This window comes from Anolis carolinensis, chromosome Y (assembly GCF_035594765.1).
Source record: "Anolis carolinensis isolate JA03-04 chromosome Y, rAnoCar3.1.pri, whole genome shotgun sequence".
Lineage (NCBI taxonomy): Eukaryota > Metazoa > Chordata > Lepidosauria > Squamata > Dactyloidae > Anolis > Anolis carolinensis.
The window spans coordinates 795,184-866,455 of record NC_085848.1 but is presented as its reverse complement, the minus strand read 5'-3'; the positions used below and the strand labels follow the sequence as shown (position 1 = coordinate 866,455).

The 71,272-nt window shown below is 46.5% G+C and overlaps 2 protein-coding genes across 4 annotated transcripts; one reads left to right on the top strand and one right to left on the bottom strand.

Annotated features, from left to right (window-relative positions):
• Positions 1–15,743: 15,743 nt before the first annotated feature.
• Positions 15,744–17,235, top strand: LOC134292937 (uncharacterized). The gene is made up of 2 exons (XM_062958814.1): positions 15,744–16,486; positions 16,752–17,235. The coding sequence occupies exons 1-2, from the start codon at positions 15,880–15,882 to the stop codon at positions 16,841–16,843; spliced, it is 699 nt and encodes a 232-aa protein (XP_062814884.1). The 5' UTR covers positions 15,744–15,879; the 3' UTR covers positions 16,844–17,235.
• Positions 17,236–20,047: 2,812 nt separating this feature from the next.
• Positions 20,048–70,608, bottom strand: LOC134292936 (uncharacterized). Of its 3 annotated transcripts, XM_062958811.1 has the most exons (8): positions 70,514–70,608; positions 70,243–70,341; positions 55,796–56,031; positions 35,406–35,517; positions 35,194–35,327; positions 20,497–20,561; positions 20,284–20,385; positions 20,048–20,186 (listed from the first exon to the last, which is right to left on the bottom strand). In XM_062958811.1, the coding sequence occupies exons 2-8, from the start codon at positions 70,280–70,282 to the stop codon at positions 20,090–20,092; spliced, it is 786 nt and encodes a 261-aa protein (XP_062814881.1). In that variant the 5' UTR covers positions 70,283–70,341; positions 70,514–70,608; the 3' UTR covers positions 20,048–20,089. The 3 variants fall into 3 exon arrangements, with proteins under 3 accessions (XP_062814881.1, XP_062814883.1, XP_062814882.1); XM_062958813.1 differs by lacking the exons at positions 70,243–70,341; positions 70,514–70,608 and adding an exon at positions 56,353–56,522; XM_062958812.1 differs by lacking the exons at positions 70,243–70,341; positions 70,514–70,608 and adding an exon at positions 56,157–56,303.
• Positions 70,609–71,272: the final 664 nt, after the last annotated feature.

The window sequence follows — 71,272 nt, the reverse complement described above, 5'->3', positions numbered from 1 at the left end:
GAGCAAGAGGAGGAGGACGTGGACAAGGAGACGGAGTTGCCTGAGCAAGAGGAGGAGGACGTGGACAAGGAGACGGAGTTGCCTGAGCAAGAGGAGGAGGATGTGGAGAAGGAGAGGGAGTTGCCTGAGCAAGAGGAGGAGGACGTGGACACGGAGACGGAGTTGCCTGAGCAAGAGGAGGAGGACGTGGAGAAGGAGAGGGAGTTGCCTGAGCAAGAGGAGGAGGACGTGGAGAAGGAGACGGAGTTGCCTGAGCAAGAGGAGGAGGACGTGGACACGGAGACGGAGATGCCTGAGCAAGAGGAGGAGGACGTGGACAAGGAGACGGAGTTGCCTGAGGAAGAGGAGGGGGACGTGGAGAAGGAGAGGGAGTTGCCTCAGCAAGAGGAGGAGGACGTGGACAAGGAGACGGAGTTGCCTGAGCAAGAGGAGGAGGACGTGGACACGGAGACGGAGTTGCCTGAGCAAGAGGAGGAGGACGTGGACAAGGAGACGGAGTTGCCTGAGCAAGAGGAGGAGGACGTGGACAAGGAGACGGAGTTGCCTGAGCAAGAGGAGGAGGACGTGGACAAGGAGACGGAGTTGCCTCAGCAAGAGGAGGAGGACGTGGACAAGGAGACGGAGTTGCCTCAGCAAGAGGAGGAGGACGTGGAAACGGAGACGGAGATGCCTGAGCAAGAGGAGGAGGACGTGGACAAGGAGACGGAGTTGCCTGAGCAAGAGGAGGAGGACGTGGAGAAGGAGAGGGAGTTGCCACAGCAAGAGGAGGAGGACGTGGAGAAGGAGAGGGAGTTGCCTGAGCAAGAGGAGTAGGACGTGGAGAAGGAGAGGGAGTTGCCTGAGCAAGAGGAGGAGGACGTGGAGAAGGAGACGGAGTTGCCTGAGTAAGAGGAGGAGGACGTGGACACGGAGACGGAGATGCCTGAGCAAGAGGAGGAGTACGTGGACAAGGAGACGGAGTTGCCTGAGCAAGAGGAGGAGGACGTGGAGAAGGAGACGGAGTTGCCTGAGTAAGAGGAGGAGGACGTGGACACGGAGACGGAGATGCCTGAGCAAGAGGAGGAGGACGTGGACAAGGAGACGGAGTTGCCTGAGGAAGAGGAGGGGGACGTGGAGAAGGAGAGGGAGTTGCCTCAGCAAGAGGAGGAGGACGTGGACAAGGAGACGGAGTTGCCTGAGCAAGAGGAGGAGGACGTGGACAAGGAGACGGAGTTGCCTGAGCAAGAGGAGGAGGACGTGGACAAGGAGACGGAGTTGCCTGAGCAAGAGGAGGAGGACGTGGACAAGGAGACGGAGTTGCCTGAGCAAGAGGAGGAGGATGTGGAGAAGGAGAGGGAGTTGCCTGAGCAAGAGGAGGAGGACGTGGACACGGAGACGGAGTTGCCTGAGCAAGAGGAGGAGGACGTGGAGAAGGAGAGGGAGTTGCCTGAGCAAGAGGAGGAGGACGTGGAGAAGGAGACGGAGTTGCCTGAGTAAGAGGAGGAGGACATGGACACGGAGACGGAGATGCCTGAGCAAGAGGAGGAGGACGTGGACAAGGAGACGGAGTTGCCTGAGGAAGAGGAGGGGGACGTGGAGAAGGAGAGGGAGTTGCCTCAGCAAGAGGAGGAGGACGTGGACAAGGAGACGGAGTTGCCTGAGCAAGAGGAGGAGGACGTGGACACGGAGACGGAGTTGCCTGAGCAAGAGGAGGAGGACGTGGACAAGGAGACGGAGTTGCCTGAGCAAGAGGAGGAGGACGTGGACAAGGAGACGGAGTTGCCTGAGCAAGAGGAGGAGGACGTGGACAAGGAGACGGAGTTGCCTCAGCAAGAGGAGGAGGACGTGGACAAGGAGACGGAGTTGCCTCAGCAAGAGGAGGAGGACGTGGACACGGAGACGGAGATGCCTGAGCAAGAGGAGGAGGACGTGGACAAGGAGACGGAGTTGCCTGAGCAAGAGGAGGAGGACGTGGAGAAGGAGAGGGAGTTGCCTCAGCAAGAGGAGGAGGACGTGGACAAGGAGACGGAGTTGCCTGAGGAAGAGGAGGGGGACGTGGACAAGGAGACGGAGTTGCCTGAGCAAGAAGAGGAGGACGTGGACAAGGAGACGGAGTTGCCTGAGCAAGAGGAGGAGGACGTGAACACGGAGACGGAGTTGCCTGAGCAAGAGGAGGAGGACGTGGACAAGGAGACGGAGTTGCCTGAGCAAGAGGAGGAGGACGTGGACACGGAGACGGAGATGCCTGAGCAAGAGGTGGAGGACGTGGACAAGGAGACGGAGTTGCCTGAGCAAGAGGAGGAGGACGTGGACAAGGAGATGGAGTTGCCTGAGCAAGAGGAGGAAGACGTGGACAAGGAGACGGAGTTGCCTGAGCAAGAGGAGGAGGACGTGGACAAGGAGACGGAGTTGCCTGAGCAAGAGGAGGAGGACGTGGACAAGGAGACGGAGTTGCCTCAGCAAGAGGAGGAGGACGTGGACAAGGAGACGGAGTTGCCTGAGCAAGAGGAGGAGGACGTGGACAAGGAGACGGAGTTGCCTCAGCAAGAGGAGGAGGACGTGGAGAAGGAGAGGGAGTTGCCTCAGTAAGACGAGGAGGACGTGGACAAGGAGATGGAGTTGCCTGAGCCAGAGGAGGAGGACGTGGACAAGGAGACGGAGTTGCCTGAGCAAGAGGAGGAGGACGTGGACAAGGAGACGGAGTTGCCTCAGTAAGACGAGGAGGACGTGGACAAGGAGATGGAGTTGCCTGAGCCAGAGGAGGAGGACGTGGACAAGGAGACGGAGTTGCCTCAGCAAGAGGAGGAGGACGTGGACAAGGAGACGGAGTTGCCTGAGCAAAAGGAGGAGGACGTGGACAAGGAGACGGAGTTGCCTGAGGAAGAGGAGGAGGACGTGGACAAGGAGACGGAGTTGCCTGAGCAAGAGGAGGACAACGTGGACAAGGAGAGGGAGTTGCCTGAGCAAAAGGAGGAGGACGTGGACAAGGAGACGGAGTTGCCTGAGCAAAAGGAGGAGGACGTGGACAAGGAGACGGAGTTGCCTGAGGAAGAGGAGGAGGACGTGGACAAGGAGACGGAGTTGCCTGAGCAAGAGGAGGAGGACGTGGACAAGGAGATGGAGTTGCCTGAGCAAGAGGAGGAGGACGTGGACAAGGAGACGGAGTTGCCTGAGCAAAAGGAGGAGGACGTGGACAAGGAGAGGGAGTTGCCTGAGCAAGAGGAGGAGGACGTGGACAAGGAGACGGAGTTGCCTGAGCAAGAGGAGGAGGACGTGGACAAGGAGATGGAGTTGCCTGAGCAAGAGGAGGAGGACGTGGACAAGGAGACGGAGTTGCCTGAGCAAGAGGAGGAGGACGTGGACAAGGAGACGGAGTTGCCTGAGGAAGAGGAGGGGGACGTGGAGAAGGAGAGGGAGTTGCCTCAGCAAGAGGAGGATGACGTGGACAAGGAGACGGAGTTGCCTGAGCAAGAGGAGGAGGACGTGGACACGGAGACGGAGTTGCCTGAGCAAGAGGAGGAGGACGTGGACAAGGAGACGGAGTTGCCTGAGCAAGAGGAGGAGGACGTGGACAAGGAGACGGAGTTGCCTGAGCAAGAGGAGGAGGACGTGGACAAGGAGACGGAGTTGCCTCAGCAAGAGGAGGAGGACGTGGACAAGGAGACGGAGTTGCCTCAGCAAGAGGAGGAGGACGTGGAAACGGAGACGGAGATGCCTGAGCAAGAGGAGGAGGACGTGGACAAGGAGACGGAGTTGCCTGAGCAAGAGGAGGAGGACGTGGAGAAGGAGAGGGAGTTGCCACAGCAAGAGGAGGAGGACGTGGAGAAGGAGAGGGAGTTGCCTGAGCAAGAGGAGTAGGACGTGGAGAAGGAGAGGGAGTTGCCTGAGCAAGAGGAGGAGGACGTGGAGAAGGAGACGGAGTTGCCTGAGTAAGAGGAGGAGGACGTGGACACGGAGACGGAGATGCCTGAGCAAGAGGAGGAGGACGTGGACAAGGAGACGGAGTTGCCTGAGCAAGAGGAGGAGGACGTGGAGAAGGAGAGGGAGTTGCCTCAGCAAGAGGAGGAGGACGTGGACAAGGAGACGGAGTTGCCTGAGGAAGAGGAGGGGGACGTGGACAAGGAGACGGAGTTGCCTGAGCAAGAAGAGGAGGACGTGGACAAGGACATGGAGTCGCCTGAGCAAGAGGAGGAGGACGTGGACAAGGAGACGGAGTTGCCTGAGCAAGAGGAGGAGGACGTGGACACGGAGACGGAGATGCCTGAGCAAGAGGAGGAGGACGTGGACAAGGAGACGGAGTTGCCTGAGCAAGAGGAGGAGGACGTGGACAAGGAGACGGAGTTGCCTGAGCAAGAGGAGGAGGACGTGGACAAGGAGACGGAGTTGCCTGAGCAAGAGGAGGAGGACGTGGACAAGGAGACGGAGTTGCCTGAGCAAGAGGAGGAGGACGTGGAGAAGGAGAGGGAGTTGCCTCAGCAAGAGGAGGAGGACGTGGAGAAGGAGAGGGAGTTGCCTGAGCAAGAGGAGGAGGACGTGGAGAAGGAGAGGGAGTTGCCTGAGCAAGAGGAGGAGGACGTGGAGGAGAGGGAGTTGCCTGAGCAAGAGGAGTAGGACGTGGAGAAGGAGAGGGAGTTGCCTGAGCAAGAGGAGGAGGACGTGGAGAAGGAGACGGAGTTGCCTGAGTAAGAGGAGGAGGACGTGGACACGGAGACGGAGATGCCTGAGCAAGAGGAGGAGGACGTGGACAAGGAGACGGAGTTTCCTGAGGAAGAGGAGGGGGACGTGGAGAAGGAGAGGGAGTTGCCTCAGCAAGAGGAGGAGGACGTGGACAAGGAGACGGAGTTGCCTGAGCAAGAGGAGGAGGACGTGGACAAGGAGACGGAGTTGCCTGAGCAAGAGGAGGAGGACGTGGACAAGGAGACGGAGTTGCCTGAGCAAGAGGAGGAGGACGTGGACAAGGAGACGGAGTTGCCTGAGCAAGAGGAGGAGGACGTGGACAAGGAGACGGAGTTGCCTGAGCAAGAGGAGGAGGACGTGGACAAGGAGACGGAGTTGCCTGAGCAAGAGGAGGAGGACGTGGACAAGGAGACGGAGTTGCCTGAGCAAGAGGAGGAGGACGTGGACAAGGAGACGGAGTTGCCTGAGCAAGAGGAGGAGGACGTGGACAAGGAGACGGAGTTGCCTGAGCAAGAGGAGGAGGACGTGGACACGGAGACGGAGTTGCCTGAGCAAGAGGAGGAGGACGTGGAGAAGGAGAGGGAGTTGCCTGAGCAAGAGGAGGAGGACGTGGAGAAGGAGACGGAGTTGCCTGAGCAAGAGGAGGAGGACGTGGACACGGAGACGGAGATGCCTGAGCAAGAGGAGGAGGACGTGGACAAGGAGACGGAGTTGCCTGAGGAAGAGGAGGGGGACGTGGAGAAGGAGAGGGAGTTGCCTCAGCAAGAGGAGGAGGACGTGGACAAGGAGACGGAGTTGCCTGAGCAAGAGGAGGAGGACGTGGACACGGAGACGGAGTTGCCTGAGCAAGAGGAGGAGGACGTGGACAAGGAGACGGAGTTGCCTGAGCAAGAGGAGGAGGACGTGGACAAGGAGACGGAGTTGCCTGAGCAAGAGGAGGAGGACGTGGACAAGGAGACGGAGTTGCCTCAGCAAGAGGAGGAGGACGTGGACAAGGAGACGGAGTTGCCTCAGCAAGAGGAGGAGGACGTGGAAACGGAGACGGAGATGCCTGAGCAAGAGGAGGAGGACGTGGACAAGGAGACGGAGTTGCCTGAGCAAGAGGAGGAGGACGTGGAGAAGGAGAGGGAGTTGCCACAGCAAGAGGAGGAGGACGTGGAGAAGGAGAGGGAGTTGCCTGAGCAAGAGGAGTAGGACGTGGAGAAGGAGAGGGAGTTGCCTGAGCAAGAGGAGGAGGACGTGGAGAAGGAGACGGAGTTGCCTGAGTAAGAGGAGGAGGACGTGGACACGGAGACGGAGATGCCTGAGCAAGAGGAGGAGTACGTGGACAAGGAGACGGAGTTGCCTGAGCAAGAGGAGGAGGACGTGGAGAAGGAGACGGAGTTGCCTGAGTAAGAGGAGGAGGACGTGGACACGGAGACGGAGATGCCTGAGCAAGAGGAGGAGGACGTGGACAAGGAGACGGAGTTGCCTGAGGAAGAGGAGGGGGACGTGGAGAAGGAGAGGGAGTTGCCTCAGCAAGAGGAGGAGGACGTGGACAAGGAGACGGAGTTGCCTGAGCAAGAGGAGGAGGACGTGGACAAGGAGACGGAGTTGCCTGAGCAAGAGGAGGAGGACGTGGACAAGGAGACGGAGTTGCCTGAGCAAGAGGAGGAGGACGTGGACAAGGAGACGGAGTTGCCTGAGCAAGAGGAGGAGGATGTGGAGAAGGAGAGGGAGTTGCCTGAGCAAGAGGAGGAGGACGTGGACACGGAGACGGAGTTGCCTGAGCAAGAGGAGGAGGACGTGGAGAAGGAGAGGGAGTTGCCTGAGCAAGAGGAGGAGGACGTGGAGAAGGAGACGGAGTTGCCTGAGTAAGAGGAGGAGGACATGGACACGGAGACGGAGATGCCTGAGCAAGAGGAGGAGGACGTGGACAAGGAGACGGAGTTGCCTGAGGAAGAGGAGGGGGACGTGGAGAAGGAGAGGGAGTTGCCTCAGCAAGAGGAGGAGGACGTGGACAAGGAGACGGAGTTGCCTGAGCAAGAGGAGGAGGACGTGGACACGGAGACGGAGTTGCCTGAGCAAGAGGAGGAGGACGTGGACAAGGAGACGGAGTTGCCTGAGCAAGAGGAGGAGGACGTGGACAAGGAGACGGAGTTGCCTGAGCAAGAGGAGGAGGACGTGGACAAGGAGACGGAGTTGCCTCAGCAAGAGGAGGAGGACGTGGACAAGGAGACGGAGTTGCCTCAGCAAGAGGAGGAGGACGTGGACACGGAGACGGAGATGCCTGAGCAAGAGGAGGAGGACGTGGACAAGGAGACGGAGTTGCCTGAGCAAGAGGAGGAGGACGTGGAGAAGGAGAGGGAGTTGCCTCAGCAAGAGGAGGAGGACGTGGACAAGGAGACGGAGTTGCCTGAGGAAGAGGAGGGGGACGTGGACAAGGAGACGGAGTTGCCTGAGCAAGAAGAGGAGGACGTGGACAAGGAGACGGAGTTGCCTGAGCAAGAGGAGGAGGACGTGAACACGGAGACGGAGTTGCCTGAGCAAGAGGAGGAGGACGTGGACAAGGAGACGGAGTTGCCTGAGCAAGAGGAGGAGGACGTGGACACGGAGACGGAGATGCCTGAGCAAGAGGAGGAGGACGTGGACAAGGAGACGGAGTTGCCTGAGCAAGAGGAGGAGGACGTGGACAAGGAGATGGAGTTGCCTAAGCAAGAGGAGGAAGACGTGGACAAGGAGACGGAGTTGCCTGAGCAAGAGGAGGAGGACGTGGACAAGGAGACGGAGTTGCCTGAGCAAGAGGAGGAGGACGTGGACAAGGAGACGGAGTTGCCTCAGCAAGAGGAGGAGGACGTGGACAAGGAGACGGAGTTGCCTGAGCAAGAGGAGGAGGACGTGGACAAGGAGACGGAGTTGCCTCAGCAAGAGGAGGAGGACGTGGAGAAGGAGAGGGAGTTGCCTCAGCAAGAGGAGGAGGACGTGGACAAGGAGACGGAGTTGCCTCAGCAAGAGGAGGAGGACGTGGACAAGGAGACGGAGTTGCCTGAGCAAAAGGAGGAGGACGTGGACAAGGAGACGGAGTTGCCTGAGGAAGAGGAGGAGGACGTGGACAAGGAGACGGAGTTGCCTGAGCAAGAGGAGGACAACGTGGACAAGGAGAGGGAGTTGCCTGAGCAAAAGGAGGAGGACGTGGACAAGGAGACGGAGTTGCCTGAGCAAAAGGAGGAGGACGTGGACAAGGAGACGGAGTTGCCTGAGGAAGAGGAGGAGGACGTGGACAAGGAGACGGAGTTGCCTGAGCAAGAGGAGGAGGACGTGGACAAGGAGATGGAGTTGCCTGAGCAAGAGGAGGAGGACGTGGACAAGGAGACGGAGTTGCCTGAGCAAAAGGAGGAGGACGTGGACAAGGAGAGGGAGTTGCCTGAGCAAGAGGAGGAGGACGTGGACAAGGAGACGGACTTGCCTGAGCAAGAGGAGGAGGACGTGGACAAGGAGATGGAGTTGCCTGAGCAAGAGGAGGAGGACGTGGACAAGGAGACGGAGTTGCCTGAGCAAGAGGAGGAGGACGTGGACAAGGAGACGGAGTTGCCTGAGGAAGAGGAGGGGGACGTGGAGAAGGAGAGGGAGTTGCCTCAGCAAGAGGAGGAGGACGTGGACAAGGAGACGGAGTTGCCTGAGCAAGAGGAGGAGGACGTGGACACGGAGACGGAGTTGCCTGAGCAAGAGGAGGAGGACGTGGACAAGGAGACGGAGTTGCCTGAGCAAGAGGAGGAGGACGTGGACAAGGAGACGGAGTTGCCTGAGCAAGAGGAGGAGGACGTGGACAAGGAGACGGAGTTGCCTCAGCAAGAGGAGGAGGACGTGGACAAGGAGACGGAGTTGCCTCAGCAAGAGGAGGAGGACGTGGAAACGGAGACGGAGATGCCTGAGCAAGAGGAGGAGGACGTGGACAAGGAGACGGAGTTGCCTGAGCAAGAGGAGGAGGACGTGGAGAAGGAGAGGGAGTTGCCACAGCAAGAGGAGGAGGACGTGGAGAAGGAGAGGGAGTTGCCTGAGCAAGAGGAGTAGGACGTGGAGAAGGAGAGGGAGTTGCCTGAGCAAGAGGAGGAGGACGTGGAGAAGGAGACGGAGTTGCCTGAGTAAGAGGAGGAGGACGTGGACACGGAGACGGAGATGCCTGAGCAAGAGGAGGAGGACGTGGACAAGGAGACGGAGTTGCCTGAGCAAGAGGAGGAGGACGTGGAGAAGGAGACGGAGTTGCCTGAGTAAGAGGAGGAGGACGTGGACACGGAGACGGAGATGCCTGAGCAAGAGGAGGAGGACGTGGACAAGGAGACGGAGTTGCCTGAGGAAGAGGAGGGGGACGTGGAGAAGGAGAGGGAGTTGCCTCAGCAAGAGGAGGAGGACGTGGACAAGGAGACGGAGTTGCCTGAGCAAGAGGAGGAGGACGTGGACAAGGAGACGGAGTTGCCTGAGCAAGAGGAGGAGGACGTGGACAAGGAGACGGAGTTGCCTGAGCAAGAGGAGGAGGACGTGGACAAGGAGACGGAGTTGCCTGAGCAAGAGGAGGAGGATGTGGAGAAGGAGAGGGAGTTGCCTGAGCAAGAGGAGGAGGACGTGGACACGGAGACGGAGTTGCCTGAGCAAGAGGAGGAGGACGTGGAGAAGGAGAGGGAGTTGCCTGAGCAAGAGGAGGAGGACGTGGAGAAGGAGACGGAGTTGCCTGAGTAAGAGGAGGAGGACATGGACACGGAGACGGAGATGCCTGAGCAAGAGGAGGAGGACGTGGACAAGGAGACGGAGTTGCCTGAGGAAGAGGAGGGGGACGTGGAGAAGGAGAGCGAGTTGCCTCAGCAAGAGGAGGAGGACGTGGACAAGGAGACGGAGTTGCCTGAGCAAGAGGAGGAGGACGTGGACACGGAGACGGAGTTGCCTGAGCAAGAGGAGGAGGACGTGGACAAGGAGACGGAGTTGCCTGAGCAAGAGGAGGAGGACGTGGACAAGGAGACGGAGTTGCCTGAGCAAGAGGAGGAGGACGTGGACAAGGAGACGGAGTTGCCTCAGCAAGAGGAGGAGGACGTGGACAAGGAGACGGAGTTGCCTCAGCAAGAGGAGGAGGACGTGGACACGGAGACGGAGATGCCTGAGCAAGAGGAGGAGGACGTGGACAAGGAGACGGAGTTGCCTGAGCAAGAGGAGGAGGACGTGGAGAAGGAGAGGGAGTTGCCTCAGCAAGAGGAGGAGGACGTGGACAAGGAGACGGAGTTGCCTGAGGAAGAGGAGGGGGACGTGGACAAGGAGACGGAGTTGCCTGAGCAAGAAGAGGAGGACGTGGACAAGGAGACGGAGTTGCCTGAGCAAGAGGAGGAGGACGTGAACACGGAGACGGAGTTGCCTGAGCAAGAGGAGGAGGACGTGGACAAGGAGACGGAGTTGCCTGAGCAAGAGGAGGAGGACGTGGACACGGAGACGGAGATGCCTGAGCAAGAGGAGGAGGACGTGGACAAGGAGACGGAGTTGCCTGAGCAAGAGGAGGAGGACGTGGACAAGGAGATGGAGTTGCCTGAGCAAGAGGAGGAAGACGTGGACAAGGAGACGGAGTTGCCTGAGCAAGAGGAGGAGGACGTGGACAAGGAGACGGAGTTGCCTGAGCAAGAGGAGGAGGACGTGGACAAGGAGACGGAGTTGCCTCAGCAAGAGGAGGAGGACGTGGACAAGGAGACGGAGTTGCCTGAGCAAGAGGAGGAGGACGTGGACAAGGAGACGGAGTTGCCTCAGCAAGAGGAGGAGGACGTGGAGAAGGAGAGGGAGTTGCCTCAGCAAGAGGAGGAGGACGTGGACAAGGAGACGGAGTTGCCTCAGCAAGAGGAGGAGGACGTGGACAAGGAGACGGAGTTGCCTGAGCAAAAGGAGGAGGACGTGGACAAGGAGACGGAGTTGCCTGAGGAAGAGGAGGAGGACGTGGACAAGGAGACGGAGTTGCCTGAGCAAGAGGAGGACAACGTGGACAAGGAGAGGGAGTTGCCTGAGCAAAAGGAGGAGGACGTGGACAAGGAGACGGAGTTGCCTGAGCAAAAGGAGGAGGACGTGGACAAGGAGACGGAGTTGCCTGAGGAAGAGGAGGAGGACGTGGACAAGGAGACGGAGTTGCCTGAGCAAGAGGAGGAGGACGTGGACAAGGAGATGGAGTTGCCTGAGCAAGAGGAGGAGGACGTGGACAAGGAGACGGAGTTGCCTGAGCAAAAGGAGGAGGACGTGGACAAGGAGAGGGAGTTGCCTGAGCAAGAGGAGGAGGACGTGGACAAGGAGACGGAGTTGCCTCAGCAAGAGGAGGAGGACGTGCACAAGGAGATGGAGTTGCCTGAGCAAGAGGAGGAGGACGTGGAGAAGGAGACGGAGTTGCCTGAGCAAGAGGAGGAGGACGTGGACAAGGTGACGTAGTTGCCTGAGCAAGAGGAGGAGGACGTGGACAAGGAGACGGAGTTGCCTGAGCAAGAGGAGGAGGACGTGCACAAGGAGATGGAGTTGCCTGAGCAAGAGGAGGAGGACGTGGAGAAGGAGACGGAGTTGCCTGAGCAAGAGGAGGAGGACATGGACAAGGAGACGTAGTTGCCTGAGCAAGAGGAGGAGGACGTGGACAAGGAGACGGAGTTGCCTGAGCAAGAGGAGGAGGACGTGGACAAGGTGACGTAGTTGCCTGAGCAAGAGGAGGAGGACGTGGACAAGGAGACGGAGTTGCCTGAGCAAGAGGAGGAGGACGTGGACAAGGAGACGGAGTTGCCTGAGCAAGAGGAGGAGGACGTGCACAAGGAGATGGAGTTGCCTGAGCAAGAGGAGGAGGACGTGGAGAAGGAGACGGAGTTGCCTGAGCAAGAGGAGGAGGACGTGGACAAGGTGACGTAGTTGCCTGAGCAAGAGGAGGAGGACGTGGAGAAGGAGACGGAGTTGCCTGAGCAAGAGGAGGAGGACGTGGACAAGGTGACGTAGTTGCCTGAGCAAGAGGAGGAGGACGTGGACAAGGAGACGGAGTTGCCTGAGCAAGAGGAGGAGGACGTGCACAAGGAGATGGAGTTGCCTGAGCAAGAGGAGGAGGACGTGGAGAAGGAGACGGAGTTGCCTGAGCAAGAGGAGGAGGACATGGACAAGGAGACGTAGTTGCCTGAGCAAGAGGAGGAGGACGTGGACAAGGAGACGGAGTTGCCTGAGCAAGAGGAGGAGGACGTGGACAAGGAGACGGAGTTGCCTGAGCAAGAGGAGGAGGACATGGACAAGGAGACGTAGTTGCCTGAGCAAGAGGAGGAGGACGTGGACAAGGAGACGGAGTTGCCTGAGCAAGAGGAGGAGGACGTGGACAAGGAGACGGAGTTGCCTGAGCAAGAGGAGGAGGACGTGGACAAGGAGACAGAGTTGCCTGAGCAAGAGGAGGAGGACGTGGAGAAGGAGACGGAGTTGCCTGAGCAAGAGGAGGAGGACGTGGACAAGCAGACGGAGTTGCCTGAGCAAGAGGAGGAGGACGTGGGCAAGGAGACGGAGTTGCCTGAGCAAGAGGAGGAGGACGTGGACAAGGAGACAGAGTTGCCTGAGCAAGAGGAGGAGGATGTGGACAAGGAGACGGAGGTGCCTGAGCAAGAGGAGGAGGACGTGGAGAAGGAGAGGGAGTTGCCTGAGTAAAAGGAGGAGGACGTGGACAAGGACACGGCGTTGCCTGAGCAAGAGGAGGACAACGTGGACAAGGATACGGAGTTGCCTGAGCAAGAGGAGGAGGACGTGTACAAGGAGACGGCGTTGCCTGAGCAAGAGGAGGAGGACGTGGACAAGGACACGGCATTGCCTGAGCAAGAGGAGGAGGACGTGGACAAGGAGACGGAGTTGCCTGAGCAAGAGGAGGAGGACGTGGACAAGGAGACGGAGTTGCCTGAGCAAGAGGAGGAGGACGTGGACAAGGAGACGGAGTTGCCTGAGCAAGAGGAGGAGGACGTGGACAAGGAGACTGAGTTGCCTCAGCAAGAGGAGGAGGACGTGGGCAAGGAGACGGAGTTGCCTGAGCAAGAGGAGGAGGACGTGGACAAGGAGACAGAGTTGCCTGAGCAAGAGGAGGAGGATGTGGACAAGGAGACGGAGGTGCCTGAGCAAGAGGAGGAGGACGTGGACAAGGAGACGGAGTTGCCTCAGCAAGAGGAGGAGGATGTGGAGAAGGAGAGGGAGTTGCCTGAGCAAAAGGAGGAGGACGTGGACAAGGACACGGCGTTGCCTGAGCAAGAGGAGGACAACGTGGACAAGGAGACGGAGTTGCCTGAGCAAGAGGAGGAGGACGTGGACAAGGAGACGGAGTTGCCTCAGCAAGAGGAGGAGGACGTGGACAAGGAGACGGAGTTGCCTGAGCAAGAGGAGGACAACGTGGACAAGGAGAGGGAGTTGCCTCAGCAAGAGGAGGACAACGTGGACAAGGAGAGGGAGTTGCCTGAGCAAGAGGAGGACAACGTGGACAAGGAGAGGGAGTTGCCTCAGCAAGAGGAGGAGGACGTGGACAAGGAGACGGCGTTGCCTGAGCAAGAGGAGGAGGACGTGGACAAGGAGACGGAGTTGCCTGAGCAAGAGGAGGAGGACGTGGACAAGGAGACGGCGTTGCCTGAGCAAGAGGAGGAGGACGTGGACAAGGAGACTGAGTTGCCTGAGCAAGAGGAGGAGGATGTGGACAAGGAGACGGAGTTGCCTCAGCAAGAGGAGGAGGACGTGGACAAGGAGACGGAGTTGCCTCAGCAAGAGGAGGAGGACGTGGACAAGGAGACTGAGTTGCCTGAGCAAGAGGAGGAGGACGTGGACAAGGAGACGGCGTTGCCTCAGCAAGAGGAGGAGGACGTGGACAAGGAGACGGAGTTGCCTCAGCAAGAGGAGGAGGACGTGGACAAGGAAACGGAGTTGCCTCAGCAAGAGGAGGAGGACGTGGACAAGGAAACGGAGTTGCCTCAGCAAGAGGAGGAGGACGTGGACAAGGAGACGGAGTTGCCTGAGCAAGAGGAGGAGGACGTGGACAAGGAGACGGAGTTGCCTGAGGAAGAGGAGGAGGACGTGGACAAGGAGACGGAGTTGCCTGAGCAAGAGGAGGAGGACGTGGACAAGGAGACGGAGTTGCCTGAGCAAGAGGAGGAGGACGTGGACAAGGAGACGGAGTTGCCTCAGCAAGAGGAGGAGGACGTGGGCAAGGAGACGGAGTTGCCTGAGCAAGAGGAGGAGGACGTGGACAAGGAGACAGAGTTGCCTGAGCAAGAGGAGGAGGATGTGGACAAGGAGACGGAGGTGCCTGAGCAAGAGGAGGAGGACGTGGACAAGGAGACGGAGTTGCCTGAGCAAAAGGAGGAGGACGTGGACAAGGAGACGGAGTTGCCTGAGCAAGAGGAGGTGGACGTGGACAAGGAGACGGAGTTGCCTGAGGAAGAGGAGGAGGACGTGGACAAGGAGACAGAGTTGCCTGAGGAAGAGGAGGAGGACGTGGACAAGGAGACGGAGTTGCCTGAGCAAGAGGAGGAGGACGTGGACAAGGAGAAGGCGTTGCCTGAGCAAGAGGAGGAGGACGTGGACAAGGAGACGGAGTTGCCTGAGCAAGAGGAGGAGGACGTGGACAAGGAGACGGAGTTGCCTGAGCAAGAGGAGGAGGACGTGCACAAGGAGATGGAGTTGCCTGAGCAAGAGGAGGAGGACGTGGACAAGGAGAAGGCGTTGCCTGAGCAAGAGGAGGAGGACGTGGACAAGGAGACGGAGTTGCCTGAGCAAGAGGAGGAGGACGTGGACAAGGAGACGGAGTTGCCTGAGGAAGAGGAGGAGGACGTGGACAAGGAGACGGAGTTGCCTGAGGAAGAGGAGGAGGACGTGGACAAGGAGACGGAGTTGCCTGAGCAAGAGGAGGAGGACGTGGACAAGGAGACGGAGTTGCCTGAGCAAGAGGAGGAGGACGTGGACAAGGAGACGGAGTTGCCTGAGCAAGAGGAGGAGGACGTGGACAAGGAGACGGAGTTGCCTGAGCAAGAGGAGGAGGACGTGGACAAGGAGACGGAGTTGCCTGAGGAAGAGGAGGAGGACGTGGACAAGGAGACGGAGTTGCCTGAGCAAGAGGAGGAGGACGTGCACAAGGAGATGGAGTTGCCTGAGCAAGAGGAGGAGGACGTGGACAAGGAGACGGAGTTGCCTGAGCAAGAGGAGGAGGACGTGCACAAGGAGATGGAGTTGCCTGAGCAAGAGGAGGAGGACGTGGACAAGGAGACGGAGTTGCCTGAGCAAGAGGAGGAGGACGTGGACAAGGAGACGGAGTTGCCTGAGCAAGAGGAGGAGGACGTGGACAAGGAGACGGAGTTGCCTGAGGAAGAGGAGGAGGACGTGGACAAGGAGACGGAGTTGCCTGAGGAAGAGGAGGAGGACGTGGACAAGGAGACGGAGTTGCCTGAGCAAGAGGAGGAGGACGTGGACAAGGAGAAGGCGTTGCCTGAGCAAGAGGAGGAGGACGTGGACAAGGAGACGGAGTTGCCTGAGCAAGAGGAGGACAACGTGGACAAGGAGAGGGAGTTGCCTGAGCAAGAGGAGGAGGACGTGGACAAGGAGAAGGCGTTGCCTGAGCAAGAGGAGGAGGACGTGGACAAGGAGACGGAGTTGCCTGAGCAAGAGGAGGACAACGTGGACAAGGAGAGGGAGTTGCCTGAGCAAGAGGAGGAGGACGTGGACAAGGAGAAGGCGTTGCCTGAGCAAGAGGAGGAGGACGTGGACAAGGAGACGGAGTTGCCTGAGCAAGAGGAGGACAACGTGGACAAGGAGAGGGAGTTGCCTCAGCAAGAGGAGGAGGTGGAGGACGATAAGGACAAGGACAAGGAGGAAGACAAGGATGAGGATGAGGAGGAGGCGTCAGCCAGGTACGGTGTGTTTGTTGCTGAGAAGTTGTTTCGAGTCGCAGAGAGACTGTATTTCTTCAACGCTAGGGCACCCTCGCTGGGATGGTGCACACCCCTTTCAGCCCTATCCACTGACATGGGCATATGCATGTGCTCGCCATTCACTCTCAGGCGCACCTTGCTTTGGGAGAGGTTTGCGGGGGGGGGGGGGGCTTAGAGTTGAAGAAATACCGTCTCTTCCCAGAGGGGAAGGTCTGAGGGGTCCTTAGCCACATAAAGCGGCGAACGCGCCTTGCTTAGTGAAGAAGGAGCTCTGCGTCAATCAGAAGCTGCCTTTCTCTCATAGGAATGACTTCCCAGACCCATGGCTTGGCGGTCTCCTGGTGTGTCCTGTCCGTGTCCTTTCATGGCCTTCCCGTCACGGGAGAGGGCTTGGCGCCGGGACAGAGGGGTCCGCCCCGGAGGCCGTTCAGGGGCTGCTTCTCCTCTTGTTGAATGTTCTGAGGGATCCCTTGGTCTCCTCCCAGCTGTCCACAGGAGAGATGGACCCACGTCCCATGGGTTCTCTGAGCTCCTCTCAGGCTCCGGGGATCCGCAGCTGCTGGTGACTGTGGCCAGCCCTCCGTCCAGCCTTGAGACCTTTCTCCTTGGTTCCGGAGGGAGAGGCCGCCCTGCTCTTCCGAGGGAGACCGGGCTCTTGGCCAGAGGCCCCCCATGCAGCCTGCCTGTCTGTCCTTCGGGCGGCCTGAAGCTTCAGCCTCTACAAATGGGGGGGGGGGGGTGCGTTCCACTCGGGGTGATACAGGGTTTGCCACTCCCTTTCTATTTTCCCTGGCGGAATAGAGGAAGCCACCATCCCTGGTTCTGGGTCAAAGGTGAATCTTTTTTTTTTTTTTTTGCGGCATCCAGGTCCCTCAGGCCACTCACCAGCCCCACCAATCAAGAGGCGCCTGGGAGTCACAAAGCCTCTGGTAAGTGGGCCCCCTGTGAACCAACCACCAGAGAAATAAATGGCCGGTGGACTGTCCAGCCGGCAAAGTGGGGGGCCAGGAGGGCTTGGGGTGCGAGATAGAAGCCTCAAGGGGGGCTGCTGCTGGGGCATGTGGTTGGGGCCGAGCACGGCAGGCACGGTGGCTGCGTCAGAATGACCTCTCTTTCCACACCGTCGTCTCCCTGTGCCCGCCCACAGAGGAAGGTATGGAGACTGACTGGCTGATGGATGGGCTTCTCTTTCAGCACCGAGGAGCAACCAAAACAGGAACCCCCCCAAGAGGAGGTATAAGGTAAGGCAGCATCTTTTCGCCCTGAGGGGCTTCCCCAACCCATGAGGAGAAACTCTGCGATTCTAGGATTCAATATGGCACCATTTGGTCAGACACTTGTCAAAACAGTAAACAGAAAATGTCCATCTAACAAAATAGAATTAAAACAAAATGACATTTCCGACTCCTACATCTAAGGCCACTGTCTCCAAAAAAATTTATTGCCTGTTGGTGTGACTTTCCTGAGCCAGTGACTTTTGCATCTCTCAGGAATGTAATGGACTGTTTAATGCTGCCGTTTGGTGGTATTTGTGGCAAACCCTTCTTATTGATCTCTTATAAGAGGACTATTTATTTAATCAAACTCTTCTTAATGCAATTGCTATTTATGAATAAGATTAAATCAGGCTAAATGAGGCTCCTTGTGTCTCTTCAAGAGTCCCCTCGGGTGAGAAGGGCGGGGTATAAATGTTGTAAATAAATAAAAATAATTGATCAAGTAAACTTTCAAGTATTTCTGATACCTGCTCTTCTCTGCTGAAATTGGCAAAGGATTGCTAAAGTTGGGATTTTTGCTTTCACATTTCACGTTGTGCCTTATTTGTTTCATTTGTGAAAGAGACTGCCCACTTGGTCATGAAGGCAGCCACTCTAGTAAAAACGATGTAGGTCTATATAGGCTTAGCTAGTTACAATATAATTTATACAATTTCAGTGGTGGCCCCGTCTATAGAACACCCTCCCAGGCAGACTCCCTCTCTCTTGTCCTTTCGCAAAAAACTGTAGACTTGATTATGGGACCAGGCTTTTGAGAGATAGATGCAGCATTAATAATTATGAACTTATGAGAAAGAACTGATAGACTCAGATTGTGATTCAGATTGCACCTCTGAATGTATATTTATATGAATGTTTTAAACTTAATTTAATTTTAATCATTATTATTGTTGTATTGCAATTGTTTTTATATACTCTATTTATATTGGTTGTAAGCCACCCTGAGTTCCTCCTGGGGGTGAGAAGGGCAGGATAGAAATGTAATAATAATAATAATAATAATAATAATAATAATAATAATAATAATAACAACAACAACAACAACAACAACAACAACAACAACAACAATAATTGCAGCCCAGGAGCAAGCCATCAGAACAAATGCAATTAAGGCCAAGATTGAAAAATCAGTTGATGACCCAAAATGCAGACTGTGCAAGGAAGCTGACGAAACCATTGATCCTATCCTCAGCTGCTGTAAGAAAATCGCACAGACAGACTACAAACAGAGGCACAACTATGTGGCCCAAATGATCCATTGGAACTTATGCCTCAAGTCCCACCTCCCAGCAGCAAAGAACTGGTGGGATCACAAACCTGCAAAAGTCTTGGAAAATGAACAGGCAAAGATACTGTGGGACTTCCGAATCCAGACTGACAAAGTTCTGGAACACAACACACCAGACATCACAGTTGTGGAAAAGAACAAGGTTTGGATCATTGATGTTGCCATCCCAGGTGACAGTCGCATTGACGAAAAACAACAGGAAAAACTCAGCCGCTATCAGGACCTCAAGATTGAACTGCAAAGACTCTGGCAGAAACCAGTGCAGGTGGTCCCGGTGGTGATGGGCACACTGGGTGCCGTGCCAAAAGATCTCAGCCGGCATTTGGAAACAATAGACATTGACAAAAATCATGATCTGCCAACTGCAAAAGGCCACCCAACTGGGATCTGCGCGCATCATCCGAAAATACATCACAAAGTCCTAGACACTTGGGAAGTGTTCGACTTGTGATTTTGTGAAACGAAATCCAGCATATCTATCTTGTTTGCTGTGTCATACAATATAATAATGATGATGATGATGATAATAATATCATCATCTACATCATCATCATCATCATCATCATTTAATTACTTATTAATTGCCCTCCATCCACGATGCTCTAGGCGATTTACAAGATAAAAAAGGATAAAAATACATACATACAAATATTGATAAAAGTAACATAGATTAAAAGCTCTAGTAAAGAGCCAGGTCTTGAGTGCGAGGGTGAAAGGCCCCAACTCACGCATGGCTCTCATATGGGGCGGCAAGGCATTCCCTAAGGCAGGGGCAGAAATAGAAAAAGCTCTGCGCCTGGTCCTCTCCAAGTGCACTTCTCTGGGACCCGGTACATAAAGTAAGTCTCGTTGGGATGGTTGTTGCGACCTCCAATGATGGGAGAAGGAGAGACGGTCCCTAAGGTACGATGGGCCCTGGCCGTAAAGAGTTTTAAAGGTCAGGACTAGCATCTTATATAGACCACGGTAATCAGTGGGAAGCCAATGCAGATGCTGCAGCACTGGTGTGATGTGGCATTTCATGGGTGTTCTTGTGAGTAGCCTGGCTGCCGCATTCTGAACAATACGGAGCTTCCGGGTCGTGGACTATCATCACCCAAGAGTCCTGGCACCTAGTACTGTTCTTTTCCACATTCCAGATCCCACTTTTCCCCCACCTCGGGGGAAAAGTGGCTGGTTCATATGGGTCCCCTGGGGGAGAAGAGTGGTATATAAATTAAATAAATAAATAATATGTTCTGTCCTCCCTTTTGATCAATGGCCATGTGCTCTATGCCAGGAGAGCTGGTAGTTGGATGACATGAGATAGAGATAATAACATGGCCTCTAGTTGTGGAACTCTCTCCCCAGTGATATCAGATCAGCCTCCTTCCCGTTTTTTAGGGGGGGGGGGGGGGGAGTAAAATCCTGGCTTTTGGAAACAAGCATTTGGCAAGTAGTTTAAAGTTCAATAAATTGGAATTGACATCTTGTAAATCGCCTAGAGCATCGTGGATGGAGGGTGATTAATAAGTAATTAAATGATGATGATGATGATGATGATGACATAAGGGGCAACCTAGCTGATGATTTTGGTATTGTTGTTATGTATTACAGGTTTTTAATTGTACAGTATTTATCTACCCACTTTTAATTGGTTAATTTAATTTGATATGTATTATTGATTCTTGTATAATTGTGGCATTGAATATTGCCTAAACTTGGAAGCTGCTCTGTGTCCCCCTTGGGGTGAGATACAACCACGTAGAAATAAATTAAATAACTGTCTTCATAGCTTGAAGGCCTTTTGATACCCAATATTTATAATAATGTTGTATATCAGGAAGCAAAGGTGACACTCTCTTAGCTACAAACTCTGGACATTTTTGTATTGTGAAACATTTCCAAAAAAAGGGAAGTATAAATAAGACTGTTCAGTGCATGAGTCAGTCTCTTGCATTGGACTTTTATTGGCTTTTATTTGCTTCTCATGCGGCCGGAGGTCTAGGGTCAGGGCTAGCAATGTCCTTTTCCTTTGTGTCATCTTCAGGGGTCAAAGATCCAGCTGGGTGGCTGACCATTGTCCTGTTGTTGGAAACAAAGATAATCATAAGGGGGTACTGGGATTTGCATTCCATGCTAATCTCCTAATTTTGGGGAGGGGGGGTTGGGGTGATATTACCTTGAAAAACAGGAGTCCTTTGTCCAGTAGAGGGGATCGAACCCCAAAAACAAGGAGTGATGCTCCCCGGGGTTGAGCATCAAGGGGTGGTGATCGACCATGCTAAAGAGAGAGAACCACAATGGAAATAGCCCAAAGAGGCTGAGAGACTGTGCCTCCTTCCAGCCATTCACAATTCCTTTGAGGCAGAGAGTGACTCTCTCTCAGACCTACCTCTTTTGATTGACAGGCAAGGGGCTTGGTTGGGACAGATTTGAACTTGAGGGGTTCCTCTCGGCCTGAGGAGAGAAAGAGAGAAAGGCACACCATAAGGCCAAATTGGAAGATTTGTATGCTAACAGCGATATTACAAAAATGATTTGGGGATTTATGGTTTTGGGGTTTGAGCTGGACTTTCGTGAATGGTCAATGATCAGTTATGCAGAAAGTCTAATTTTTAAATGCCTACAAATCAAATTTATTTATTACAGTCAATGACCAGCAACATAAAACGTACAAGCATCAGTATAGCTAGAAACGTATACAATTAGATATTAAGAAACACAGTGAAGAACAAGGTTAAAACACAGTATTGAATATGGTAGTTAAAACAGTATAAAACATTTATATGCTAAAATGGCAAAGGTAAATGCTGAAGTAAATATCAAAACCTTCTAAAACTGTGACAACATCTTGCACTGACAAGCTATAGCTGCTGCACAAAAGCTAGCAACTTTGGCAGTAATTTTGGGGTCTTGGTCTGCCAAAAGATAATCAACATAAAACCTTACAGATCTCCCTGGTAAACTTTCTAAAATTGGATTTATAAAATGTTTACGAAGGTCTCGGTAAAAAGAGCAGTACAACAAGACATGCTCCACAGTTTCCACTGCCTCAGCCTCCCAGGGACATAGGCGTTCATTGTATGGTACTTTGTTATATCTTCCCTCAAGTACAGCTGAAGGGAGTACATCGAACTTAGCCAAAGAGAAGGCCTTCCTATGTTTTGGGATAATAAGGTTATCTAAGTACTCTGCGGGAAGAAGCGGCCTCCCACTGTCCCTAAAGACTGGAAGCACAGAAGCTGCGCCTAGGTAGCCCTGCAGCTCAGGATCCCAGATACGCTGTCGTATATTTTCTTTAGCTTTTGTGTAGCCCATAGTTAAGATGGTGTTTGGTGAGAATCCCAGGTTTAGGATCTTCTCGTCAACTAGTCTTTTCCATCTTGAATGAAATCGATCAGTAAGGGTCAATGGGGCCAAGCCTTTCGGGATAAACATCAGTTTTAACCAAAAGTTTAGTTTATATATCCAGATCCGAGACTCGACAGATATCTGACCTGTCTCTAGTAGCAGGATTACATTAGGCCACAGCTTGGGAGACTAAGGACACTTCTTAAAAATTTTGTCTGAACAGCTTCTAAAGCCTTGACACTTTTGAATGCACACAATTGTGCTCCATATAACATTTGTGGCAAGATCTTAGCATTAAAAACTTGAATTGCTGAAGGCACATGCTGGCTGCCTTTACCATAAAAAAATGACATAAGTGAGTTGTAACTTCACTGGACATTTGCTATAGTATGGGACACTTGGGCTTTCCAGGAACCGGTGGACTGGAAAATGACTCCTAGATATTTATAGAGTTTGACTTGTTCTATTGGATGCTGCCCATTTATTTGCCAGCGGTGTGAACATCTTTTCCGAGTAAAGACTAGCACTTTTGATTTGTCATAATTAATTGCTAGCTGTTCATTACTACAGTACACATTTAACGTTTTTAGAAGCCACCTCAGCCCAATACATGTTAATGATAAAAGTACTGCATCATCTGCATAAAGTAAAACTGATATTGCTCTCCCATCCAATTTAGGGGGGTGAGGGTTTATTTCTGAGAGTGAGTTCACTAGAGAGTTAATATAAATATTAAACAAAGTGGGAGCAAGAACACAACCTTGCTTTACTCCTATAAATGAGGGTATTGGTCTAGTCAGATGGCCTTCGCAGTTACATCTCACTCGCAAATGTGTTTTTTCATAGAGGCTGCGAATGAGAGTCAGCAGGCGCCTATCTATGTTGGTGGTATCAAGTTTGCTCCAAAGTCTGTTTCTTGAGATTGAGTCAAATGCAGACTTAAAATCTATAAAGGCTGTGTAAAGTGCTCCCCTGGAGGGAGAGGAATATTTTTCTACTAAATGTTGCAGTATTAGGCCCTGATCAACAGTAGAGCGTCCAATCCTAAAACCAGCTTGTTCCTCTTCTAAGAAGTTTTCTTCCTCCAACCAGGTTAATAGTTTGTCTAGGAGATGCCTACAATTTGCTGATGATGCTTAGAAGGCTAATTGGTCTGTAGTTGGCAGGATGTGACCTTTTTTATAAATGGGGATAATTATTGTAAGCCCCCAGTCAGATGGTATACAAGCCGACCAGTCAATGCATGTGAACAGAACTGCTAAGACTGGTGTCCACCACTCAGAGTTTGATTTCAGCAGTTCAGGGGGAACATGATCACTTTCTGGGGCTTTGCCTGGTTTAAGTTCAGAGCTCCAGTTAACCGAGGCTCCATATTATCTGAGGCGCCACCTCTCCCTCTCCTTCTCTCAAGTTCGAGAGAAGGAGAGGGAGGAGGAAGTGCTCCACGGTAGCTGCTGCCTAGCAGTGATGGCAAAGTGCTTCCTAAGGGGCAAGGTCTCACCCAGGGATGTCCCTCGGCGAGACCTCCGCCCAGGCAAGCGCCTTGCCATAGCTGCTGCAGTGATCGCTGGGTGAGGGCTCCCCGAGGGACGTCCAGCAAGGGCCTGGCTGAGGAAAACCGCATTTCTCGGAGGGACAGGCCCTTGCAACAGCAAGGAAACAAGGAGAGTGCAGCAGGGAAATCCGGGGAGATGTCCCTCAGCGAGCCCCTGCCCTATCCGAGCCATTCAGTTATCCGAGATGGGGCCCGCCTCTTTATCTCGGATAACCAGGTCTCTACTGTAATTTAGATATTGGCAACTCAGATGGAAGTTTTACAAATCCTTGCTATGTATTGGTATGTTTAGATAGCATATTAATATATTCATAATAAATATATTCATAAACATTAATATTAGTGAATATACAAATATTAAAAACATTAATTTAATGTAAATTACATTAAAAGAGAGCCATTATGGCAACACTAAACTGTAAACCCAAACTGGGGCTCTTACAAAGGCTTGCTATGAATTGGTATTTATTTACAGACTAGCTTGGGGACTTGGCAGTGCCCGGGTGATTTGAGAAAGGCATTATTTGCCAGTGTTCCAAGTGTAGCCTAGATCCAATGTCAGCTGGGTTAGTGGGTGCAAGTCCTATCATCCATGGTCCAGCCCTTCCAAACAGCACGAGGATGTAGAGTTGGTCATGGGGGCTCTATGTTGAGAAGTTGAGGCAGCAAGAGGAAATCTTTGCTCCCTGGCTTCAGGTAAGATTTGGTTAAGATTTGGTCAAGATTGGAAACTGACTGTGGGCTTGGCTTCTGTGGTCATAACTGTTGTGTGACTGTTGTATTGAAAGAGAGCCAAGTACTCAAGATGGCAGGCTTTGTGCCCTGTTAATTGAGTGATTGGGGAAGCTATTTTAGCCAGTGTCCCACACGCCTTACTGCGCACGCGAAAAAGACACCTTTACAAACGATCCTTTAGAGTATATACAAAAAACAAAACAACATTGTAAAGAAGTGTGAATTTTTTAGTTTACAGATGTCATGTTTAATTGTGTTTTTAAAAAAGGGTTAATATTTCAGTTACTCTGCACCATGAGTTGGTTGCCATGGAGAAGGGGGCAGAGCCAACTGGGCTAGCTGAAGAGAGAGCAGAATTTGGAGGGAAACTCAGTCAGTCTGTGGTCAGAGAACCATAAGGAAGGTTAGTTCCTTATGAGGTACCGGGAGACTGATTCTGGTTGAGGGATCAGGGTGGCTCAAATGTTTGATTTTTGAGTCAATTTTAAAATAAGTTTGGTGACTTATTTTAAGGTAGTCTGTTTCCAGATAAGGAACAGATAGTCTGTGTTTGTAATTCACAGGGTGAAAGCAGTATAGAAAGAAGTGGAGAAAGAAGTGACATTTTAGGAAGTTTGAATCACCTCATTCTGTTATTGCAACTGTTAAGGAAAGTGCCTCTAAGTGAGAATTGTAACTATTAAGCTTGTGCCTCAATAAACGTGTTATTGTTCTTTTCCTTCAAACATCTCAGTCTCTGTCATATATACACACATTAAGAATAAACAACAAGAAGAAAGAAAAACCAAGATTTAAAAGTCTCCTCTCTAAGTAGCCAGTGGCTAAATCTTCCAATAGTGGTGGCAAGAGTTGATAATCCCCTTAACATCGGGTGGCAGCGTTTAAAAATAAAAACATCTTTAATAACTGGTGGCAGCGGATAGAGTTATATATATAATATAATTAATTAATAAAAGCAACCTCCACCTCCACATCTCCACAAATTGGTAGCAGCGGTGGGATTTCAAAAGATTCCCCCCTGCCTGAGTCCTTTACAAACATAAACAAACCCACAAAGAGGTGGTTTTTGGCAGTCTACACATAAAGTGTGTGCATATTACCTAACTGTATAAAGATCCCGCTAGATCACTTCACTCACCAAAAGATGCAACAAAAGCAAAACTTTCCCATCTCATGCACCAGCTGTGGCATGTTCCGCTTTTTCACACAAAAACTAGTCAACTACATCTGCTCCAAATGAGGTCTCTTACAACTCTACTATTCTATGATTCTATGTACCAAGTTTGGTCTTGATTAGTCATTGATGAGGGTTACAATGGTCACAGGAAGTGAGTGAAGGCATTGTAAGTCCCATTGTCTGTGGTTTATCCCCTTCCAAACAGTGCCAGGCTATAGAGTGGGTCATGGGGGCTCTATATGCCAAGTTTGGTCTTGATCAGTCATTGGTGGGGGTTGCAGTGGTCTCAGAAAGAGAGTGAAGATACTGCAAGCCCCATCGTCCATGGTACACCTTTGTCCAAACTGAAACAGGATGTGTAGTGGGTCATGAGTACTCTGTGTGCCATTTAATCCTGTTTCATCATTGGTGGGAGTCGCAGTGCTCTGAGGAAGTGAGTGAAGGTATTGCAAGTCCCATTGTCCATGGTCCATCCTCCTCCAAACTGCACCAGAATGTAGAGTGGGTCATGGGTGTTCAGTGTGTCACATATGATCTTGATCAGACATTGGTGGTCATAGTACTCTCAAGAAGTAAGTGAAGGTAAGTAGCAATTAAGTAAGTAAAAGTTTATTTGTATACCGCCCTCTCTCCCAAAAGGGACTCAGGGTGGTTTCCAATATACAATCAGCATAAAACATTATACAATAAAACACTGAAAACACTATAAAACGCTATAAAAATACCAAAAAAACACCCCATAACAATTGACTAAGATAATCACAAAAACAGAAGCAATATAATCACTCAAATAACATATGAAGGTAGTGCAAGCCCCATTGTCCATCATTCTCCTCCAAACAGTGCCAGGATGTAGAATGGGTCATTGGGGGGAGGGGTCTGTGTACCATGTTTAGTCTTTATCAGTCATTCTGTGGGTTGCAGTGGTCTCAGGAAGTGAGTGAAGGTACTGCAAGTCCCATCATCCTTGGTCTGTCTTCCCCCAAACCGCCCCAGGATGTAGAGTGGGTCATGAGTCCCAAGTTTGGGCCTGATCCATCATTGGCTAGAGTAACAATGGTCTATGAGAGAGGAAGAGTACAGCAAATTCCATTATCTGTGGTCCATCCTCCCCCAAACCGCACCAGGACATAAAGTGAATCATGGGTGTTAAATGTGCCAAGTTTGGTCTAGGTTAGTCCTTCATGGCCGTTGCAGTGTCCTGTGAAAGTGGCAGCTAATCAGAAAGCTGCCACACCAAGATTAAGAACACTGACCTATGACTTTTGGAAGGGTTATGTAAGTCTTGTCAGTGGCTCCAGGTCTCCATTACAAGTGCCCCCAAAAAGGCTGGGTTTGGCTCCGCCAAAGGGCCCTGAGGATGGTGAGGCCAGAGCAAAGGGAGAAGCCCTGCTCTTTCCCCAAATGTAGTGAGGGGGCCCAGGGGCGGGATTGTTGGGAGTTGAACCAACCCTGTGAGGCAGGCTAAGTTGAGAGGCAGACTATGATTAGTTCACCTAGGTTTCCTATTATTATTATTCCAAAGTATGGATGGGCATCTGTTGGGGCTGCCTTGACTATGCTTGCTTTTTCTGCCTGGCAGAATAAAGAGGGTTGGACTGGATGGCCTCTAGGGTATTCCAGTGAAATAGTACTGTTAAGTTTATATTGGTTCAAATTCCCTAAAAGTCGTTGGATGTGCAAATCTTTCTGAAATTTAGGGAGAGTGATGCCTTGGTAACAACAACAACAACAACAACAACAACAACAACAACTTAAATCCCGCCCCATCTCCCCGAAGGGACTCAGGGAGGCTTGCCTAAGAAATCAAATCCAATAATGCAACAATAAAATACAACAACATAAGATGGATAAATTACATTGAATTAGTACATAAAAACATATAAAATCATAAAAACATAAACTCAAAAACAACCATAACCAATAGCTGAGTGCAATAGGCATGATCAAAAGTTGGAGGCAAGGCAATAAATTATGCATGTACAATATATTGCAAGGTCCCTAATAAGATGGGTCAGTAATAAACTGCAGTGGCTGAGTATAGGTGGAGATTAAAAGACTGCCAAATTGTGCCAAATTAGTCAAAAGTACATTGAAATAACCAGATTTTCAGGAGTTTCTGGAAGGTGGCCAAGGTTTTCTCTCCACAACAAGACTATTATTCTGTTATTATTACTATTATAAACTCACAGCTAACCCAAATGCAAGCAAAATTTTGTAATATGTATTATTATTAGACTATATCATATAATTATTATATTGCTATCATCATTTTATTATATATCATTATTTTAGACTTGCAAGTGACCATAACACAAGCAAATTATATTATCATCAAATTATTATACTATTATTATTGACTCACAGCTAACCAGAATGCAAGCAATTATTATTATTATATAACAAAATCAACAACAACAAATGAAAGTGAAGAACCTGCTTTGCTTGAAGTCAAAAATCAGAAACTCCTCAAAGCACAGCAGACAAAAAATCAGTACAAGAAAACCGCACTACAAACTAGAGCTGACAGCTGGCACAACAAAGCATTGCATGGAAAGTTCCTTGACAAAATTGAAGGAAAAGCTGATAAGGAGAAGACCTGGCTCTGACTCACGAATGGGACCCTGAAGAAGGAGACAGAAGGCCTGATCCTTGCAGCCCAGGAGCAAGACATCAGGACAAAGGCCATTAAGGCCAAGATCGAAAAATCAGCTGATGACCCAAAATGCAGACTATGCAAGGAAGCTGACAGAACCATTGATCATATCCTCAGCTGCTGTAAGAAAATCGCACAGACAGACTACAAACAGAGGCACAACTATGTGGCCCAAATGATTCATTGGAACTTATGCCTCAAGTCCCACCTCCCAGCAGCAAAGAACTGGTGGGATTACAAACCTGCAAAAGTATTGGGTAATGAGCACGCAAAGATACTGTGGGACTTCCGAGTCCAGACTGACAAAGTTCTGGAACACAACACACCAGACATCACAGTTGTGGAAAAGAACAAGGTTTGGATCATGGATGTTGCCATCCCAGGTGACAGTCGCATTGACGAAAAACAACAGGAAAAACTCAGCCGCTCTCAGGACCTCAAGATTGAACTGCAAAGACTCTGGCAGAAACCAGTGCAGGTGGTCCCGGTGGTGATGGGCACACTGGGTGCCGTGCCAAAAGATCTCAGCCGGCATTTGGAAACAATAGACATTGACAAAATTACGATCTGCCAACTGCAAAAGGCCACCCGACTGGGATCTGCAGCATCATCCGAAAATACATCATACAGTCCTAGACACTTGGGAAGTGTCCAACTTGTGATTTTGTGGTACGAAATCCAGCGTAGATATCTTGTTTACTGTGTCATACTCTGTCTTTGTGTCAGTAAAATATTAGTAATTTATTCTTATATCCCACCCCATCTCCCCGAAGGGACTCGGGGCGACTTATAAGGGGACCAAGCCCAGTAAAACAAAATTAAAATATACAGTAGAGTCTCACTTATCCAACATAAACTTCTAACTGAGCTAAAGCTCAAAAGTGACATGCACAAGAAGTGGAAAAGGGGAGAAATCACCAAAGAAGAATTCAAACGTATAGCCAACACCTGCAGGGAAAAGGTTCGCAAGGCTAAAGCGCAAAATGAGCTCAGGCTTGCCAGGGACATAAAAAACAACAAAAAAGGCTTTTTTGCTTACGTTGGTAGAAAAAGGAAGAAAAAGGAGGCGATAGGGCCTCTGCGAGGAGAAGATGGGGTGATGGTGACAGGGGATAGGGAAAAGGCAGAACTGCTTAATGCCTTCTTTGCCTCGGTCTTCTCACAAAAAGAAAGCCATCTTCAACCTCAGCAACATGGAATGGACGAAGGATTGGGGGAAATCCAACCCCAAATAGGGAAACAAGTTGTCCAGGAACACCTGGCCACTCTAAACGAATTCAAGTCGCCAGGGCCAGATCAGCTACATCCAAGAGTATTGAAGGAACTAGCGGAAGTTATTTCAGAACCACTGGCATTCATCTTCGAGAGTTCTTGGAGAACAGGAGAAGTCCCAGCAGATTGGAGGAGGGCGAATGTGGAGGAGGGCGAATCTTCAAAAAGGGAAAAAAGAACGACCCAAACAATTACCGTCCGGTCAGCCTCACATCAATACCAGGCAGGATTCTGGAAAAGATCATTAAGGAAGTGGTCTGCGAACACTTAGAAACAAATGCGGTCATTGCTAATAGTCAACACGGATTTACCAAAAACAAGTCATGCCAGACTCATCTGATCTCTTTTTTCGACAGAGTTACGAGTTGGGTTGATACAGGGAATGCCGTGGATGTAGCCGACCTGGATTTCAGTAAGGCCTTCGACAAAGTCCCCCACGACCTTCTGGCAAGGAAACTAGTAAAATGTGGGCTAGACAAAACTACGGTGAGGTGGATCTGTCATTGGCTAAGCGAACGAACCCAAAGGGTGCTCACCAATGCGTCGTCTTCATCATGGAAAGAAGTGACGAGTGGAGTGCCATCCGCAGGGTTATGGGCCCGGTTCTGTTCAGGATCTTGATTAAGGACTTAGACGAAGGGTCAGAAGGCACGATCATCCAGTTTGCAGAGGGGACCAAACTGGGAGGGAGAGCCAACACTCCAGAAGACAGGAGCAGAATCCAAAACGATCTTGACAGACTAGAGAGATGATTGGCCGAAACTCACAAAATGAAGTTCAACAGGGACAAATGCAGGATACTTCACTTCGGCAGAAAAAATGGAAATCAAAGACACAGAATGGGGGGCGATGCCTGGCTTGACAGCAGTGTGTGCGAAAAAGACCTTGGAGTCCTCGTGGGGAGGAAGGGGAACATGAGCCAGGAATGTGGTGCGGCGGCTAAGAAAGCCAACGGGATTCTGTCCTGCATCAAGAGGGGAATAGCGTCTAGGTCCAGGGAAGTCTATTCCTCCTTGGCCAGGCCACTTGACCTGGAATCCCACTGTGCCCCATTCTGGGCACTGCAATTGAAGGGAGAGGGTGACTCTAAGCTGGAAAGCGTCCAGAGGATGAGGGAGGCTCAAGTGATCAAGGGTCTGGAGAACAAGAATCCCCATGAGGAGCGGCTTAAAGAGCTGGGCATGTTTAGCCTGCAGAAGAGAAGGCTGAGAGGAGACATGATGAGGGCCATGTACAAATACGTGAGGGGAAGTCAGAGGGAGGAGGGAGGGAGCTTCCTTTCTGCTGCCCTGCAGACTAGGACGCAAGGGAACAAGGGCTTCAAACGACAGGAAAGGAAGGAGATTCTGTCTGAACATCCGGAAGAACTTCCTCACAGGGAGAAGGGCTGTTCGGCAGTGGAACTCTCTCCCCCGGACTGTGGTGGAGGCTCTTTCCTTGGAGGCTTTTAAGCAGAGGCTGGATGGCCATCTGTCGGGGGTGCTTTGAATGCGATTTCCTGCTACTTGGAAGGGGGTTGGACTGGATGGCCCATGAGGTCTCTTCCAACTCTACTATTCTATGATTCTATGATTCTATGAAACGGGCCAGCAGAACGTTGGATAAGCAAATATGTTGGATAATAAGGAGAGATTGAGTAAAAGCCTATTAAACATCAAATTAGGTTATGATTTTACAAATTAAGCACGAAAACATCATGTTTAACAACAAATTTGACAGAAAAAGTAGTTCAATATGAAATAATGCTATGTAGTAATTACTGTATTTACAAATTTAGCACCAAAATATCACGATATATTGAAAACATTGACTACAAAAATGCGTTGGATAATCCAGAATGTTGGATAAGCGAGTGTTGGATAAATGAGACTCTACTGTATTACCATACAATACATTGCAGTTGCAATGAATTAAGCTTATAAAAACATATAAAACATCATAAAAACATAAGCTCACCCACAATCAATAATCAGTAGCTAAGCACAATGGGATCTGGAAGCAAGGCAGGGCTTGTGCAATATATTGCAAGGATTGGGCTGATAATGTGGCAGAGACCACAGAGTTATGGAGCTGCTAATATGAGTGGTCATATTAGTGGAGCAAAGGCAAGTACAGTAGAGTCTCACTTATCCAACATTCGCTTATCCAACATTCTGGATTATCCAACGCATTTTTGTAGTCAAGGTTTTAATACATCATGATATTTTGGTATATTTCGGAACAATGGCTTCAAAGGACAGGAAAGGAGATTCCACCTGAACCTTAGGAAGAACTTCCTCACTGGGAGAAGGGCTGTTTGGCAGTGGAACTCTCTGCCGCGGACTGTGGTGGAGGCTCCTTCTTTGGAGGCTTTTAAGCAGAGGCTGGATGGCCATCTGTCAGGGGTGCTCTGAATGCGATTTCCTGCTTCTTGGCAGAATGGGGTTGGACTGGAGGGCCCATGAGGTCTCTTCCAACTCTACTATTCTATGATTCTATGATTCTATAAATTTGTTGTATAACATGATGTTTTGGTGCTTAATTTGTAAAATCATAACCTAATTTGATGTTTAATAGGCTTCTCCTTCATCTCTCCTTATTATCCAACATATTCGCTTATCCAACGTTCTGCCAGCTCGTTTATGTTGGATAAGTGAGACTCTACTGTATATCGGAAAAGTATCCAAAGACTGTCTATATCCACTGCAGTGCTCACTCACTAAATCTAGCCTTAGCAAAGGCTTGCAGCATTCCAGCTGTCGGAAACTGCCAAGGAACAATATTATCTGTGTGCAATTTCTTCAGAGCATCATCCATCAGACTAGGACTGTTGAAGAAAAATATAAAGGACTCTTTTCCTGAATCAAGAGCAAACAGCATGTTGCCGCTTTATGAAACCTGTTGGGTTGAACAACATGATGCAGTTTTACGTTTTGTTGAACTGTACAGTGTGGTGGTGAGAACACTAAAACTATACGACAGTGAGACCTCTTCCCAGCTTCACAACTTCTTTTTACTGTTCTGAATGCTGGATTTGTAGTAACCATCATCCCTTCAGTTTAGCAAAACATTACAAAGAGTAGATGTGGACATTTTTGGTAGCCTGCAACATGTTGACAGTCTCTTATTAAAAGCCAGGGAGATGCACACAAAATCTGTGAAGGATTTTCAGGAGATCTTTGACACAGCAAGATCAGTGATGGAGTCTATGGGTAGAGAAGTGAGGATTCCTCACATCTGTTCAAGGCAGACCTGTCAAAGCAACATTCAGGCAATTTCACCAACACCAATGGAATATTATAACTGTGTACATCCCAAAAAAAAGCTGACTGGGAAGTAGTTCAGGAACTGCAAGTGTTCCTCCCTATTAATTGTGGGCATTTAGAACCCACCTTGAACAAATGTACAGAACTTTACAATGAATTCCTTCAAGATTCTGACACACTAATGGAAGAATTTGACATGTGATGTAGAAAATGGAAAAAGATTGCACCTGCAGCAAAAACCACAAAATGCATTGGAAGCATATCTTGTCTGTGATGGACAGTTTTTTCCGAATGTGAAATGTGGTTTTCAACCCTTAAATGTTTGAAAACATACACAAGAAGCACAATGAGGCAAGAAAGACTGGACTTGCACTCTTGAGTGTCCACTAAAGTTTATCAATTGAGCCTGATTTCTGTCAAAGTGTATTGACACAGTTTTCAAGTGTTTCTAATAAATGTGGTGGTATTCTTTTGTAACTATAAATTATCAATCATTTTCAGTTATTTTAAGACTTAAAATAACTTAAAACTTTGTAACTAAAATAGAAATTTGATTTAATGAAGTCTATATAAAATATACTTGAAAACATTTAATTTAAAGTATTTTATGTTATGACACAATGAAACATGCCTGTTACCCTTTGCAGTCTTTTACCTAGGTCATTGCTATCTTAAATGCTGGTTATAAATTTTAATCCTGGTTTTATCAGTTTTATCTGCTGTTCATTCCATCCACATCGTGTGTTTTAATCAGTTTTGGCTATTTTTGGCCTTACTAACCTTGCATACCTTGTGTCTTATACCTTTTACGGAGCAATAAGGATCTTTGGACTGTAATAAAAATGTTGTTGTCGTGTTATGATTTGCTAAAAAAAGTTTCAACACCCCTCCCCCAAAAGCCACTGAGATGTCCAGGAGACCCAGCAGGGATACGTTCCCCCTGTCAAGCTCCCTACGGAAGTCATCCACCAAGCTGTCTCAGTACCTTGACCAGGTCTGAAACCAGACTGCGATGGATCCAAACAATCAGTCTCAACGAAAAATCCCTGGAGCTGAGAGGCAACCACCTGCTCTGGAATCTTGCCCAAAAAAGGAAGATTAGACATTGGTCAGTAATTATTCAATACCGAGGGATAAGGCATCCGAGGGACGCCTTTTTCAGGATTGGTCTTACTAATCCCTGTTTTGTCAGAGTAATAGCAGCGCAGCAGTAGTTAGATGGAATCAGCTGAATGCAGAATGAAGAGACATCAGAGACGATGGTAAAACTATATACAAGTTTTACTGAAAGCAGTAATCAAGACAAACAGACTTGCAGACGAACACAGGACTTGACTCAACTCAGAACTGAACAGAACTGATGCAATCAGTAATGCATACACACTTGTGTCTGGACACTCCCCAGTTCCAGTCAAACATCAAGGTCATCGCAGCTTCTCAGTAATTAATTCTTTCCAGACTATAGTACACTCTGGATGATGCAATCAGTATGCAATACTGGCAAGACACAAATTTCATTTAAACACTACCAATACACAAATCCCACATTAACATGTTTTAGGTTAGATGGAAAACATCCCTGATCCAACGAGGCATTCGCAATTTTTGCCAAGCAATTCGCCAATCCCCCACTGGCGAGTTTTATTAGTGAAGAAGGGCAAGGATCCAGAGCATACATAATCACCCTCACAGCTCCAAGGATCCTGTTGACAATAGAACAACCTGAACAATCTGAAATGAATCCATTAAAACCAGACAAGCAGGTGCCTTGGCTATCTCCCCTGGTATTTCTCTAAAACTGGTGTCTAAGCCGGAACATATCCGAGTGACTTCTGCAAAATGATGTCACATTGAGTTGCCAGGTGGTCGGGGGTCTCCTCCCTCTCATGAGGATTGAAGAGTTCCTTGACCACCCAAAACAACTCAGCTGGTTGCAGACGTGATGCGAGCAGTCAAGAAAACCTTTCTGACTGCCCTCAAAGTCACCCTAAGCGAGGCTCTAGTCTGTGTTCTGTCGGACACAGAAGTCCTGCCAGAGGCATTCTAGTCTCCATCTCAACTGCATCATCTCTGCCAGCTCCTCATGAACCAAGAGGCTGGGTTGACTCTACATAATGGAAGGGGACATTCAGGGGCAATCATGTCCACCCCCCTGACCACCTCAATGTTGTAGAGGTCAACCAAGGCACCCACAGGATCCTCTGCTGCCCTGACAGATAAAACCCCAAGAGATGTCAGGAATCCATCTGTAATCCTTAAGTCTCATGGGGAGGACTGTCTCAATCGCTCCTCCACCCCTGCAGAGGTTAGAGGCCACGATTAGTCTAAAACTGATCAGATGATGGGTCGTCCATGACAATGAGAGAATACTTTGCTCTTCCACACCATTATTACCCCCGTCCACAATAAAGACTAGGTCTGGAGTGTGTCCAGCTTTATGGGTAGGCCCAGATATCACTTGGGACAGTCCCATGGTCATCATGGCAACCATGAAATCCTAAGCTGCTCCAGATAAGGTGGACTCTGCATAAGTCCCCACACCTACCCCACACAACTTCAATGGTATTTCAGGACTCTTCCCCCCCCCCCTTCAAAGACACAACTAAGGAGGGGAATGGGCCTACAGGGGCTAGTTGTGTTGGTTATGTTGTATCATTGAAAATAGAAATTCGAGGAGATAGCTCTTGTAGTTTTTTTTAAATGTTGGTCATAAAAACTTTTAAGAATTCCCAAAAATGAGTGGATGAGTGAAATGTTCTGAAACTTGGGGGAGGGGGGTAACAGTGATAAATGTGTTCTATCACTGTAGCAAGTTTCACCCTGATAGCTCTAAAAATGAGGGAGAAAGGAGCTCTCCCACATGCACAATTACTAAACAAAGAAGTTAATGGAAAAGTCATATCGTTATAGTTGCTATAAGAACCCCTAACAATATTTTAGAAACACTTTAGTGATCATTTGCTCTTGCCTCTCCCAATTTAATAATTAATATTGATGCACTTTTTTTATTGATCGCACAGGTCTAATATCAACAACTGTTAATAATATTGACATTGATATTAAGACATTAATAGAATTAGAAGCCCCAAAGCACCAACCGGACTTGGATAAGGGCCAAAGATCCTGGGCATTGGTGGTGGTGTCAGTTCTACCATACTGGCTGGATTTGGGTCAAAATGACTGCTGGTCCATTCCCTCTGCTCCAGAGGCCAGGAGGAGGTCCACTTGGCTGCTGCAAAGGAATGCAAAACAATATTATGGAGAAATCCACAAAGAACTATGACCTAAATAGAGGAAAATTAGGAATTACCCAAAGCATAGTTCCTTGCCCTCTGCATCTCCTGTTTGAGCTGCTCAGCTTCTTCTCGTAATTCTTGCATTCCCATTGGAGTCGTGTAGTTAAATAGTGAAGAGAACTTGGCCTGGAAGAGAAAGCATATTTTCCATTTTATATATTACATTTTACACATTCCACATTGCCTATTATATGTTTTTACTGAGGATATTGAATGTTCCATGTTGACTATCACATATTGAATATTTAATTTTTTATTTTTAAATATTTTTATTAAAAATAGAAAGAGTTTACATAAAAAGTGAGGGAACATTTTGGGTAAAGAAAAGTAGGAAAGAAAAAAAGGAGAAAGAGAATAAAAGAGGGAGGGGGGTTTGCCCTTCCATTCTTCTTTATGGTGGTTATGTTTTCTTCGTTCCTTTTCTACGATCAATTAGAATCCATTTTTCTCATTTCTCAAAGCGGTAGTGATTTGTTTTGTCTTGATTCGTTTTAAGTTATCCATTTGATTTTGTTGTCTTTCAGTCATTCTATGAAGGGGGTCCAGTCTGTTTCTTTTGTGTTCTTCTTTTGTGATCTTGACAGCATTGTCGTTAACATGTCCATATTCATAACATCTATTACTTTTTCTATCCATTCTTCCTTCTTCAGTATGACATTTGTCCTCCAAAATGTGGCGTATATGATTCCTGCTGCGGTAGTAAAATATATGAAAAGTTTGTCTGTATTTGTTTTCCAGTCAAAACTTGGCATTCCTAGTAAAATATGTTCGGGATTCAGGGGTATTTTGAATTTTAAGATTTTTTTGGGTTGCTTCGTGAAGTTTTTTCCAAAACTTTTTTGCCTTCTCACATTGCCACCAGTCTTCCCACATTTCCAGCATTTGTAATTTGTGTGTGTGTGTGTTTGTAAATTTGGCTATTTTCTGAGGGGACATATTCCAGTGGTGCATCATCTTTGGCCAGTTGTCTTTTAACTCAAATGAATATGTATAATTTGTTTTCTTATTCCAAATTATTTCTCATTCTTTTAGATCTATTGTTCTTCCAATGTTTTTTGACCATTTTATCATGCATTCTTTTACTCTAGGAGTATTTTGTAAGTTTTCGTGATGATCTTTTTCTTGCTCGATATAATGTTATTTCATATCAAATTTTTCCCATGAAACCATTTTTTTATCTTCTTTGTATTATTCTTGTATTTGCCTATATTGATTTCAGGAGACTTTATCAAATTTATTCGTGTTAACTTTTTCTAGCACATCCTCATAGGTTGGCCAGGTGTTCCAACCCAGTTCCCTTCTTTGACACGCCTCTAATGGGGATACCCATAAAGGTGTTTTGTTATAAAAATTTGCTTTGTATTTCTCCCAAATTTTTAATAGAGATGGCTGAATAAAATGATTACCAAAATTCTTTTCTATTCTTTTTCTGTTATACCATAAACTAGGTTGGGGACCCAGCGGTGCCCAGGTTATTTGAGAAAGGCATTGTTTGGCTGTGTTCCAAGTCTAGATTCAATGTCAGCTGGGTTCAGTTGGTATGGGGAACTACAACTCCCATATGCAAATCCCATCATCCATGGCCTGTCCCCCTCTAAACACTGCCAGGATGTAAAGTAGGTCACGGGGACTATTTGAGTCAAGTTTGGTCTTGATCAAACATTGGTGGGGGTTGCAGGGGTATCGGGAAGTGAGTGAAGATATTGCAAGTCCCATCATCCATGATCCAAACTTTTCCAAACCATACCAGGATGTAGAGTGGGTCATGGGGGCTCTATGTACCAAGTTTGGTCCTTATTCATCATTGGTGGGAGCCGCAGTGCTCTCAGGAAGTGAGTGAAGGTATTGCAAGTCCCATTGTCCATGGTCCATACGCCCCCAAACTGCACCAGGGTGTAAAGTCAAGGGGGTTCTGTGTGCCAAGTTTGGTCCCGTTCCGTCACTGGTTGGTGTCACAGTGGTCTGTGGGAGGAAATTAGAGTGTAGGTACTGCAAATCCCATGATCCTTCATCTGTTCTTCTCCAAACTGTTGCAGCATGTAGGATGTGTCATTTGGTATATGTGTGCCAAGTTTGGTTCAGTTCTGTTTTCCCTTGTAGTTGCCGTGGTCTCAGGAAGTGAGTGAAGGTACTGCAAATCCCATCATCCATGGTACATCCTCCTCCAAACTGCACAAGTATGTAAAGGGTGTCACAGGGGTTCTACCTGCCAAATTTGGTCCAGTTATGTCACTGGTGTGTATCGCAGTGTTCTGTGAGAGCTGACGAGATTGAAAGTACTGGTAATCTCATCATCCCTGGTCCATCCTCCCACAAAGTGCTACAGCATGTAAAGTGTGTGATTTGGGATATGTATGCCAAGTTTGGTCCTTATTCGTCATTGGTGGGAGTCACAGTGGTCTCAGGAAGTTAGTGAAGGTACTGTATGTCCCATCATTCATGGTCCATCCTTCCCCACACTACACCAGGACCTAAAGTGGGCCATATCGCATCTGTGTTCCAAGTTTGGTCCAGTTGTGTCATTTATGGGGGTTGCAATGGTCTGTGAGAGGCGAATTGGGTGAAGGTACTGCAAATCCCATAATCCTTGGTTTATCCTGCCCCAAAATACTGCAGCGTGTAGTGTGTGTCATTTGGGATATGAATACCCAGTTTGGTTAAGTTCTGTCATTCATGGCAGTTGCAGTAGTCTGAAGAAGTGAATGAAGGTACAGTAAGTCCCATCATTTTTGGTCCATCCTCCCCCAAAGTGCCACAGGACATAAAGGGGGTTACAGGGGTTCTATGTGCCAAGTTTGGTGCAGTTCCGTCACAGGTGGACATCATAGTGGTCTGTGGGAACCGAAGCAATTGAAAGTATTGCAAATCCCATCATCCATGGTCAATCCTCCCCCAAATGGCACCAGGATATAAAGTGCATTATGGAGGTTAAGTGTTCAAAGTTTGGTCCAGGTCCGCCATTCCTGGTGGTCATAGTGGCTGGTGAAAGTGGGAGCCAATCAGAAAGTTGCCACATATTCTTCTGCATACCCACATACCCTGTTTCCCCTAAAATAAGACATCCCCAGAAAGTAAGACCTAGTAGAGGTTTTGCTGAATTGCTAAATATAAGGCCTCCCCCGAAAGTAAGACCTAGCAAAGATTTTGTTTGGAAGCATGCCCAACGAACAGAACACCAGAGCATGCAGGATCGGTACCATTAAGTGTTGTACATGGAAATATTGGTAGTAGCAAGAAATTCTTGATAGGATTCACAGTTTGTCTGGTTATGCTGGTTTGTGACCACAACTACTGTACAGTATATAATAAATGTTCATATTTTTGGTCAACAAAAAATGTGTATTCTTCTTCATGGAAAAATAAGACATCCCCTGAAAATAAGACCTAGAGCATCTTTGGGAGCAAAAATTAATATAAGACACTGACATTTTCGGGGAAACACGGTACATACAAACACTGACTTTTATTATATACTAGCTTGGGGCCCCAGCGGTGCCCGGGTCATTTGAGAAAGGTATTGTTTGCCTGTGCTTGAAGTGTAGTCTCGATGCAATGTCAGGTGGATTCAATGAGTGTGGGTGAACTACAACTCTCATATGCAAGTCCCTTCATACTGTAAACCCTAGAATCCTTGGTCCCTCCTCCCTCAAAATGCTGCAGCATGTAAAGCGTGACATTTGGTATAAGTGTGTGAAGTTTGGTACAATTTTGTCATTAGTGTAAATTGCAGTGGTTCCAGGAAATGAGTGAAGGTACTGTAAGTTCCATCATCCTAGGTATGTCCTCCCGCAATCTGCACCAGAATGTAAAGGGGGGGGTCATGCAGGTTCTGTGTACCAAGGTTGGTTCAGTTCCGTCAGTGCTCTGCGTCACAATGGTCTGTTAGAGTTGAAGCGTTGGAAAGTACTGCAAATTCCATCATCTATGGTCCATCCTCCCCCATACCGCACCAGGACGTAAACTGGGTCATATGGGATATGTGTGCCAAGTTTGTCCCTGATCCAACATTGGTTAGAGTAAAAGTGGTCTGTGGGAGAGGAAGCATTTGAAAGTACTGCAAATCCCATCATCCATGGTCCATCCTGTGCCACACTGGACCAAGGTGTAAAGGGGGCCACATTGCACCTGTGTATCAAGTTTGGTATAGTTTCGTTATTCATGGGAATAATAGTGGCTTGTGGGAGGTGAATTGGATGAAGGTACTGCAAATCTCATCGTCCTTGTTCCATTCTCCCCCAAACTGTTGCAGCATATAAAGTGTTTCATTTGGGATATATATACCACATTTGGTTCAGTTCTGTCAGTTGTAGCAGTTGCTGTGGTCTGAAGAAGTGAGTGAAGGTACTGCATGTCCCATCATACTTGGTCTGTCCTCCCCCAAACTGCCCCAGGACGTAAAGGGGTTCATGGGGATTGTGTGTCCCAAGTTTGGTGGGCATCGCAGTGGCCTGTGGGAGTTGTACTGATTGAAAGTACTACATATCCCATCACCCATGGTCCATCATCCCGCAATCAGCACCAGGACATAAAGCGCATCATGGGAGTTAAGCATGTCAGGTTTGGGCCAGGTCCGTCATTCCTGGTGGTCACAGTGGCCTGTGATAGTGGCAGCCAATCAGAAAGCTGGCACATATTCTGCCTGGCCAATCAAAAAGCTGCCACAAACATACATACAAACATTCACTTTTATTATAGACTAGCTTGGGGACCCGGCGGTGCCCGGGTTATTTGAGAACTGAATTGTTTGCCTTTGTTCCAAGTTTAGTCTCGATCCAGTGTCAGTTGGCTTTAGTTGGTACGGGTGAACTACAACTCCCATATGCAAGTCCATGGTCCATCCCCGATGTGTCAAGTTTGGTCTTGATCAGACATTGGTGGGGGTCACAGTGGTCTGGGGAAGTGAGTGATGGTACTGTAAATCCCATCATCCATTGTGCATTGTTCCTCAAACCGCAGCAGGACATAGTGGGTGATGGGGGGTATGTTTGCCAAGTTTGATCTTGATCAGTCATTGGTGTGGGTTGCAATGGTCTGAGGAAGTGAGTGAAGGTACTGTAAATCTCATTTCCCTGGTCAGTTGTTCCCTCAAACGACAGGAGGACTTAAAGCTGGCCACATTGCACTTGTGTGTCAAGTTTGGTACAGTTTCATCATTCACGGGCATCACAGTAGTCTGTGGGAGGTGAATTGGATGAAGGACTGGAAATCCCATCATCCTTGGTGCATTCTTCTGCAAACCACACCAGGACATAAATTGTGTCACATTGCACCTGTCTGTCAAGTACGGTACAGTTTCATCTTTCATGGGTATCACAGTGGTCTGTGGGAGGTGAATTGGGTGAAGGTACTGCAAATCCCATCATCCATGGTCCATCCTGTGCCAAACAGGAACAGGGCATAAACTGTATCAAGTTGCACTGCATTGCACTTGTGTATCAAGTTTGGTACAGTTTTGTCATTCATGGGAATCACAGTGGCCTGTGGGCCATCTTCAAGGCCTCCCAAGAAGGAGCCTCTCTCCACCACACTCCCCTGGGGCAGAGAGAGAGTTCCTGCTCTTTAAGCCGCTCCTCATGGGGATTCTTGTTCTCCAGACCCTTGATCACTTGAGCCTCCCTCATCCTCTGGACGCTTTCCAGCTTAGAGTCACCCTCTCCCTTCAATTGCAGTGCCCAGAATGGGGCACAGTGGGATTCCAGGTCAAGTGGCCTGGCCAAGGAGGAATAGACTTCCCTGGACCTAGACGCTATTCCCCTCTTGATGCAGGACAGAATCCCGTTGGCTTTCTTAGCCGCCGCACCACATTCCTGGCTCATGTTCCCCTTCCTCCCCACGAGGACTCCAAGGTCTTTTTCGCACACACTGCTGTCAAGCCAGGCATCGCCCCCCATTCTGTGTCTTTGATTTCCATTTTTTCTGCCGAAGTGAAGTATCCTGCATTTGTCCCTGTTGAACTTCATTTTGTGAGTTTCGGCCAATCATCTCTCTAGTCTGTCAAGATCGTTTTGGATTCTGCTCCTGTCTTCTGGAGTGTTGGCTCTCCCTCCCAGTTTGGTCCCCTCTGCAAACTGGATGATCGTGCCTTCTGACCCTTCGTCTAAGTCCTTAATCAAGATCCTGAACAGAACCGGGCCCATAACCCTGCGGATGGCACTCCACTCGTCACTTCTTTCCATGATGAAGACGACGCATGGGTGAGAATCGCCCTTTGGGTTCGTTCGCTTAGCCAATGACAGATCCACCTCACCGTAGTTTTGTCTAGCCCACATTTTACTAGTGTGTTTGCCAGAAGGTCGTGGGGGACTTTGTCGAAGGCCTTACTGAAATCCAGGTCGGCTACATCCACAGCATTCCCTGTATTGACCCAACTCGTAACTCTGTCGAAAAAAGAGATCAGATGAGCCTGGCATGACTTGTTTTTGGTAAATCCGTGTTGACTATTAGCAATGACCGCATTTGTTTCTAAGTGTTTGCAGACCACTTCCTTAATGATCTTTTCCAGAATCCTGCCTGGTATCGATGTGAGGCTGACCGGACATTGGTAATTGTTTGGGTCGTTCTTTTTTCCCTTCTTGAAGATAGATCGGGACCACATTCGCCCTCCTCCAATCTTCCGGGACTTCTCCCGTTCTCCAAGAACTCTCAAAGATAATTGCCAGTGGTTCTGAAATAACTTCCGCTAATTCCTTCAATACTCTTGGATGTAGCTGATCTGGCCCTGGGGACTTGAATTCGTTTAGAGCGGCCAGTGGTCCTGGACAGCTTGTCTCCCTATTTGGGGTTGGATTTCCCCCAATCCTTCGTCCATTCCATGTTGCCGAGATTGAGGCTGGCTCTCGTTTTGTGAGGAGACCGAGGCAAAGAAGGCATTAAGCAGTTCTGCCTTTTCCCTGTCCCCTGTCGCCATCACCCCATCTACTCCTTGCAGTGGCCCTATCGCCTCCTTTTTCTTCCTTTTTCTACCAACGTAAGCAAAAAAGCCTTTTTTGTTGTTTTTTATGTCCCTGGCGCAAGCCTTTTCACTTCTGGAACCCGTATGGGCCTTATTCAGTTCCATCGGGTTCGGGGCGTAGCCACGCCCCCCGCTCGCTGTGGAATCACGCCCCTCCGGCTTCGCCTTCGTGTGCTGTGTCTCAAGACCGCACTCTACTGGCGGGCCGGGGTAATGCAGCTACAACCAGCCCTTCTTTGGAACAGATCTCAGGCCCAGCATCAGAGGCAGGGGGAAGGGAGCCCCGCCCCCAATCGCCATCCCCTTCAACGCTGCAGGCGCCGCTGGCCCCAGCGACCCCGCAAACGCGGCCATCGCTGGGTCCCTCTCAGGAGACGGAGGCTGATCGCCCTGAGGACGCGGAGGGCCTCCCCTCCACATCGGTTCCGCTTGCAGACCCACATGACGATCTTGATCCTCCCTCGGCAGAGGATATTAAAACTTTTTCATCTCTGTTGATTCGCCTCTCTAAGGCTCTCAACTTACCAGCTCAGAAGCCTACAAAAGTGGTCAATGACCCTGTGTATCCTTCTTCCAAACAACAGGGGCCCCTTACCACAGCGCTACCGTCCCTTCCCTACTTAATAGAGATTATTAAGAATGAAGGGGTATGCCCAGCGGCTCTTCCCGCGACCCCAAGGAGAGCTGAATTCCTCTATAAAATCGACTTCACTGGAGCCCAATGGCTAGCCAAACAGCCAAAATTGAACTCTCGTGTCGTGGATGTTACCCAACCCAAGCAAATTCAGCGTTCTCAGCCAGCGCCCACAGACAAAGAGGGCAAGAAACTGGAGAGCATGGGGAAGAAGTTCTATTCTGCATCGTGCCTTTTTGCTAGGATGGCTCACTATGGCGCGTATACAGGAGCATACCAGACGTACCTCTGGGAGAAGATGACCCAGTATTTAGATCTCCTCCCAGCACAACATCAAGCCATGGCTAGAGCTTTCCAACAGGAGGCTTGCCTGCTCTCAGAGTTGCAGAAGGACCTAGCCAAGAACATAGCGGACGCCTCGGGAAAGCTGCTGGCAGGGGCAATCTCACTTCGACGTCACGCTTGGCTACGAGCAGCCAATCTCTCCCCCTCGGCTAAATCAGTCATAGAAGACCTTCCCTTGGATGAGGCTGGCATATTTAATCCAGAGACTGACGCTCAGATCAAAGATACGCATGAGGTGACCCAAGCCACCAACAAGTACGCGACGCAACAGACTTACCAATACCAGCGAAGACGATGGAACCCATACTATCGATCTAGGAGGTCGAATTCACCATCGTATAAGGGAAAACAACGGTCCTTTTTTCGTCCCTTTGGACCGAGGCGTTCCACTTTCCAATATAAAGGTCAGCAAAGGAATGGTGGAAAGCAAAATGAGAAACAAAGACGTCGTTTTTAACCCGATGGCGGGTGCCCCCTTCCCTAAGTTTGCTCCAAGTTCGCAACCCCTGGACTCCTGTTCGGGTTTGTTGAGTCCACCTGCTTCCCCTCCCATCAGTTTGAAAGAGCACTTAGTCTCTTCGTTTGTGACCCCTCAGAGGGAGCATTTAGTTTTTTTTGAGAGGCTTGCCCCTCGCCTTGAAGCATGGGAATCGATAACATCGGACTCTTGGGTCCTACAAGTTATTAGAAAGGGTTATGCCATTGAGTTTATATCCCGCCCCCGAACGGGGACTCTCCGCGCCACCACCCCCTCCGCCTGCCTCTTAGACGAAGTCTCGACCCTCCTGCAGAAGGGTGCGATCTCTAGAATACCCCCGCGTAAAGCCCATTCTTGCTTTTTCTCCAGATACTTCCTTATTAGGAAGAGGTCCGGTGGACTGCGTCCAATACTAGACTTACGTGCCCTTAATAGGCACGTTCGGGCCCGTAAATTTCGTATGGTCACGTTGACCTCCATATTGCCTTTGTTGCGTAGGGGAGTCTGGTTTGCGACCATTGACTTACGTGACGCGTATTTCCATATCTCCATACGACGCTCCCATCGTAGGTACCTTAGCTTCCTGGTAGGACGCTCCATCTATTCCTTCAATGTGCTCCCGTTCGGCTTAGCTACGGCGCCAAGGGTGTTCACAAAATGTATGGCCACTGGAGCCGCGTACTTACGACAAAAAGGGATAACTCTTTTTCCATATATTGATGACTGGCTGGTCGTTAGTGACTCAGAAACAGACCTAAGGGATGATGTGTCCTCTACGCTCCTTCTTTTGCAGGACCTTGGCCTGGTGGTCAACAAAGAAAAGTCTCATTTAACCCCTTCGCAAAACATCGAGTTCATTGGGGCTGTCCTAGATTCTCGTTCTGGAAGGGCCTGTCTTCCAGAGTCCCGCTTCCGGGCTATCCGAGCTTCCATATTGCAACTCCAGTCCTGACGACGAGCTTCAGCGTGGCATATCCAGTCTATCCTAGGCCATATGGCCTCCACCACCGCAGTGGTAGAACTGGCAAGGCTAAGAATGAGACCCCTTCAGAGGTGGTTCCTGGACTCGTTCGATCCACTCTGCGACAGCCAATGGATAGTGTTGACACCCCCGGCTCCTGTCCTACAGTCGTTACAGTCGATGGTGGACAAGCAGACGCAACCTGCGGACAGGCCTACCTTTCCGTCCCCCGATACCAACTTACGAGGTTACAACGGACGCGTCCCAGGACGGATGGGGCGCTCATCTCAACAACTTAGTAATCAACGGTCGCTGGACAAGCCGTGTGCGAAACTACCATATCAATGTCCTGGAGTTCCTGGCAGTAGAGAAAGTCCTCCATGCCTTCGAAAGGATCCTATGAGGAACCACCGTGCGGATTGTGACGGACAATACAATGGTAAAGTGCTACCTCAACCGGCAGGGAGGTACCCATTCCAGGCGCCTGCTGCTCTCCTCCCTCCGACTTTGGGACTGGTGCGTCAAGAAGCGAGTGATACCGCAAGCAATACATCTACCGGGAAAAGACAACGTGCTAGCAGACTCTCTCAGCCGTTCAAAAACGGCATGTCACGAATGGCAGTTGAAACACACAGAGTTCCGCCTTCTGGCGCGCAGAACCTCTTCGCGTCCCCAGAGAACACCCAGTGCACCGCGTTCTGCGCACGTCTTCGCCCAGGAGCGGCTCCAGGGTGCTTAGGGGATGCATTCCGGTTCCAATGGACCGGAGGACTGCTGTATGCCTTTCCTCCCCTACCCTTGATAGGGAGGACCATCTCGAAGATCATGTCGGACAACACAGACTGCATAGTAATAACACCGTGGTGGCCGCGCCAACTGTGGTTTGCACCACTCTGGAAGGCAGCGAAGGGCGAATACGTCAGGTTGGGAAAGTCTCCAGACCTTCTATCCCTCCACAAGGGGCGAGTCCGCCACCCAGATGTATCAACGCTGAATCTCACCGGCTGGAGGATCAGACCAACCTCTCAGCCCCAGTGAAGGCCATTCTCGAGGCAGTGCAGAAAGGCTCAACCAAGCGCTCATATGAATACAATTGGAAGAAATTCCAAAGCTTTGCACAATCCAGGGGTGTGGACCCAGCTACAGCCCCCACACCCATAATACTGGATTTTCTGGTGCATCTGTCCAACAAGGGGCTATGTTTGGCCTCTCTTAAATGCTACGTGGCGGCTATCTCCTGGTACCGGAAGGGCACCTCCGGCCAATCCTGTTTCCAGGACCCTTTGATTGGCCTCTTCCTTAAGGGATTTAAGAATTTACACCCACCAGTGACGCCACCGCCACCGGCGTGGAGTTTAGAGCTGGTGTTGTCCCAAATGTCTAAAACGCCGTTTGAACCGATGGCCTCGTGCGACATCTCTTATTTATCATGGAAGACGGCCTTTTTGGTGGCGGTCACGTCCGCACGGAGGGCTAGTGAATTGTGTGCTCTCAGAGTAGACCCTCCGTATCTACGATTCCATCAAGATAAGGTTGTCCTTAGGACGGATGTAACTTTCCTACCAAAAGTGGTGTCCAGGTTCCACATGTGCCAGGACATCACTTTACCGGCCTTCTTCCAAAACCCCTCCACACCTCTGGAAACAGCGCTACACTCTCTGGACGTTAAGAGAGCACTGGCTTACTATGTCGAAAGGACTAAGACTTATAGGAAATCTACCAGGCTTTTTCTGAAGTATAGATCGGATGCACTGGGACTCCCAGTTTCTTCTCAACGTCTAGCCGCGTGGATCGTCGCAGCGATTCGTACAGCCTACACTCTAGCGGGGAGGGACCTCCCTCAAAAGGTGATGGCCCATTCCACGAGGGCTTTGTCCACCTCCCAAGCCTTTCTGAAGGGGGTGCCACTTGATGACATCTGTAAAGCAGCCACGTGGTCCTCTTCCTTCACCTTTGCTTCCCACTACAAGTTGGATGTCTTGGCAAAGAAGGACGCAGCCTTTGGGAGAGCCGTGCTGTTCTCATGCGTGGCATGACCCTCCTCCTTCGGTGAGTAGCTTGCTAATCTCCCATTAGTGCGATTTCCACAGAAGCACCACGAAGAAGAAGATGTAGTTGCTTACCTCAAGCTCTAGCTTGAGGCTTGAGTGAGCAGACTGCATAACATGGCCTCCTTCTTCAAGAAATGTTCCAATTGCGGGAGCAATCTCCCTGAGGCAGATGGACATTCTAAGTGCCTCCTATGTCTGGGTGAGGGGCACATCACCCAATCCTGCCATGTGTGCCAAGGGTTTACGCCCCAGGCACGTAAAAATCGGGAATCTAGACTAAAGGCCTTACTTTACGAACAGGCCTTGGCGCCCAACCTCCCTGGGCCTTCCCTCCCTCAGAATAGGCCCAATCCACCGGCCTCAAGTAGGGCCAGATCGCCGAGCCCCGATCCGCCATCGGAGGCCGTCCAGACTGCAAGGCAAGGGAGGAATTTGGACTTTGTGCTCTTGGCCGAGTTTGTTTTCCAGCAGATATCGGAATAATTGAAATCGCCCATGAATACTATATCTCTTCTTTGTGCCTGTTTGGTCAGCTGCTGACAGAAGGCTTCCTCAAGTCCTTCATCCTGACTCGGAGGTCTGTAGTAGACACCCACGACAAGATCTTTTTGAGTCCCGGTTCCCTTGATTCTTATCCAGATGCTTTCAAGCTGGTTTCCCGGATTACAGTCTTGCATTTCTTCTGCAACGTAACTGTTTTTGACATATAAAGCTACTCCCCCTCCTCTTCCCTTTGTTCTATTTCTGTGAAAGAGGTCATAGCCCTCAATGGCTACATTCCAGTGATGGGAGTCATCCCACCAGGTTTCAGTGATGCCTATGACATCATACGTGTGGTGCTGTGCTAAGAGTTGGAGTTCGTCGTGCTTATTTCCCATGCTCTGAGCATTGGTGTAAAGACATGTAAGCCCCTGTGACCTCCCCTCGAACTGTTTATTTGGGATTATTGTGCTTTCCGTACTTGGTCCTTGCTGTGTTTGTGCAGCCCTCCGTTTAGCCTTTTGGCGGTTCCCTGTAGTCGTAGGTAATACAGTGTTCGCCAGGCTGTTGTTCCCCTCCCCCAGTGGATCTAGTTTAAAGTGTGCCTGATGAGGTTTGTCAGTCTGTGTGCAAAAAGATGTTTTCCTACTTGTGTGAGATGCACCCCATCACTTGCTAGTAGGCCATCCTCTTGGAAGAGTAGACCATGGTCAAGGAAGCCAAAATTCTCCTCTTGACACCATTTTCTGAGCCAGTTATTGACCTGTATTATTTTTCCGGCCCTTGTAGAGCCGTGTCCTACAACGGGGAGGAGGGATGAAAAGATCACCTGTACATTACACAGTTTTAGCTTACTTCCGAGGGCTCGAAAATAATTTGTGATCTTTTGAAAAGTATGCCTAGCGGTGTCATGGGTTCCTACATGAATCAACATAAGGTGGGGAGGGTGATGGGGCTTTAGGAGCCTGCTGAACCTCTGAGTGATATGGTGTATTTCTGCCCCCGGGAGGCAGCATGTTTCTCGGGCCATCCCATCCGGTCTGGAAATGATGGCTTCCGTTCCTCTAAGGAGGGAGTCCCCTACTACCAAGACCTGTTTCCTTTGAGGATTGACAGGGTCCCTTTTGTGCAAGACAGTGTGTATGTCCCCTGAAGAGTGTTCCTGTTGAAGTGAATCGTGTAGGTGTAAAGTGTTGTCCTCCTCCTCAACATCCCCAGTGCATTCATCAATGACAATCCATTGAGATACATCCGAGAGCCCATCACTCTCCCAAGGGTGTTCCTGTTGCATGATTGTGTAAGTGTGAATGTGGTGATGCACTGTCCCCGTCAGGGCTATCCCCTGCGCATTGATCCAGGGTAGCCCACTGAGTGGTATCTAAGAAACTGTGGTCCTCCACAAGATGTGTTTCCTGATTGTATGTTAATGGTGTTAGAATTTCAAATCTGTTGTGTAAATCCAGCTGAGCAGAGGAGTTCTGCGGAGGCTGCCTGGTCCTGTGTCTCCTTCTATGAGTGACCTCCTTCCAAGCCTGAGAGTTGTCTACCTTTGAGTTGATCTCCCCATAAAGTTCCTCATCCTGCTGTTGGTGTGATGCGGGTTGTGTATCTAGAACAGCGTGTTGTGCAGTGACCAAGAAGAGCTCGAGTTCCTGAATGTCCTTAAGGGTCTTAATACGGTCCTCGGGTTGTTGTTGGATCCTCTGCTCCATCAGAGTCATCTGTTTGCATTTGGAGCAGATGTAGTTGTGTGAAAATTTTTGTGTGAAAAAGCGGAACATGCCACAGCTGGTGCATGCGATGGGAAAGTTTTGCTTTTGTTGCATCTCTTGGTGAGTGTGGTGGTCAAGTGGGATCTTTGTACAGCTAAGTAATATGCACGCACTTTATGTGCAGACTGCCCCAAACCGCCTCTTTGTGTATTTATGTTGTTTTGTTTTCTGTATGTACTGCAAAGGATAATTAGTAAAGGTGACTAACTGGCAAATATAGCTTTCCCAGGCACTCAATTAACAGGGGACAATGCCTGCTGTCAATCAACTTAAGTACCTGGCTCTCTTTCAACACAACAGTCACACAAAAGTTAGACTTTGACCACGGGAGCCAAGCCCACACTCAGTTTCAAATCTTAGCCAAATCTTAGCCAAATCCTACCTGAAGCCAGGGAGCAAAAATGTCCTCCTGCTGCCTGTACTTCTGCGAGAATCAATCCTAGAGCTAGAAGGGGCACCCAAAGGCCATCTAGTCGAACCCCCTTCTGCCATAGAGGAAGATACCATCCAAGCCCTCCTGGCAGATGGCCATCCAGTCATAAATACGATTGGGAGTCAGATAGAGTCCTAGATTTCAAAGGGGTCTCTGAAGGTCATCCAATCCAGCCCTTTCTGCCACAAAGGAAGACACCATCTAAGCTCTCCTGACAGATGATCATCCAGTCATAAATATGATTGGGAGATATGGAAAGTACTGTATTACCTTGTAGAAGGACAGTTCTGGCAATGAGCCAGGCAGAAGCTGCCTTCTTTGGAGCAATCTTGAGGAGGCAAGATGGTGTTCTGTTTTGGAGCTTAGGAGGAGAAAGCCAGCCTGGAAGGCCTTAAAAATGTCAGCAGAGGGGCCAAAGGGGCCCAGTGGTGGGTGGGTAAGGTGGGTGGGAGGGGGGATAAAAATTTTCATAAAGACAGCCAAAACCAGCCTTAAAAGGAAAGATTAAAAAGATAGTCATTATTAACATTAACGGCCTCAGATATGCAGATGATACCACGTTGATGGCTGAAAGCGAGGAGGAGCTGAAGAGCCTTATCACCGAGGGGAAAGAAAGAAGAGAGTGCAAAAGCCGGGCTGCAGTTAAACATCAAGAAAACCCAGAGGATGACAACCAGACCGATTGATAACTGGCAAACAGGCAGGGACAGACTTTATATTTCTAGGCACAAAGATCACGGCAGACGCAGACTGCAGCCAGGAAATCAGAAGGAGTTTCCTTCTTGGGAGGAGAGCAATGGCCAACCTCGATGAGAAAACAGTGAAGAGCCGAGCCATCCCACCGGCAACGAAGGTCCGCATAGTGAAAGCAATGGTCTTCCCCATAGTAACCTATGGACCATAAGGAAGGCTGACTGAGCGAGGGAAGGAAGAGAGGCGCTTTTGAACCCTGGTGTCGGAGGAAAATCCTGAGCGTGCCTTGGACCTTGGCAAGGAGATCCCCCCAGTCCATCCTCCGGGAAATAATGCCCAATGGCTGCTCACTGGAGGGAAGGATACGAGAGGAAAAGATCCAGGACTTTGGCCACATCATGGGAAGACAGGAGACCTTGGAGTGATGCTGGGGAAAAGGGGAGGAAGAAGGAAGAAGGGCCGACCAAGGGCAAGATGGACGGACGGTATCCTTGAAGGAAATGGCTCCACCTTGAAGGAGATGGGGGGGAGGGGGGGCACCGCCGACAGGGAGGTCTGGCCTGGGTGGGCCAGGAGGTCACCAAGACACAGAAGCAAAAAATGCTACGGTCAGCGAAGGACAAGAGGGATCCTCTCTCCTCTGGAGGAGTCTACTGGATACCATGCAGCTGTGGACAAGTCTACACAGGGACCACCACACTCAGCAGCATTGCCCAGACACGAGTCAAGGAACATGAAAGGCACGGCAGACTCACTCAACCAGAGAAATCAGCCATAGCAGAGCCCTTGATGAACCAGCCTGGACACAGGATATTATTTGAGAACACAGAAATGCTTGACCTCTCCAACGACTATCACGTCAGACTACACAGAGAAGCCATTGAAATCCACAAGCATGTGGGCAGCTTCATCAGAAAGGAGGGAACCATGAAAACGACAAAATCTGGCTACCAGTATTACAAAACTCAAATATCAGAACAGTAGATGGGAAGCAACACTCTGAAAACAAAAATTCCAGACATGAATCAACCAGGGACAGCTAACGACTCTGAAGAAAGGATGCCCCCAGGCAGGAAGAAGCCAGGAGATGAAGCTATTCAATGCTAATTAAAGTGATTAATTACAACATTCACACTGGCCTCCAACTGACAAAGAGTTCTTCTCTCGCCCTGGACTTTCCACAGATATATAAACAATCCTTGCTTAGTTTCTCCATATACCTCACAACCTCTGAACACACCTGCCATAGATGTGGGAGAAACGTCAGGAGAGAATACTTCTGGAACATGGCCAGACAGCCTGGAAAACATATAACAACCCTGTGATCCTGGCCATGAAAGCCTTCGACAACACATTAAACAACATCAGAACCTGAGACTGGATAGTATGGACCCCAAGTTCTGCTGTCAGTGCTTGGACCAAGGTGTTTTTGTCTGTTCCAAGTATTGTCCTTAAGAGGCAGCCCTGTGTCTGTTCCAGAAGGCTACCTTCATTTGACCCCACAGTTCTGCCCCATAGGATAATACAGGCATGTTTTCGGCCCTGTAAACTTTTAGAATAGGGAATATACTGGTGGCCTGGTTGTAGGTTAGCAATTTATAAAGTACTAGCTGTGCCCGGCCACGCGTTGCTGTGGCGAAGTCTGGTGGTCTGGGAAATAAAGTATTGGGGAATTGGTGGTAGTTAAGGTCAAGGGTCAAGGTTTTCCCCAGACATTAAGTCCAGTCGTGTCTGACTCTGGGGGTTGGTGCTCATCTCCATTTCTAAGCCGAAGAGCCGGCGTTGTCCGTAGACTCCTCCAAGGTCATGTGGGATGACTACATGGAGCAGCGTTACCTTCCCGCCGGAGCAGTACCTATTGATGCACTCACATTTGCATGTTTTCGAACTTCTGGGTTGGCAGAAGCTGGGGCTAACAGTGGCTAACCCTAACTGGCTCTCTCCGCTCCCCCAATTCAAACCTGCGGCCTTTCAGTCCAGAAGTTCAGCAGCTCAGCGCTTTAACACGCTGCGCCATCAGGGGATATTATTTCCTAAAGATTGTGAATATACAATGTTTCTGATTGGTTTTTTTTGTTTGTTGGAGGCAAGTATGAATGCTGCAATTAGGAAAAATGATTAGGATGTAATGGCCTTGCAGCTTTAAAGCCTGGCTGCTTCCTCCCTGAATTTTTTGTTGGGAGGTGTTAGCTGGCCCTGATTGTTTCCTGTCTGGAATTCCCTTGTTTTCAGAGTGGTGTTGTTTGCGATATTTTATATGCTTCTACTGTCTGTGGTCCTGAGAAAACAGAGGATTTTCCAGACTTTGATGATGGGAATACTTTGTTGGGAGGTGTTAGCTGGCCCTGATTGTTTCCTGTCTAGAATTCCCCTGTTTATTTACTGTCCTGGTTTTAGAGATTATATTGTTCTGCATTATTCTATCCCAGTAATTATTTCATATTAAAGTAGAATCTCACTTATCCAACATTCACGTATATAATGTTCTGGATTATCCAACGCAGTCTGCCTTTTCATAATCAATGTTTTTGTAGTCAGTGTTTTAAATTCATTGTGATATTTTAGTGGTAAATTTGTAAATACAGTACAGTAGAGTCTCACTTATCCAACATAAACAGGCTGGCAGAATATTGGATAAGCGAATATGTTGGATAATAAGGAGGCATTAAGGATAAGCCTATTAAACATCGAATTAGGTTATGATTTTACAAATTAAGCACCAAAATATCATCGTAGACAACAAATTTGGCAGAAAAAGTAGTTCAATACACAGTAATGCTATGTAGTAATTACTGGATTTATGAATTTAGCACCAAAATATCACAATATATTGAAAACATTGACAACAAAAATGCATTGGATAATCCAGAACGTTGGATAAGCGAGTGGTGGATAAGTGAGACTCTACTGTAAATACTACATAGCATTACTGCGCATGGAACTACCTTTTCTGTCAAATTTGTTGTATAATATGATGTTTTGGTGCTTAATTTGTATAACGATTACCTAATTTGATGTTTAATTGGCTTTTCCTGAATCCCTTCTTATTATCCAACATATTCACTTATCCTGCCGGCCTGTTTACGTTGGATAAGTGAGACTCTACTGTATATTTCCAATCTTATATTATCTGCTCAGAACTGGATTATCTGAGGCCCCTTCTTCACAGCTGAATAAAATGCACACTGAAGTGGATTATATGGCAGTGTGGAGTCAAGATAATCCAGTGCAAAGCAGATAATATAAGATTATAAATGGGAAATATAGCTGTGTGGAAGGGCCTTGAGTCTACACTGCCATATAATCCAGTGCAAATTAGATAATCTGTGGAAGAGGCCTAAGTGAGGCCTAAATCTGCCTGTCCCCTAACTGAAACCTGGCTGTCCCTTGGTTGCTAGGCAACGAAGTGGGCAGAGATTAGCCCTCTAAACTGGCAGCAATTGGATAAAAAAATTATTGCTCTCCCTCTAATTAGGACTTTATTTTTCTTTTCTTTTTGTTGTATCAACCTTGAGGCGTGGATGATGGGTTGTGTTGTCAAATTTTGAGGTTGGGGGGCCTGTACTTTTGTTGTTTTGTGAATTGCCGTGATGCCATCACTCTTTTATATATATAGAAGATTGAGTAAGTTTTGGGCCATGATACATCCCTGTCTGACTTCTTTATGAACATTGACTTTCTTGGACAGAGCTCCATTGGCTCCAATGCGCCCTTTAAGGGAAGTGTCTATATGGAGGACCTTATTCAGTTATGCCAATTTGGTCCAAAGGATATCTCTTGTATTGAATGCTTCTCTAAGATCAAGAAATGCTGTGAAGGATTCTTGCCATTCAGAGATATGCTTTGTTATAAGGTGAGGTAAAGTAAAGCAATTATCTATAGTGGTTTTTCCTGGTCTACACACCAACTGTTGTTCTACTAACATTTTTTATCAATAATTCAGTCTAAATTTTGCCTAAGAGATGTTGTATATAAATTTTGGCCCCAATGTCAATAAGGCTTATGGGTCTGTAGTTTTTGGGGTCCCTTTTTTTGTAGATTGTGTTTCTTCCTCAGCTTTCCTATGTGGTCAGTGGTTCCCTTCATGTATTGTAAGAACACTTTTTCCTCTGGGTAGATCTTTGTCTTTACAAGCTATCTACAGGCCCGCTAAGAAAATCCAACAAATGCTATGTTGAGCAAAGGACAAGAGGGATCCTCTCACCTCTGCAGGAGTCTACTGTATACCGTGACAAGTATAGCTGTGGACAAGTCTACGGAGGGCCCTCCAAACACAGCAATGCCCAAACACGGGTCAAGGAACATGAAAGGCACTGCAGACTCACTCAATCAGAGAAGCCAGCCATAGCCGAGCCCTTGAGGAACCAGCCTGGACACAGGATATTATTGTTGGAGACACAGACAGGCAGGGACCACACTCACCGCCACCACGTCGGGCAACACAGAGAAGCCACTGAAATCCACAAGAAGCAGGTGGGCAATCTCAACAGAAAGGAGGAAACCAGGAAAGTGAGCACAGTCTGGCTCCCAGTATTGAAAAACTCTAAACTCAGGACAGGAAATAAAGAGCAACACTCTGAAAACGGGAATTCCAGCCATGAATCAATCAGGGGCAGCTTACACCTCCCAACAAAGAATTCCCCCAGGCAGGAAGAAGCCAGGATGCAAGGCCATTCAATGGCAACACTCCCACTTCCCTCAGACCTCAGAACCTCTGAGGAGGCCTGCCGTAGATGTGGGCGAAATGTACGGAACATGGCCAGACAGTAATTCTGGCCATGAAAGCTTCAACAACACATTACATCAGTCAAGTTTGGAACAGCCATGAGTTGAAGGCTCCTGAAATTATGTGGCCAGCATTCTGTGAAGGGAAGAAATCATCCTTTAAAGAATACTTGGTGTCTCTGAGTGTTTGATTCACAGACTATACTTGCTCAAGCTGTACATCCAGCTCCAAAAGGTCATATTCATTTGACAGAGGTAAAGAATTGGTATTACTTTCTGAAACTGCTTGTTTGTTTACAATGTATCTGTTAACCTTCTGCTGTTTAAAAGACAAAGGTGAGATGTGTGAACCATATTGAATGTGTGAATCTTAAATGTGTGAATCTTTTCCCCATTGTCACAAGAAACAAGAGCCTAGTTATCTTTGTTTGATTATTGGTAATCTCTCCTTATGAGGGGGGAAAAGATTCCACAGTGATTTAGTGAATGGTCCACAAAGTTGTTACAAGGACTTGTAGCAGCTGAGTTACAGGCCACTGTTGGTAAGACTTAAAACAGTAAAACTATAAAACAATAAAATGCTGTAGTAAAAAATGACTTGCTAGGATGGTAATAAAACAACCAAACCACTAATTTTCCCTATTGTAGATTGCATTCTCCCTATTACAGATCACCTGTTTCACTATTATACATTAACTATTTCACATTACATTTTGCATTTCACTCTATTATATTTCTCCTTTTGTACTTCATACATTAAATATTGGATACTTCACATGACATTTTGTATATTGAATTTTCTCTGTTTCAAGTTTCATTCTCCCCCATTGCAATTGGCTTATTACACATTATATATTTAGAAAATTGTGAAGACTGTTACCTTCAGGTAGGAGGTAAGGCTGGTCTCCTCTGTGGCTCGCTGCTGCCTCCTCTTCTGTAGCACCGGCTCGCAGATCTGTGGATTCCTCTCAATCTCAGTATAAAGGTCTTGAAGGGAAATCTGGGTGTAGCTCAAGGACTGTTTCTCAAAGTCCTGTGGAGAAACCCGTTGGCAGAAGGAGAGGTACAGCGGGGACTCAGTGTCAAACTCGCCCAAGATCTCCATCACAGGCTTGCCTAGAAGGAAGTAATAGGTTTTATATTTGTTTCCCATGCTGTCAGAGTCCTGGGAATTGTAGCTTTCTGTCACAAGAGGTGGATCACACTCTCTTGGTCTGATATAGATATAGATACACACACACCTATTTGCCTTGGGGTCTCCATGAATAACCCTTTCTCCCTTGGCCTCACCTTCTTTCTATTGGCCTTGCTCCCTTTCCCCTGATCATACCCTTTCTTCTATTGGCCAACACCAATGGTACTCTTTGGTTCTTAGCCCCGCCCCTTTCTCCTCCAGCCAAGGGGGCCAGGCCCTTCCGCTGAATGATCCTCACTCACTCGCTTGGAAGAAGAGTGGATCAGGGCCGGAGGCTCATCCCGGGCAGGCGGGAAAGCCAACCTCTGGCAGCCAAAGCCTGGGACCCACTGAGCGGGAGAGGCTGGGGGAGCCCGGCTCAGGCAGAGCAGCCCATTGTGAGCTCACAGCCGGGACACGCCTCCAGGGCCCCCATTGGCCGCTCCCCACACGCCCCTCCCTGCCCTCCCTCACGCCCCTTGGCCTTTAGACACGCCCCTTTGCTCCTTGCCTCCAACCCTTTCAACATAAAATATAGCCTCTTCTGAAATTACCTAAAATAGAATCTATGCCGTGAGCATGATTTCATTCTTAGGAAGGAGAAAGGGGTGGAGCAGGACCAGACCTTTCTTCTTTATCAACTGTATTTTATTCGACTTTCATTCATATAAACCTATTTTAAAATACGTTCCATTTTTTTATTTCTGGGACAGAAAACATTAACCACTGTCTGAACCAAGCCAAGAAGCAAATTCCTATTATTTCACATGGAGAAATATAAAGATAAAGGGAGTCACTGCAACATCCTTTAGCTGGCTGGTCAAAAAAGGACATAATCAGGTTTAGACATCCAAAGCCAGGACCTACATATTTATCCATTTTGGTTCTTCCTGGACTTAAGACTGCTTCTTTAGTGTTCTCAAAGCCTGTATCCAAGAAGCCAAAATTTCTGATCAATTAAGTAAACCCATTTCAAAAAAGTGCATTTATTGGATTTAAGGTTATGTTGGTTATTTTCTCTTGCATACTTAGCTTGAGGCTGTATTTCATAATATACATGTTTATTGTACAAACTATTATTAACCATTCATAGAATTATAGAATTACTAGCTGTGCCCGGCCACACGTTGCTGTAGCAAAGTGGTGGTGGTATTGGTTAAAAATTGTTGTGAAATTTTTATTTGACGTTATTTGTATTTTTAAAAATTAATTTTATTGTAACTTATCTTTTTTATTTATTATATTTTATTATTTTCTTGTATTATTTTTAGTTATTTTCTGTTATTATAGTATTTTATCGTATTAATTTTTAGTGTTTTTATTATTTTTAGTGTTTTTTATTATTTGTATTTATTTTATTTTTATTCTATTATTTGTATGTATTATATTTTATTATTTGATTATATTATTTTTATTTGTTTTTTAATTATATTATTTTATTTTATTTAGTTTTTGTATTTATTTTAGTATTTTTGTTTCTCTTTGTATTGGGTTGCTCTGAGTTCTGTGGTCTGCCTGGTCATATTCCAAATGTATTCTCTCCTGATGTTTCGCCTGCGTGTATGGCAGGCATCCTCAGAGGTTGTGAAATGTGTTGTAACGAAAGCAAGTGGGGTTTATATATCTGTGGAATGACCAGGGTGGAAGAAAGAACTGTTGTCTGCTTTAGGCAAGTGTGAATTTTGGAATTGGCACTGAATAGCCTTGTAGCTTCAAAGCCTGGATGGTTCCTGCCTGCCTGGAATGAACAAAATGTGGCTCCCAGTATTTAAAAAAATTGTGAAATCAGGACAGTTAACTAAAAGACAGCACTGAGCAATCAGGGAATTCCAGACATGATGTCCTGAGGGCCAGCTAACATCTCCCAACAAAGGATTCCTCTCCGAAGCAGGAAGCAGCCAGGCCTTGAAGGTGTAAGGGCATTCAATGGTAATCAAGGTGGGGAAGTGGGACATTCACAGTTGCCTCAGACAGATAAGAGTTGTCCCATCGTGGATATCATGGCTGAGATAGAAACAAACATCCCACTTGTCTGTTTTCAAACAGATCTCCTAATCTCTGAGGATGCCTGGCATAGACATGGATGGCAGTTTGGCAGCAGATAGGGTCGAGAGGGGATGGGAAGTTTAATCGGCTTTTCCTGAATCCCTTCTTATTATCCAACATATTCAGTTATCCAATGTTCTGCCAGGGTGTTTATGTTGGATAAGCGAGACTCTACTATATATCTTATATTATCTGCTTAGAACTGGATTATATGAGGCCCCTTCTTCACAGCTGGATAAAATGCACACTGAAGTGGATTATATGGCAGTGTGGACTCAAGATAATCCATTTCAAAGCAGATAATATCTATATATATAAAAGAGTGATGGCATCACAGCAATTCACAAAACAACAAAAGTACAGGCCCCCCAACCTCAAAATTTGACAACACAACCCATCATCCACGCCTCAAGGTTGATACAACAAAAAGAAAAGAAAAACAAAGTCCTAATTAAAGGGAGAGCAATAATTTTTTTTATCCAATTGCTGCCAGTTTAGAGGGCTAATCTCTGCCCACTTCGTTGCCTAGCAACCAAGGGACAGCCAGGTTTCAGTTAGGGGACAGGCAGATTTAGGCCTCACTTAGACTTCTTCCACAGATTATCTAATTTGCACTGGATTATATGGCAGTGTAGACTCAAGGCCCTTCCACACAGCTATATAACCCATTTAGAATCTTATATTATCTGCTTTGCACTGGATTATCTTGAGTCCACACTGCCATATAATCCACTTCAATGTGCATTTTATTCAGCTGTGAAGAAGGGGCCTCATATAATCCAGTTCTGAGCAGAGAATATAAGATTAGAAATATACAGTAGACTCTCACTTATCCAACGTAAACAGGCCGGCAGGATAAGTGAATATGTCGGATAATAAGAAGGGATTCAGGAAAAGCCAATTAAACATCAAATTAGGTAATCGTTATACAAATTAAGCACCAAAACATCATATTATACAACAAATTTGACAGAAAAAGTAGTTCCATGCGCAGTAATGCTATGTAGTATTTACAGTAGAGTCTCACTTATCCAACGTTCTGGATTATCCAACGCATTTTTGTAGTCAATGCTTTCAATATATCGTGATATTTTGGTGCTAAATTCATAAATACAGTAATTACTACATAGCATTACTGTGTACTGAACTACTTTTTCTGACAAATTTGTTGTCTAACATGATGTTTTGGTGCTTAATTTGTAAAATCATAACTTAATTTGATGTTTAATAGGGTTATCCTTAATTCCTCATTATCCAACATATTCGCTTATCCAACGTTCTGCCGGCCCGTTTATGTTGGATAAGTGAGACTCTACTGTACTGTATTTACAAATTTACCACTAAAATATCACAATGAATTTAAAACATTGACTACAAAAACATTGATTATGAAAAGGCAGACTGCGTTGGATAATCCAGAACATTGTATAAGCGAATGTTGGATAAGTGAGATTCTTCTTTAATATGAAATAATTACTGGGATAGAATAATGCAGAACAATATAATCTCTAAAACCAGGACAGTAAATAAACAGGGGAATTCCACACAGGAAACAATCAGGGCCAGCTAACACCTCCCAACAAAGTATTCCCATCATCAAAGTCTGGAAAATCCTCTATTTTCTCAGGGCCACAGACAGTAGAAGCACATAAAATATCGCAAACAACACCACTCTGAAAACAAGGGAATTCCAGACAGGAAACAATCAGGGCCAGCTAACACCTCCCAACAAAATATTCACTCAGGGAGGAAACAGCCAGGCTTTAAAGCTGCAAGGCCATTACATCCTAATCATTTTTCCTAATTGCAGCATTCATACTTGCCTCCAACAAACAAAAAAAAACCAATCAGAAATATTGTATATTCACAACCTTTAGGAAATAATATCCCCTGATGGCGCAGCGTGTTAAAGCGCTGAGCTGCTGAACTTCTGGACTGAAAGGCCACAGGTTTGAATTGGGGGAGCGGAGAGAGCCCCCACTGTTAGCCCCAGCTTCTGCCAACCCAGAAGTTCGGAAACATGCAAATGTGAGTGCATCAATAGGTACTGCTCCGGCGGGAAGGTAACGCCGATCCATGCAGTCATCCCACATGACCTTGGAGGAGTCTCTTCGCCGGCTCTTCGGCTTAGAAATGGAGATGAACACCAACCCCCAGAGTCAGACACGACTGGACTTAATGTCAGGGGAAAACCTTTACCGTTGACCTTAACTACCACCAATTCCTCAATACTTTATTTCCCAGACCACCATGTTTCGCCACAGCAACGCGTGGCCGGGCACAGCTAGTAATATTATAAATGGGTTATATAGCTGTGTGGAAGGGCCTTGAGTCTACACTGCCATATAACCCAGTGCAAATTAGATAATCTGTGGAAGAAGACTCAGTGAGGCCTAACTGTGCCTATCCCCTGGGCTGAGTAGGTTGCTAGGAGACCAAGTGGGTGGAGCTTAGCCTTCTAACTGGCAGCAATTGGCTAAAGACAATTATTCCTCTCCATCTAATTAGGACTTTATTTTTCTTTTCTTATTGTTGTCGGAACCTAGGGGCAAGGATGGTGGATTGTGCTGCCAAATTTCTAGGTTCTGGGGCTTGTACTTTTGTTGTTTAGTGGGAGGAACGGACACCATTACTCCTTTATATATATAGATAGAATCATAGAGCTGGAAAAGACCCCAGGCAGGAAAAACACAACCAAAGCTAGAAATCCTCAAACTGTTGCCCTCTAGCTGTTTGGGCCTCCAACTCCTAGAAGCCCTGGCCAGCTTATTCAGTGGTCAGGGATTATAAGAGTTGGAGGCCTAAACATCTGGAGGGCTGCAGTTTGAGGATGGCCCCTTCTGACAAAAAAAGGAGACCCCACCATACACTGGGTTAGTGCCAGTGAGTTAAATCCTTGTGCCAGCAGGACTAATGACTTGAATTTTGTGCTGCTGAGCTCAAGGATGCTGGTTCAAATCCAACCTGGAGAGAGTGTGGTTGTGCTCCCGTCTGTCAGCTCCAGCTCCATGCAGGGACAAGAGAGAAGCCTCCCACAAGGATGGTAAATACATCAAAAACATCAGGGCAATGTCTCCTGTGCAACGTCCTTGCAGACGTCCAATTCTCTCCTACCAGAAGCAACTTGCAGTTTTTCAAGTAGCTTCTGACACGGGGGGAAAAATTAGGTGGATTCTCTCTTCCTTCCAATGGAATCCATTGCCATAGTCTCCAGGGCAGCAGACAACAAGTTTGGCCCCTTTCTCCCCCCAGGGATATCAATCCAAATATTATTTTAAAAATAATAATAAAATAATAATAAAACTTTATGTATATCCCGCCACCATCTCCCCGCGGGGACTCGGAGTGGCATACATGGGGCAGAGTCTGACAACTTAGTTGAACAAAACAAAAACATAAACACAATTCACAGTATAAAAAGATAAAAACAGTAATCTATATATATAAAAGAGTGATGGAATCAGGGCACCGAACAAAACAGTAAAACTACAGCCCCCCAACCTCGAAATTTGACAACACAACCCATCATCCACGCCTCTAGGTTGATACAACTAAAAGAAAAGAAAAATAAAGTCCTAATTAGAGGGAGAGCAATATTTGTTTTTATCCAATTGCTGCCAGTTAGAAGGCTAATTTCTGCCCACTTGGTCTCCTAGCAATCAGCTCAGCCAAAGGACAGCCAGGTTTCAGTTAGGGGACAGGCAGACTTAGGCCTCACTTAGGCCTCTTCCACAGATTATCAAATTTGCACTGGATTATATGGCAGTGTAGACTCAAGGCCCTTCCACACAGCTATATAACCCATTTATAATCTTATATTATCTGCTTTGCACTGGATTATCTTGAGTCCACACTGCCATATAATCCACTTCAGTCTGCATTTTATACAGCTGTGAAGAAGGGGCCTCATATAATCCAGTTCTAAACAGATAATATAAGATTATCAATATACAGCAGAGTCTCACTTATCCAACATAAACAGGCCGGCAGGATAAGTGAATATGTTGGATAATAAGAAGGGATTCAGGAAAAGCTGATTAAACATCAAATTAGGTAATGATTATACAAATCAAGCACCAAAACATCATATTATACAACAAATCTGACAGAAAAAGTAGATCCATGCGCAGTAATGTTATGTAGTAATTACAGTAGAGTCTCACTTATCCAACACTCGCTTATCCAACGTTCTGGATTATCCAACGCATTTTTGTAGTCAATGTTTTCAATATATCCTGATATTTTGGTGCTAAATTCATAAATACAGTAATTACTACATAGCATTACTGCATATTGAACTACTTTTTCTGCCAAATTTGTTGTCTAATATGATGTTTTGGTGCTTCATTTGTAAAATCATAACCTAATTTGATGTTTAATAGGCTTTTCCTTAATGCCTCATTATCCAACATATTCGCTTATCCAACATTCTGCCGGCCCGTTTATGTTGGATAAGTGAGACTCTACTGTACTGTATTTACAAATTTACCACTAAAATATCACAATGAATTTAAAACACTGACTACAAAAACATTGCTTATGAAAAGGCAGACTGCGTTGGATAATCCAGAACATTGTATAAGCGAATGTTGGATAAGTGAGATTCTACTTTAATATGAAATAATTACTGGGATAGAATAATGCAGAACAATATAATCTCTAAAACCAGGACAGTACATAAAGACCAATAGTCTGAAGGCAGGGAAATTGGGAATTCCACAAAGGAAACAATCAGGGCCAGCTAACACCTCCCAAGAAAGGATTCTTCCAACCCAGAAGTTCGAAAACATGCAAATAAGAGTAGATGAATGCTCCCGCAGGAAGGTACCGGCGCTCCATGCAGTCATGCCACATGACCTTGGAGGTGTCTACGGACAACGCCGGCTCTTTGGCTTAGAAATGGAGATGAGCACCAGTCCCCAGAGTCAGGCATGACTGGACTTTATTTATTTATTTATTTTTCAAACTTGTCTGGGGAAAACCTTGACCCTTGACTTTAACTACCACCAATTGCTCAATACTTTATTTCCCATACCACCAGACTTCGCCACAGCAACGCGTGGCCGGGCACAGCTAGTTTATATATAATGTATAATTAATATTATTATATTGTATTATAAGGAACAAGAAATCAAAACAAGAATATAAGAACAAGAATTAAGAACTTTCTTTATGTGTGAATATAACAGCCTTGCGTGAAGAGGAGTCCAGTCATTTTTAAACAAGATAAGTCATTGTATTGTGAATGTTACAGTTTTATGTTTTATTACATATACAATAACTTTGATCATGTAACTACCTGGTTTTGGTATTCACTTTTATTCATTGAAACAATTATGTTTAGTCTCATTTACACCTTTGTATTGTTTTTATAGTGGACTAGCTGTGCCTGGCCACGCGTTGCTGTGGCGAAGTCTGGTGGTCTGGGAAATAAAGTATTGAGGAATTGGTGGTAGTTAAGGTCAAGGGTCAAGGTTTTCCCCAGACATTAAGTCCAGTCGTGTCCAACTCGGGGTTGGTGCTCATCTCCATTTCTAAGCCGAAGAGCCGGCGTTGTCCGTAGACTCCTCCAAGGTCATGTGGGATGACTGCATGGAGCGGCGTTACCTTCCTGCTGGAGCAGTACCTATTGATGCACTCACATTTGTAAGTTTTTGAACTTCTGGGTTGGCAGAAGCTGGGGCTAACAGTGGGGGCTCTCTCCGCTCCCCCAATTCAAACCTGTGGCCTTTCGGTCCAGAAGTTCAGCAGCTCAGCGCTTTAACACGCTGCGCCATCAGGGGATATTATTTCCTAAAGGTTGTGAATATACAATATTTCTGATTGGTTTTTTTTGTCTGTTGGAGGCAAGTATGAATGCTGCAATTAGGAAAAATGATTATGATGTAATGGCCTTGCAGCTTTAAAGCCTGGCTGCTTCCTCCCTGAGTGAATTTTTTGTTGGGAGGTGTTAGCTGGCCCTGATTGTTTCCTGTCTGGAATTCCCTTGTTTTCAGAGTGGTGTTGTTTGCGATATTTTATGTGCTTCTACTGCCTGTGGCCCTGAGAAAACAGAGGATTTGCCAGACTTTGATGATGGGAATACTTTGTTGGGAGGTGTTAGCTGGCCCTGATTGTTTCCTGTCTGGAATTCCCTTGTTTTCAGAGTGATGTTGTTTGCGATATTTTATGTGCTTCTACTGTCTGTGGCCCTGAGAAAACAGGATTTGCCAGACTTTGATGATGGGAATCCTTTGTTGGGAGGTGTTAGCTGGCCCTGATTGTTTCCTGTCTGGAATTCCCTTGTTTTCAGAGTGGTGTTGTTTGCGATATTTTATGTGCTTCTACTGTCTGTGGCCCTGAGAAAACAGGATTTGCCAGACTTTGATGATGGGAATACTTTGTTGGGAGGTGTTAGCTGGCCCTGATTGTTTCCTGTGTGGAATTCCCGTTTATTTACTGTCCTGGTTTTAGAGATTATATTGTTCTGCATTATTCTATCCCAGTAATTATTTTATATTAAAGAAGAATCTCACTTATCCAACATTCGCTTATACAATGTTTTGGATTATCCAACGCAGTCTGCCTTTTCATAATCAATGTTTTTGTAGTCAGTGTTTTAAATTCATTGTGATATTTTAGTGGTAAATTTGTAAATACAGTACAGTAGAGTCTCACTTATCCAACATAAACGGGCCGGCAGAACGTTGGATAAGCGAATATGTTGGATAATGAGGAATTAAGGATAACCCTATTAAACATCAAATTAAGTTATGATTTTACAAATTAAGCACCAAAACATCATGTTAGACAACAAATTTGTCAGAAAAAGTAGTTCAGTACACAGTAATGCTATATAGTAATTACTGTATTTATGAATTTAGCACCAAAATATCACGATATATTGAAAGCATTGACTACAAAAATGCGTTGGATAATCCAGAACGTTGGATAAGCGAATGTTGGATAAGTGAGACTCTAAATACTACATAGCATTACTGCGCATGGAACTACCTTTTCTGTCAAATTTGTTGTATAATATGATGTTTTGGTGCTTAATTTGTATAACGATTACCTAATTTGATGTTTAATTGGCTTTTCCTGAATCCCTTCTTATTATCCAACATAGTCACTTATCCTGCCGGCCTGTTTACGTTGGATAAGTGAGACTCTACTGTATATTTCTCATCTTATATTATCTGCTCAGAACTGGATTATATGAGGCTCCTTCTTCACAGCTGAATAAAATGCACACTGAAGTGGATTATATGGTAGTGCGGAGTCAAGATAATCCAGTGCAAAGCAGATAATATAAGATTATAAATGGGTTATATAACTGTGTGGAAGGGCCTTGAGTCTACACTGTCATATAATCCAGTGCAAATTAGATAATCTGTGGAAGAAGCCTAAGTGAGGCCTAAATCTGCCTGTCCCCTAACTGAAGCCTGGCTGTCCCTTGGTTGCTAGGCAACCAAGTGGGCAGAGATTAGCCCTCTAAACTGGCAGCAATTGGATAAAAAAAATTATTGCTCTCCCTCTAATTAGGACTTTATTTTTCTTTTCTTTTTGTTGTATCAACCTTGAGGCGTGGATGATGGGTTGTGTTGTCAAATTTTGAGGTTGGGGGGCCTGTACTTTTGTTGTTTTGTGAATTGCCGTGATGCCATCACTCTTTTATATATATAGATAGTTGTCTTTTTGGCAACGACAGAGGTGGGGAAAGGCTTTGGCAACAAGGAAGGCAAGGAAAAGCCTTTGGCAGCAAAGAACATGGAAAGGGCTTTTGGGCCAAAGGCCTTCCCCTACCTCCCTTGCCACCAAAAGCCTTTCTATTATTATTATTATTATTATTATTATTATTATTATTATTATTATTATTATTTCTCCACCTCTCTCGCTCCAAATATGTTTTCTGCTCAGCCCTCTTATTGCCAAAAAACCTTTCCCTCCACTCCCCATGCTTTTCTTGCTTGGCAGAATGTGGTTGGAACAGATTATCTCTGGGGTACTCCTATTGTCGTTATTACTACAGTAGAGTCTCACTTATCCAACACTCGCTTATCCAATGTTCTGGATTATCCAATGCATTTTTGTAGTCAATGTTTTCAATACATTGTGATATTTTGGTGCTAAATTCGTAAATACGGCAATTACAACATAACATTACTGCGTATTGATCTACTTTTTCTGTCAAATTTGTTGTATAACATGATGTTTTGGTGCTTAATTTGTAAAATCATAACCTAGTTTAATGTTTAATAGGCTTTTCCTTAATCCCTCCTTATTATCCAACATATTCACTTATCCAACATTTTGCTGGCCCGTTTACGTTGGATAAGTGAGACTCTACTGTATTACAAATGCTGGGTGGCTATCTGTTGGAGGTACTGTACTTTGATTGTGTTTCTCTGCATAGCAGAAGGCGGTTCAACTGGATGGCTCCTAGGGTCTTCTACTGAAATAATGTTAAGTATATGTTGTTTAAAAGGTTTTGAGCATGACTGAAATATATACAATAATATAATATAATATACAAACATTTTATTGTGGCTCCATGAGAAACGTTTGCTTCAAAAAGGGCTCTGCAGCTAAGTTTGATAACTCCTAAAGGATATTCTTTTAATCCCTTCTTTTAAAACTAATCATTAATACATATGAACATATTAAACAAAGCAAATGAAATAACACAATGCAAAGTGATTAGTTTTGGGAATATAATTTTGCACTACATTAATGCTCTGAAATGCAGATTTTTATTAAGACACAGAAAAACTAACATCAACATTGAGAGATGAAGCAAAGAACCTAGCATTCTACCACTACTTTTATTAAGAATCAGTAATCATCAATGTTTTCAATAGTCTATTAATGAAAACAGTTTTATAATTTTCCAATAGGATTTTCAACAGCCCGTCTGAAACTTTTGAACAAGGATATAGCCTGTAATGAATTAAATAGAATGTTTTACTTGTTAAAACAGGATTAAAAAATCACAGAATATGAGGAAAGAGTGGCTACCACCTTGGGTTGATCATAATAACTAGACGTATCAGGACTGGAACAAATGCTTTGACAATATTATTGCACTGCTTAATTTGTGCAGACAGTAGTGCAATACTGTCAGAGCCTTTAGTCAGCCTATCAAGACAATGAATGCAACTGGCCTTGTATTCTAGTCCCTTTTTATGTAATGTTGTTAAGGTGAAAATTAGAGCTAACTTACAGTCACACACACAATTGATGATCTACAATGAAATAAAAATTCTAATTATATGTTTTGTTCACCTTTAAACAAGGATACAGGAAGGGAACACGCAAACATAAACACGAACACATCAGAATGCCAAATCCTTAATTTTATACAAGCATGTATACTGAAAATTTTATTAATTGGTCATATTACAATAATCATTTCACTTGATCATGTCCCTTTTATGGATAGATAACTATTTAATATACAGGCCATCCCCTAGGTACAAAAATCTGAATTACAAACAACGCTTAGTAAAGAATGGGGCTGAGGCAATAGTAAGAGAGAGGAATTTTCCCCAGAAGGATGGGAAATCCACTCCTGAAGAGTCATTATCATGGGGAAAAGGTGACTCTATCCCCAATCCTTATTTCTGAACAGAGGCACAGACCATAGAGGAATAACCACGAGGTGTTCACTCTTCCCTATGACATCCAAGCTGATAAATAGATGAACAAACAAATAATTAGATATAGATATATGGTTGGGGTTGCACTTTTAAAATGCACTTCTTCCGACTTACATACAAATTCAATTTAAGAACAAACCATCAGAACTTGGTTTGTAACTTGGGATTGCTTTTATATTATTTTTTCTCTTACACCTCATGTAGTATATACACTTAAATAATCAAAAATTACTCTATATACTCATATTTAAATCTTAAAAGTAATAAATAAATAAGCTCCCAAAGCATGGATCAATTTGGTCAATTAATCAATTCATGTACCTTAGCTATTACCAAAAAGGGAATTATTCTATTCTCTGAATAAAATGACAAAATGAGCTCAACTTATACATACTAATAACCTATTTTTATTTATATTCTTCACTGTATTCTTTCTCACAGGATTAACATTGTATTTGGTTTTCAACTTAACCATAATTAGAGACATATACATAGGAGGCCTTTAAGACTGTTTAGACAATATAGCAAGCCCATATATACCGTGTTTAATGTTGATGATATCCTACAAAAAATATTATAAAAAACTATGATATAAACCAAAGACACACAAAAAACTGGATAAAAAACAAATAATAAACTCTATTTCAATTCATCCATACAGAAAGGTGGCAACTATTTTAGTATATAAAGTTTGCTGGAGTATGGTTGTGTATATATGATTATATATATACACACATTATGAATGCTAATGTTTTAGCGAATGGGCAAGTAGAAATTATATTAAATTTTATATACTTTGAAACTTTGTAGAATATATTGAAACCATTTATGTAGAAAACACCTTTATATACAAATATATTTTTACACACACATATAAAACATTACAATAAAGCAATGATCCTTTGGCCTTTTGGCTTTTCTGAAGGAGTGAGGAGAAGCTTAGCCTGCCAGCCAATGCCCTTTTAATATTGCACTGCTACTTATATTTGCCAGTAGTACAACAGAAAAAGGACTCTGGACAGCAATATACAGCTATATATATTCAGTGGCTTTCCTTTCCATTTATATATAATACAGTAGTTCTAAATATCTCCGCAATCTCACTACAATATAAATTAACATACAGTAGAGTCTCACTTATCCAAGCTAAACGGGCCGGCAGAAGCTTGGATAAGCGAATATCTTTAATAATAAGGAGGGATTAAGGAAAAGCCTATTAAACATCAAATGAGGTTATGATTTTACAAATTAAGCACCAAAACATCATGTTATACAACAAACTTGACAGAAAAAGTAGTTCAATACACAGTAATGCTTTGTAGTAATTACTGTATTTACGAATTTAGCACTAAAATATCATGATGTATTGAAAACATTGACTATAAAAATGCTTTGGATAATCCAGAACGTTGGATAAGTGAGACTCGACTGTATTTTACTTTCGTGTAAACTGAAAGCCTTTCCCACAACAAGAATGTCAAAGACAGCAATCTATATATATATAAATGAGTGATGGCATCACGGCGACCGACATGATGTTTTGGTGCTTAATTTGTAAAATCATAACCTAATTTGATGTTTAATAGGCTTTTCCTTAATCTCTACTTATTATCCAGCATATTCGCTTATCCAACATTCTGCCGGCCTGTTTATGTTGGATAAGTGAGACTCTACTGTATTAATATATTTTCAATGGGCTTGAATAGATTCAAAGTAGGGGTTAACTATCACAAAATCAAATATTTTATGCAGTTTTAACATGAGGTAGATTTGTTATACAGCTAATAATGATTTTTATAATTATATAGATATAAAAGAAAACAACTAAACAAACATTTAAGAGACAGAGAACTCAAACAAATGTAGGTGGGGCTATGAAGAAAAATTGTGAACATTTCATAGAAATTTGTGAGAACTTAAATTGGGCTGTTTGTAGATACAACTTTTAAAAATATCAACAAGAAGATTGCATAAGAATGAGGTCTCATGCGGTTGCGGCTAGTATTATCGAAACAAGCCACATGGCTGCAAGCCCAATTTTATATTCTGAAACTCTAAACAATACAAATCAGATATTTTAATATATAACCAGTAAAATCGATTGGAAAACTCTTTAAAACCCATGTTTAGAAAATAGCCTATCCCTTCAAAAATAAGGCAAAGTTTATTCCGACTCTCTTCCTACTTTCTTTATAAAGTAACTTAAATTTTAAGGCAGAAGTTTGAAATAAACGAGGGAAAAGACTTTTCCACCGTTCCAAGTGCTAGCCCAGATTTCAGTTTTTGGGTATTCCAAGCTCGTTCACAAACTAGGTTTTGAGTTATGAGAAAATGAGAGGAATAACATCACTCATACGCACAAGTTTTTAAAACAACAGCCCTATTATAAATTAAATAGTCTTGCTTCTTGGATCTCCCTTTTAGCCTTTTGCTCCCGCCATTTCTACAAGTCTCCGGGATGCTACTCACATAACAGAGCACAGAGGGCAGTAGAAACAGAACGATACATATCAACATTCCTTCTTTAAATCTTAGGCATTGTATCCGCCTTAGAAAATTTACAGGAATCTGCATGAAAGAGAAAACGAGAAAGGTGAGAAGTTTGCAAAAGGAGCCAAAAAGCAAGTGTGTGTAGGGGGATTAGTTCCTCCCAATCTTGTGTAAAGGCTGCCCAAGATTTTAAAGTCAAATGATTTCTTCATTGGGAAGAAACGGCTTTTAAAAATCTTCCATTACAAACCTCACGGCTTCCCCACTCCAGCCTCCATCTTTGACTAGTTGACATTTAACTCCTCCTTGGCCTCCGATTGGCATGCGCCCTTCGCCATTGGTCCAACCTCGCGCTAGTCTTGGCTGCCGGCCTCCCATTGGCTGATGGCGGGGATATTTAAAATATCCCCCGCGCTTCGACTGGCTATCCTCATGCAGCGCGTCATATACACCCTTTAATAATGAAGAAACAATACACGTTCTTCCATTCACAATTTACCAAACTGTTTTTCTGTCCTGTCTGCCTTTATTCATTTAAATTTTCATTAATACTTAATTTAAAAGAGCTGTAATTATAGAATTAATAATGTTGAAAAGTTAAACAAGCAAAGTTACATTGTATTTTCTCTTTAGTTTGAAGAGTTTATGTAGGCTATTTAATTCTAAAAACTATTTTTAAAAATTGAAACAAAATAAAAAAAATTATTGCTAACCAAACTGTAATAATTTTTCCTTTCCCCAAAACATTCAATATTATTAGCATAGAAATGGGACATTCATTACATTGCTGCTTTTAATACTAACCAAGTTTTTTCTTTTAAGTACAGTAGAGTCTCGCTTATCCAAGCTAAACGGGCCGGCAGAAGCTTGGATACGCAAATATCTTGGATAATAAGGAGGGATTAAGGAAAAGCCTATTAAACATCAAATTAGGTTATGATTTTACAAATTAAGCACCAAAACTTCATGTTATACAACACATTTGACAGAAAAAGTAGTTCAATATGCA

What these genes read in the sequence shown, in the direction of transcription:
- LOC134292937 (XM_062958814.1), top strand. Translation starts at nt 15,880, where the DNA reads ATGGCTTGGCGGTCTCCTGGTGTGTCCTGTCCGTGTCCTTTCATGGCC. An exon ending in TGGGAGTCACAAAGCCTCTG is followed by an intron (nt 16,487 to 16,751) that starts GTAAGTGGGCCC and finishes CTTCTCTTTCAG; the next exon opens with CACCGAGGAGCAACCAAAAC.
- LOC134292936 (XM_062958811.1), bottom strand. Translation starts at nt 70,282, where the DNA reads ATGTATCGTTCTGTTTCTACTGCCCTCTGTGCTCTGTTAT. An exon ending in GCCTTACCTCCTACCTGAAG is followed by an intron (nt 35,518 to 55,795) that starts GTAACAGTCTTC and finishes TTTCTCTTCCAG; the next exon opens with GCCAAGTTCTCTTCACTATT. An exon ending in GGCAAGGAACTATGCTTTGG is followed by an intron (nt 35,328 to 35,405) that starts GTAATTCCTAAT and finishes ATTCCTTTGCAG; the next exon opens with CAGCCAAGTGGACCTCCTCC.